The sequence below is a fragment of the Sorex araneus genome, chromosome 4 (assembly GCF_027595985.1).
Source record: "Sorex araneus isolate mSorAra2 chromosome 4, mSorAra2.pri, whole genome shotgun sequence".
NCBI classification, from domain to species: Eukaryota; Metazoa; Chordata; class Mammalia; order Eulipotyphla; family Soricidae; genus Sorex; species Sorex araneus.
Genome location: NC_073305.1, coordinates 123,198,054 through 123,259,001, shown reverse-complemented (window position 1 = coordinate 123,259,001; position 60,948 = coordinate 123,198,054). Strand labels below are relative to the sequence as shown.

General features: G+C 36.7%; 1 protein-coding gene across 1 annotated transcript; it reads right to left on the bottom strand.

Moving 5' to 3' along the window:
* Positions 1 to 3,839: 3,839 nt before the first annotated feature.
* On the bottom strand, positions 3,840 to 56,586 carry FHL5 (four and a half LIM domains 5). Its single transcript, XM_004605679.2, has 6 exons — positions 56,404 to 56,586; positions 15,427 to 15,596; positions 14,527 to 14,701; positions 13,437 to 13,606; positions 10,215 to 10,401; positions 3,840 to 4,220 (listed from the first exon to the last, which is right to left on the bottom strand). Exons 2-6 carry the CDS (start codon positions 15,583 to 15,585, stop codon positions 4,057 to 4,059), a joined length of 855 nt encoding a protein of 284 aa, XP_004605736.1. The 5' UTR covers positions 15,586 to 15,596; positions 56,404 to 56,586; the 3' UTR covers positions 3,840 to 4,056.
* Positions 56,587 to 60,948: the final 4,362 nt, after the last annotated feature.

Here is a 60,948-nt window from a genome sequence, read left to right as displayed (position 1 = left end):
GGCAAGCTACCGAGCTATCTCACCCATGTGGCAGAGCCTGGCAAGCTCCCCTTGGCGTATTTGATATGCCAAAATCATTAACAACAAATGGAGATGTTTACTGGTGCCTGCTCGAGCAAATTGATGAACAGTGCTATATATACCTAGACTTTATAACATATTATTTTATTAATCAAAATATGAAAATTAGTAGTACATCAGAATAGATGAAAATGGATCTTTTCTAAAATTCAAAAATGGTGTTACTAACATGACATGTTTTTAGATTGGTGTGTTTATGGTATTAATTTTTATATTTATTTTAAACCGAAGCCATTTGTAACAATGTTAGACATTTACACTATGGCAAGTCAGTCTTTCACTCCAATATGCCACTTAATATTTTGAAAGGTAGATACCTTGTAAATTTTGAACCTGTTTATTGTAGTACTATATTCTTCACTAAATTATTACTTTTGACTGTTCCAATGTAACATGTTTAGGAATTTGTTTAATTCAAATTGATTTTGATTCAGTAAAAACTGAACCCTATTTGTTATCATAAAGACAGAAATTCCCTTTGAATTTTGTTGCTATTGCTATTTTTGGCGTTTGAGCCACACACCCGGCTCTGCACTCAAGGATCACTACTGAGGAGGCTCAGGGTACCATAACTGGTACCAGTCAGCCGCGTGCAAAACATGCACCCTACCCACCCGCTGTACTATTTTGCCAGACACATTGTTCTGAATTTTTGTCATTTTAAATCACAACATGTCACAAAATATTTGTATTTGTTAACTCACACTCATCCATATTAATATATATAACTGCATTAACTACTGTTTCTTTGTTCTTCATTTCTACTGTCACAAATTAGTGAGAGATGTAATTTTTGGAACCTTGATCTCTTTAGTTTTGGACCACACAGAATCAATCATTAGCATGTTTCTCAAACGCTGCCCTAATGCTGATTTTAAGAAGTAACGTTCTATTCTTTTTCTAGACAACGCAGGCCTTTTATAATAAGAGTTAATATTCTCACTTCATCTGACCTTTTCTCTTTAGCAATCTCACTTCTTCTTGCTCTTTGGCACCATCTCTTTTCTGCTTCCAAACCATCTTGTTGTTAGCACACAGGATTTGCTTCTAACTGCTCTCCTGTCTATGCAGATGTCACTTCTTGAATTACTGGAACCCACTGCTTCCTGAAGCAGTTCATTTCATTTCCCGTAGAAATCAGAAAGCTTTTCTCTTTACTGACCTGAAAGCATCAATACTCCTTCATAATATGTGCGTGTATGTGTGTTTTTATTTTTATCTTATAAAAATATTATAAATAAATATTATATTTTAATTTTATAGGTACCTTCTAAATATGGAATTATTTATATACTTATTAAAGTATAAGAAATCTCTTGCTCAACAATTATCTTATGACTTTTAAAGTTATAAATATTGAACACAAATTGGATTTCAGCCTCTTACAAATAGTGAAGTGCCTTAATCAGCCACCATTTGACTTAAAAACATTAAATTTTGTATTTATATATATTATTAACCCAAACACTACGTGTTGCACATTATTTAGACTTTGGCTTGGTTTCTAACTATGAAATTCATGGCTGTTTCCTTCACTTAGAACATCTGGTTTATTTAGTTCCACATGTATAGTTTCAAATATTGCCAGGGAAAATATTGATAGTTTTATGTACTTTTTACTGATAAGTATGAAAAATGTTAGTTTTAATAAAAAATGACAGTTGCATTTATTGTATCTTTAAAACAGCCTGTAATGCCTAATATTTTTCATTATGTCTACAATGTCTCCAAGTGTCTTTACATTTTCAACTTGTACGAAAATTGTATTTTTGTGAGGTTTGAGAATGGTACAGCAGTTAAGCCACTTTGCATGTGGATTTGACTGTAACAATGGCTTCAATCTGGTACCACATAAAGTTTCCTCAATGTTTCCATAATTTTTTAAATCTCTTGTGAAACTATTTTAAGCATCATAATCAGCACAATAATTATATTAGAGCCTTTAATGTTATGCAATGATTTAAAAGGAAATATTCCTTTTAAAAGGAAAAAAGCAAAAAATGTTCTTCGCGAATTACTATTCACTATCTACTTCTATCCTACAGATAGACACTGTATCCAAGGTTAAAAATAAAGTTGAGCAGAAGTTGCTTTAATTTTGCCCCATAAGATGTAGAAAATATTGTCCAGGAGGAGGAGCTAGCTCAGGTCATGATTAGTTCATGTCTGCTATAAAGATAAAGGGGATAGAATTTTCACCAAGGGTGGTACTTATCTGTGACTTTTGGACTTATTTGTGCATGTTTCTTTAGGGCTATGGGTTCATCTTCTGACTATTCAGGAGACTGAAGATATGGAGCATGATTGGTACAATGTGTGAAGGGGGAGTGGAATGGAATTATCTACACTTTGCTCTATTGTGCTGCTTTTGCAGGTTCTGAATTATTATTCTTTTTAGTTCTTGTTATTACTCGATTTCTTTAAAGCCCACTTTTATGTCTTCCCACTTATTATCTGTGTAATTTTAGAAGGCAAATTCATGAGGCTCAAAGCTAATTATGCATTCTATTATGCCGCTAGATATCTGGATGAAAGTCATATTCCAACACTCAATCCTTTCCCTAAAACTCATTTCCACAAGTGATGATTTAATGATCTATTTACTTTAAAGGTTTGCCTTTGGGAACAGTGATTATCCTGGTTAGCTCATTTTAACGAATAGACTCCTTTCATGTATTCTGTCAGTATCTAGAAAAGTCATTCTGGGCTTTGAAAAATACATTCAACACAAAATGGATTGAACCGTGCTTTGACTATCCCTGTAGTGAAAGAGATCCTTCATACCTATGCAGACAGAGTATGAGACACAATTCTCAATTTCCACATTTCTCACATTCCATTGATTATACAAAGGAACCAGCCAGCTGTGGAAATATTGTGGATGTGGGTAAATTGCAGCTTTGTTTCAAAACTCCAAATTTGGTACATGGAAGCAATTAAAAAATGATTAAGGGACAGAATTCTAAACTATGATGATTGCTAATCAGTTTCTCCTCATCCGTTTCTTTTCTTTACTATTCACAGTCAACCTATAACATTATGTATATGTCTCTATGTGGAGCTTTGGGAAATTATGTTCTGAATTACAATATGACCAAGATACTCTCTTATAAGTATAATTAAACATGAAAAAGAGAAAAGACAAAGAACAAAAAGTCATTAAAACATTACCTGTTATATGTAACTGGTTTCAAATACAAGCTTTAGTTTTTCATATGCTTTTCAATTTGATCTCTTAATTTCTTTTGTACTATGCACTTTTGAAAAACACTGGTCTTAGGGGCTGGAGCGATAGCACAGCGGGTAGGGCATTTGCCTTGCATGCAGCCAACCCAGGTTCGATTCCCAGGATCCCATATGGTCCCCTGAGCACTACCAGGAGTAGTTCCTGAGTCTAGAGCCAGGAGTAATCCTTGTGCATCACCAGGTGTGACCCAAAAAGCAAAACAAAAACAAAAACAAAAACACTGGTCTTAGTAATAACATCCTGGGCTGGAGCGATAGTACAGTGGGTAGGGACGTTTGTCTTGCACATGGCCAACCTGGGCTCGATTCCCAGCATCCCATATGGCCCGCCAAGCACTGCCAGGAATAATTCCTGAGTGAAGAGCCAGGAGTAACTCCTGAGCATTGCTGGCTGTGAACCAAAAAGCAAAAAAAAAAAAAAAAGTAATAACATCCATGACTTTTATATATTAGTTACATAGTTGGTTCTATACTTGACAATAAGTAATTCCTTTATGTTAGCAAAATGCAATGTTTTGCAATATGTGGCTTTGTGATTTAGTGCGTATTTCTGTGAGACTGCTTTTTTGAATTCTGATTAACAGTTCAGTCAGAATGTGTATAAACTCATACTACAGACTCTATGTTAGTATTTACTAAAATTGAGATAGAATTACTATTTTAACTAAGATCTGGATTTAGTGGGAACAAAAGCAAGGTGAATTTCAAGTCAGGAAGGACTGTTTCCTTCTAGATATCAGTGTTCATCCCAGAACCACATTTGCGACAGAAGATTTCCTTCTTCTGGGTCAGGAATCCTTCCCCCACTAAGGAGACAGAGCACTTCCCACAGTTAAAGCATTCACTGTGCCACTGGCGGTCTTGAAAGCAAATAAACTTGGCACCTCTGAGACCTGCAAAGAAATTGAGAAAAATAACCATCTATTTCTCAGATGAATATGTTGAGCTTTATGCCAGTCTCTTTTCTAAGAATTGGAGATATGAACAAATGGAGCAAGAAACAAATGGCTTAGATAACTTAACCATTTGTTTATTAGCCATTAAATTTACCAAACCAGTAGACAACCAGTTTGTTAACAAGTTAATTTAAACATTTAAGTTACTCAACCATTTGCTACACATCTTAATAAATGGCTTTTGCAGCAATGAATATTTGGTTATAATAACCCCCAAATATGATTTCTTCTTTCCCTGCTGGCTGTGGATCTGTGTCCTTTGGAAATAGCATTAATAAGCAATTTCTAGTGTAAGACATAGATTGATTCCCAGTCAAAATTTCCCATAATCCATAAAAGTATTTAGAATATGAATACAGAAAGCACATACTGTTGTACATATATTAGGAATTCCTTAGATAAGGAAATATAATGCAATGGGTAGTGGGCATAGGTTTTTAGAGTCAGAGCTATGTAAGCATAAATATTTTTGTTTGCTCATGATCCTATTCTATTAACTGTACAATTAAGATAAAATTTAAAAAAAATGTGCTTCCTTGGCTGATGTCTGATGTTTGAATGACTTTTAGTTCTTTTTTTTAATTATGTGTTTAATTTCAATTAGGACAAAATGGCATAGTTATATTGTGGTTTGGGACACAACTTTCAAAAGCAGAAATTTTTTGGAATATCTTCAAAAGAAGAAATTTAATTGAAATTGAATATTGATGATATATTACCTTTAGTACATAATGAAGGTAATATATCATCGAGGGACAACTATAGCTAAGAGCTGGAACAGAAGTCTATGACTCTGTTCTTTGGTCACAGAGGCCTTGCTACCCAATGACTAATACCTGAGAAGTGATGTGTTAGTTTGTGAGAAATCCACCACCTCAGTTGGACTTCACTTGAACCATGAGATTTCTAAAATAGGAATTTCTGTCAGCAGTGAAATTCCATCTTCTTAATATGAATCAATTGAGAAATTGTAGAAAAAGACAAAAAGACGTAGTGACTGGGAAGGGCTTGAAATGCTAAAGGGATTAGTATTTATCTATTTTGCAAGTTTTCTCCAAGTCATTTTAATACTTTCTATGATTGCTTATCAGCCAGAGTAAAGCTAAGTAGTTCATGTTTTGATTGTCATGGTTTCCAAATATAACTTTTGAAATGAAGAAAAAAAGGACAATATTTCTGTTTCAGACAAACTACCCTTTAATATAATGAACTTTTGTTTGTATCCTAGAAACAATTGCTATTATTACATACAAATTGCTAGCTCATGGTTAAATTTCTACCACACTCCTATTTTGTGTTTGAATTTACAACTTGCTTATTTATGATGCTATCATCATTATTTTCTAATAACCATAAATCAGTAATGTACCAATTAATTCCCTTAATGTTATTCAAAACTTTAATAAGTTGCAAGAATAATGGTCTTCATCTACATAAATCATCTGTTTATGAAACTACTTATTATATATCCTAGCATTTTGATCCTTGTGGACTTTTAAATTTTATTAGTAAGCATTATACAAGTTGCAAATATAAAAATAATTATTCTAGAACCCTATGAATTAAAAAAAATAAGCATATGACTGCAGAGATTTTTTTAAAACTCTGACCAGACAAATAAACTTCACAAAATTTCCAATTTGAACATATTTATTTCCTTAAAGACATCACAGTCATTTTTAGCCAGAAAACTATTTAGGAATCAGGTCTCTGTACCTGAAAATTAACAGAGTGTGAGGTAACATTTATTGAACAACTGGAAGATGAACCAGTCAGTATACTAAGTCCAGCTCTCACCTTACCTTCATATGGTATTACACACACACACACACACACACACACACACACACACACACACACACGGCATGTGCCATGGGACATGAGTGCCAGGCATTGAACCAGTGTCAACTGGTACAAGGTCAAACCTTACTCGCAGTACTCTCTCTAGCACCTATGCAGTAGATACTATTATCAACCTTCTAGTGCATGCCATACTGAGGACCAGAGATTCAATTGCTTGGTCTTCCAACTTTTAAGGGAAAGGAGCAATAAATTAATTCTCAGTAATCTGACTTCAGAGACTATGCTCTAAACTTCCCCAAATGATACTTTAATGTTTCTCTTTTATACAAAAAATATACTCAGGACTCATCCATATTTATGCACACTTCTAACACTTAAAACTCTTTTTACTCAAAATAATTAGAAGCAGAAGAGGGATAGTGTGATATTTTTCAATTCCCCATTAAGTAATGAGGGAAAATGAAGGCCCTGGAAGGTGAATTATTTACCTAAGCTCATTCAGTCGTAATAGGCAGAAGTTAGACCAAGACCAAGGTCTTTTACTCCTAGTCTGGAGCACTTTCCATCACATCAACCTGCTTCATTCATACAAAAAAGTTGGAAAGTTTAACCTTATTTTTATGAAGAGAAAACAATTATATTTGTATCTGGATAGTTTATTCAAATTAATCAAATTTATTTTATTTATTTTTGATATTGTTTTGGAACCACTCCCAGCTGTTCTCAGGGCTTATTCTTCATCCTATGCTCAGGGATCACTCCTGGCGGGACGGAGGGAACCATATATGGTCCCCCTGGTGTAGGGCAAGTGCCCTACCTGATGTGCTATTGCTTTGGGGCTCTGTGGTGGTATTTTTGAAATTATTTCTGGTGACATAGATTTGATGAATATTATATAGCATTTTGAGTGGTCTGGAGAGATCATTCAAGAGGTATAACACACACCTAGCATGTCTTGATGCCTGGCGGTTCATGGGCCACACACTTTCTGAGGGAACCAAGTGACCCTTGAACCCTGAATTGTCAGGTCAATGTTAAAAGGCAGAGCTTCTAATAAAACACCACTTTAAAGCCATTACAATGCAGTTGATTTATTGAAGTGACTTATGATGCACAAATACTCAACTTTCAGAAGTATGTGGTAGTATTAGAATTACCTATGGTATATTGATTAGCTCATATAGCTCCATTTCAAAGAACCCTACTTGCAGAGACTGTCAGTATGAAACATGATGGAAACTTAATCTCATCAGGGTTTGTGGGAAGTCTTTGCCCATCAGTATTAGTCATTTTGAAGCCAAAAAGCTTCCAAACTTACTGAGTTTTTTAATGTGCGTACTTCCTCATCAAAACTCACCTTCACCCCCACTACCCCAACACGTTCATGATTCATTTTAAGAAAAATGCAGAATAGATGAAGTGAAGACTGCCATAGAGGCAGGCAGGGGTTTGGGGTTGGAGGATGATGGGAGGCAACCTGGGGACACTGGTTTTGGGAAATGTATACACTGGTGGAGGGATGGGTGTTGGAATACTACATGGCTAAAATATAGTCATGAACAACTTTGGAAGGGCCTATCTCACAATGATTCAATAAAAAAGTAAAAAATATTATAGATTTTTGGACCTCTAGATACTGCTGCTTATTTGAGAGTCCCAGTTCCTAAGTAAAATAGGTAGAAATGGTGGCTTATTCTCTTGACTGCTGGAGTCACTAGATGTGAGGGAGGCAGGAAATTTCAGTGGTTGAAAACAAGGTTTTGAAGCGAGTCGTTTGGGATTGACAACATATATGTTTGAAAGTGTTGGGGAGCTAAGCGATGGAGACAAGGTGGGAAGAACAGAGCAGGGCATGTTCTATCTGACGCAGCTCTTCAGTTCCAAATGACAATAACCTTTCTGGAGCTGTGAGGAAAGTCCGTTCAACAAAGGTTCTTCATTCTTTTTTGATGTGGAGATAAAATTTACATTGGTTGTTTTCAAACATAAGCAGCTTAACAAAAATAATCCTAAAGGCTGAATACAGCTGATAGGGCCAGTAGAGCTGGAGAAACTTGGTATCTTAAATATACATACATATATATATATATATATATATATCACTGTCATCCCTTTGCTGATTGATTTGCTCAAGCAGGCACCAGTAACGTTTCCATTGTGAGACTTGTTGTTACTGTTTTTGGCATATCGAATACACCACAGGTAGCTTGCCAGGCTCTGCTGTGTGGGCAGGATACTCTCTGTAGCTTGCCAGGCTCTCCGAGAGGGATGGATATGTGTGTGTGTGTGTGTGTGTATGTGTGTGTGTGTTTCTATATATGTATGTGTAAGTGTTTGTGTGTGTATCTATATATAATAGGTATATTATCTATAGAAATACAGAACCAGACTCTTTTCTTAGGCTCTCTCTCTTTCAGTGAAAGTCTGCTAATTGGCTTTATAGTAAGCATTGCCTTCTTTGAAGGTATATGAAATTTCAACTATTTTGGTGATATATTTAAAGATGGTTAAGGGATAGCATAATTTTTAATTTTATGTTTCACAATTCAAGCAAAAAATATGTAACATAAGAATTCTAGGATTAGAGAGAAGGAAATACAGTTCTTTTGTACATTCACTTATGACATAAACCCGAAAAATAGCTTCTAAGGGGCTGAGGAGAGAACTACAGGTGGGGGTGCTTGTTCTGCCTGGGTGACACTGTTTCCGCCCCGGCAATGGAGGTTCCAGGTTAGCCTAGGTGGTCCCTGGCAGTGCAGAGCTCTAGCATTGAAAAGATTTGTTAATTTGGCTGAGGACCACCCATAACATTTATTGGGAACACTCTATTTGCTCCCCCCCAATTCACCAAAAGAAAAGCTTCCATATCTCTCAGGTGTTCTGCTAGCTTCAGCTCTTTCCCTTTAAAATGCCAATAGTTAGTGTTTTAGAAGTGTCCCTGAGGAAATCACACAGCATTTGTGACCTTAAAAACTGCTTACCATAGATTGATTTACCATTGTTATTTTTTTTTTTTGGTTCTTCAGCAAAATGCTATATTTTTTTTCATGGTGCCCACTCGAGCAAATCGATGAACAACGGGAAGACAGCGCTACAGTGCTACAATTCATAATTAAAACTTATCGCAAGTGAATAGAGAAGAGAATAATACATTTGTCAGAAGCAGCTTCAAAATAAGTTTAATTAATTCCTGACCTATGCTACCCAATTATTATAGCTTCTAAAGTTTATACAATACTTGGATTTAATTAAAACTTTTTTTTTTCTATTTTAAGGGTCATTGGCCTGCATTTGGAATTAAGCAAGATTTTGATTTATGAGAATCCCTATCTCCCAATTCAAATCTATAAAGGTCTGGTTCAAACCAGCGCTTTTCATGGTCTTTTGTAACCTATTAGTTCATCCTTTTCTCTTTCCTTGAACTATTACTTTACTTGAATATAGTTCCTATATGTTTAATATTAATTGTCTTGTAAGGGAATAGCTAAACTTTGTTGTTATCTTTCCCCCTACATGGTATGATAAAAATGTTCCAAGACAACAGAACCTGGCAACTAGTTTATAGAACTAAATTTACCAAGGGGTGGGTGGGTGGGGGGAGGTTAGGTAGAAGGTGGCCAGAGGGGAACCTTATACAGGGTGGAGGGAAGCAGGCATGAATGGAGGGTGTGGTGTTGGAAAATAGTATGCATGAGACCCTGTCATTAATTATATTGTAAATCATGGAGCTTTGACTTGAGGGATCTTTGTAATTAGTGCTTTTATATATGGGCATACATGTGTGTTCATCTCAGAAAGAAATGAGGGAAAGATCATCCATGTATTTTACTTGCATTGTTATAAATGTAACACTGTACCACTGTCGTCCCATTGCTCAAGTGGGCACCAGTAACGTCACCATTGTGAGACTTGTTACTGTTTTTGGCAGATCGAATACACCATGGGGAGCTTGCCAGGCTTTGCCGTGTGGGCTGAGTATTCTTGGTAGCTTGCCAGGCTCTCCAAGAGGGAAGGAGGAATGGAATTCGGGTCGGCCGCGTGCAAGGCAAACACCCTACCCGCTGATAGCTGAAGTATTCATTTAGTCATAAATGTCTCATAAGGATGTTCCATAACACAAAAACTCACCGGTAATGGGTTTTGTGCAGGCTGCACACTTTTTGGCATAAAGATAGTTGTAGCACTCCAGACAGAATGGAAAATCATCTCTGGACATAAACTCTTCTTCGCAGAGCTCTTTTCTACATCCACTGCACAGAAAACATTCCTTATGCCATGGCTGGCCTCGGAATGTTATCCCACCCGAAGTTATCACCTGTGAAAGTAACACAGAAAAGGTAGTAAGGATGAAGGCCATAACAACTCAGGCCTTTGTCTGCTTCTCATTCACAGGTATAAGTGGCACTTGAGTCTCATTTATCATCTTTTGGTAAAATGCTCCTTTCCAGTGATTTGATTTTACTCAATTAGAGATCAAAGGGCTATCAGAATTAAAAATAACTGGTTAGGAAGATCTGAATTGTCCTCTTCATAGGGAATAGAAAGGCAGCAGAATTACAATGGATTGAAGAGGATGAAAAAGGAAGTAGGCTTGTGAGTTCTTTTCTCACCTTTTTTTCCTTCTAGCTTTCTTCAAAAGACCTGCAATTTAGAGATAAGATATTTTCTATTCTGAGTTCTCATTTCCCAGTCTAACTTTTAAGGGCTGTGAAAAAAAGTCTTTTCCTTAAAACTTGACACCAGATTCGAGCAATCAGCAGTAGTTAAGTCTGAATGGGACTGAGAAGCACTGTCAGCTAATAATGACTAACATTGCTTAAGGGGTGTTTTTTACCCCAGTCCAAAGCCCTGTGCTTACAGCAGGGACTATTATCCTTCCCCTTTTGGAGCTGAGGGTGGATCTACTGAAGGTTAGACTGATTAAATCACTTTTCTGGGTCACACAGAGCTAACATTTAACTTGCACAGCCTAACTTCCCAGTCTGTGTGCTTAACTGTGAATACCACACAGAGAGATGAGATTATTTTGCACAGATAAACAATTAATAAGGCCTTGTGGAAGGAATGAATAAATGCTAACAGGGAAAAGGCATTTGGAAAGCAATTCCAATATTGTATCTAACAGAAATGGGATGCTGTGGGTTAGAGCATGAAGTTTTAGCCCTAGGTAATTACTGAACTACCCTTTTAGTTCAATGAGCACAGTGGACTTGATGTGTGGTATATTTTATATTAGAGGTACTTATTCTTCATCTATAATATAAATTTTCCTAAAATGCATCAATCTGGGTTCTACTTTTTAGAACACTGAAATATCTTTATTTGCAATCTTTGACAAATTAAAAAAAAATTTAACCATAAATATTTTGGGAGAAGTGTTAAGTGTGTTTTTAGTCCTGTAAGAAATATCTTAATAATGGTCTGGACACAAAGCTCAATGGGCTGAACCCATGCTTTACATGTAGGAGACAGAAGTTCAGTCCTTGGCACAGGATGTCCTGAACACTACCCAGAAGCAACCCCCAATCCTGTTGGGAGAAGCCACCAAGCATTAGAATTGAATGTGGTTCAAAAATTCAAAAAAAAGAAGAGAAAATTCTTTGTGAAGGTTATTTGATGAAAATGTAGTTTCCTACGAGGAAAGTATGTTATTCTAAATAAGTAAACAGGCAACAGAATGGTGTCTGTGAAGGAATTCAAAACATCCCCCATTGACTTCAATGCCTTATGGCAGACATAGCAGACATATAATTTAATTATAAATTAAGTACTTTGTATTTTAAGTGTAGTAGAAAATTAGTTGTGAATGTGCATGTGTGTTTTATGCACCATGCTTTAGAAAGTGGTTGTAGGCTTCCACTTCCAGACATAGCAGAGTTCATGATTTCCCTGACTTGTTTGGTCACATGACTAGCAGGCACTCTTAAGAGATCAAAAAGTTACTAAAAAGCAAAATAAAACAAACACACGAACAAAAAACCGCTATGCACACAAAGTCACAGCAAAATAAAAGCTTGATATATACTAAAGATACTTTAATGAAGGAGAAGAAACTTTGAAATGTTAAAAATAGTTTGCTTGTGATTATGCTTCTTTGGAAGAAGGAGAGCTAAGATAAAACCCAATACCTAAGCTTTGTTTTTGCAACTGATTAATCTCAGGATTTAGATCAATTTTCTGCTCTGGCAAAGTAGATGCAGTAGTGCCTTTGTACTCAACAGAGGACAGCTGATGAATTGCAGAATATATTCAAAAGTATCTGATCCCTGAAGAGTTTGAATTCAATGCATTTTCATCGTTTAAAGTTACTTGTTTTTTCAGTGTAAAGTAAACTTTAGTTTTACCAAATAAACCCCATAAGAAAAATTCTAAGGATCTGTTTGTGAAGTAGTTTTTGGCTTTGATTTTGTTTTTGATCTGCTCTTTAGTTTGGGTTAAAACAAGCTCAGTTTGAATCATGTGATCAGAAATATTTATATTCAGTTTTCTTTCAAAGATTTGTGCTTTAAAAAAATTAAAAAACAATCTGACATTTTGGTGATCTGTGTTGCCCAATATAAATATTTTATACATTTTTGGTAAGGCTCTTATAACCTGTGAAATGCCTCTGCTTTGGCTCCGGGCAGTACTAATGCTGACTTAGTAGAGAAATTCCTTCTGGGAATCTTTGTAGAATGGAAAGAAACTTTATATAGTATGCACAGTAAATAATTTTAAGGTTGTTCCCATAAGTGTCATTAATATTTTAATATGAATTCTTAAGAAATGTGAGCCCAAAATGGTCAATTTAGTTGCCATTTTTTTTTCTAGCATCCATTTCTGCATGCATTTTTTTTTTCTTTTTGGGTCACAACTGGTGATGCTCAGGGGTTACTCCTGGCTCTACGCTCAGGAATTACTCCTGGCAGTGCTCAGGGGTATATGGGATGCTGGAAATCGAACCTGGGTCGGCTGAGTGCAAGGCAAATGCCCTACCTGCTGTGCTATTACTCCAGCCCCAGAATCAAGAACTATTTTCTAAGAAATATTTTGTATTCGAAGAGAGATGTGTGTCCTCCCCCAAAATAAATGAGATCATGTGTAGCAGCAGCAAATGGTTCTAGAATATCAAATCATTTGAACCTCTGGAATATTAAATTCATGTTCTTATTAAAATTTTATAGATTTTTTTGAAAAAAGACATTCTCACTGTAAAGAGGTAGTGCTTTTGGACAGGTTGGCGTTCACAACTAATACAAATGCATAATGGGAGATAGGCCATGATATTATCAACACATTCCAAATGTACAGTGCAGCTAAAAAGCACTGGTCTGGAAGGTTTCACAAAGTTCATCCACTTCAGATAATTACCTTTTTACAGAAACTGCAGTAGTGAGCAAACTCCTTCTCAAAACATGGTACACAGTAATTGCCAGTCTCTTTGGAAATCAAAGGTTTAGTTCCAATTGGTTGTCTGCAATGCTCACATACAAAACAGGTTTCATGCCAGTAATTTCCTTTAAATTCCATTTTTCGTGAACCTGTATCCCAAAAATAAAAATGTCATAGTATAAATTAAGTTTATCTTTACTTTTTTTTAATCAAAGATGCACCAAAATTCTTAAATATATGTGCTTGTACATATTACATTACGGTAACAAACTAATTGTTCTTCTAAACATAGTGTTTTGTTTCTACATTATTTATTTGTAAAAATAAAAAATTACATAAGTAGAGTTCACTATAATTATGGTAAATATTACTAAAAACTGTTGTGCAATTTACAATTTGGAGATGTAAAATTGCTGTTAAGTGATAACTCTGGAAGGCTGACCTTGATTGAGCTATAACTGGACTAGATGAGCTATTATGATATTAGCAATGTCTGTTGTACCAACTCCTGAGATTGATGTCATATAATAATATCTAAAAAAAATAAGTTAAAGAGAGGGAATTGTGTGCCTTTATTGCTGTCCATTGAGATGGAGATAAGGATCAAAGTATAGAAAATTAATGCTCCGCTAAAGTCGGAACAATTTTTATGCATCTTTGTCTTCTCTGAAACGAGATTAAAACAGCCTTCAAACCAACTTTTGTCAAAGTACAAAATGATGGTTGGCCCCATTATTCACTGATGGACTATTTTCTAATGCCATTCGTATCTCTATGTGGTCAATCCATTTATGGATATAGATTTTATTTTTATTCCATGACTCAGAGTCTGGTTTAAAGTGTTCTTAGGAATAAGATTTATGAAAATAGGCAGCACACTGAAATATATCTATTTAAGAAAGAATGGATAATCTTTGTTTTTATTAAGTACTCTAAATGGGATCAAGAGATAGTTAAGATGTCTTTTCTTAAAATCGGATTTTGTTAGCTGTTCTATCTTTCCCCCGCGCTAGCTTAATTCAAAGCACGACAGCTTTACTTAGATACTGGATCTCCCTTATAATCTTACCAGGCATGATGGTCTTCTTGCAGTGGAAGCACTTGGAGGAGCACTCATTAGAATAACACTCTGAGCACAGCAGGCGCTCATCCTTGGCAGCAAAAGGCTTTTCCACCAAAGAGTGATTGCATTTGGCACAATTGAAGCATCTTTCATGCCAGTGTCGGCCTTTATAGCAAAGATCCTTTGAGACAGTAAATAAAAGTTAATTAAATGTGTTTGCAACAAAACTGGTCATTTTATAAGACAAAACTAAACACTACTGGTAGTCCAGCGCCAGTCAGTTGTGGTGGTAGCCAGAGGGAAAGTTGTTATTGATACTATTACCCATAGAGAGGAGACTCTGGGGGAATTAAGAGCTAGAACCTGGCACTTTCTTGGTGGGTCACTAAAGATGGCTGGATAATAAATGACCCTTCTCCAATTATTTTTAATTTCTTATTTCTTTTTATTAACTACAATAAAGGTTTCCATAGACACAATTTTTATTTTTACTTTGCAATATCCTGATACAGTTTGAGAATGACTTAAGCAAAATTCCACATCACTGAACTGAAGACACACAGACAGACACAAACACACACGCATGCACACACACAAACATACACACACATGTGCACTGAGGGATTATCTATATGTGAGAGGCATAGGGCATAATGAGATTAGCAGACATGAGTCTAATTTGAAGTTATCTTCTAACATCAATATTAGGATTAAAATAAAGTGTATATTTCATTTTTTTAATTGTTCTAAGCATACTGTTGCTTAGAGCATTGTTGTTAATCCAGAAGATCCTTACATTCAATAGCAGAACAAGAAAGAATAATCAATATTAAAGGAAAATAAATGTGCTAGACACACATCTACTGTTCATAAATAGCAATTCTTTGAATACAGGCATTAATTTACCTTAGAGTTTGATTCAATTGACTCTTTGCACTCTTCACAGTAGTTTGAAAAGATGCGATCAAAGCAGGAAACACAGTATGGATTGTTATCCTTTAGTACATACTTCTTCCCTAGAAGTGATGCTGTGCAGTATTGACAATAAAATTGTGGAGTTGTCATTTTGTTTAATCCTGTGGACAGGAGAGTTATTCATGAATATGAAAGCAAAAATTTAAAGATCAATTTTAAAGCCAACTATATATCAAGTCCTTCTGTAAATTTTTATTTGCCTTAACCAAAATTACACCATTTTAGGAAAATGTCCTATAGTCCTGGTGACACTTAGAGTGATTTAGGAAAGGCTACTTTCCTACGTTGGCAGTTTCTGTGTGTTTAACTAACAAAATGCATCAAGCCAGCAGCCAGATTGTGAAAAACATCTTGTATTCATCATTCGCTAATGTGGAATTCAATGTGAATGTGAATATAGCATTTCACCTCAAGGATATAAATATGAACCGTTGATAGGGCTTTCACTACTGTCATCACTTAGTCTCTGCTAAAGAGTTCTGGAGGCAGTGTTCCACAGAAATAACAAGTCTTTTTTACTTTCACTGAAATAGAAATTAGTAACCAAGCATACTGCCATTTCAAGCCACTTATTTCTCAACTTTCTAGGGAGTATCTAACAAGGTTTCTGCATATTAGTCCTAAGATCTTCTTATGCCATATTCTCTTCCTTTGGGACGTGTTTCTTATTTTTTTTACATTAGCCATCACTCTGTTCTCTAGACTCCAAATCTCTGGCTTCAGCCTATCTTCCATTTGTCTTGTGGGCCACTGCAGTGCCCCAGGACAAGCTGACCAAGACGAATTTCTTAGAAAGTAGGATTTAATCTAAGTGATTGGTCCCTGTGATTACTGCTGAGCAATTATCCACACAGAGAATGGTAAATAAAACCATCAACAGTAGAAAAGAGCTATAGGTTTCGATAGGTTTCATCAGCATTTGGGCTAATCAGAAAGACTAATAACATTAGCACTTTTCAGGATGAAAAAATTGATATGAAATAATAAGGCACGGTATTATGCCAAGGGTAAAAATTCTAATCATTTTATAAATTTGAGAAGACCACTAATGAACAAAACATGGATTAAAACGGTTTTGATTTTGGCAAAGAATTTGAGTTTCATTGTTTTCAAAAACAAGGCCACTGGTTTTCTTGGAAAATGAAAATGAGACATATCAATTTTGGCTTTATTAACTATGGGGAGCCATCTACATATTCTAATGATCTACCTAGGAAATTTTTAAAAGTTTAGCAAAATAAAATGTAAATTTTATGATTCTCTACATCATTTAATGTTACTTTTTATTATTTATTAATTTATTTTTTAATTTTCAGATTCCTTTGTTGTATAATGTTACTTTTTAATGTCACTTCTATTACATTTGAACTATACTTTCACGCAATTTGTCTTCTTTTAATGATGAGGTTTTTCTACCATAGTCTCTTACTAATATAAAGTATACAAATTCTGTGTATAGCAGCTTAGCTATATTATTCTTTCTTTCTTTCTTTTTTTTTTTTTTGGTTTTTGGGTCACACCCGGCGATGCACAGGGGTTACTCCTGGCTCACGCACTCAGGAATTACTCCTGGTGGTGCTCAGGGCACCATATGGGATGCTGGGGTTCGAACCTGGGTCGGCCACATGAAATTCAAACGCCCTACCCGATGTGCTATTGCTCCAGCCCCTTAGCTATATTATTCTTAACTAAAATAAAAAGACCTAATATTTGGAAAATCTGGGTATTTTCCAAAGAAAAATGGAAAAAAATCAGACAAGAAAGTTCCCAGTGGACATGCCAAAATTATCTGCAAGGAACATCGAATTCTCTATTTGATTATTTCCACAGAAATGTCTTTTCCTGAGTAATACAAATACACAAATACACACAAAGGGCTATCGAGCACTTATAAACAGAAGGAAGATAGATCAAATGGTATTAAAATTTAAATTTCTTCACATTTACAGTAGTCATGTATTTATCTCGAGTGAATCATCTTATGCCTCTAACTGTATCAGTTACTATGCAAAATACCATTTTTATTATTGATGATTAGTTTTAGAAGTATATAATACAACCATAAATCTCAGACTCGCATGATTTGGGGATTCCTAACCTACTTCCATTTTGTGAGATTTTTCGATTCCTTTGTCCCTCTCAGAGAGTCCAGGAAGCTACCGAGAGTATCTTGCCTGCCTGACAGAGCCTGGCAAGCTACCCACGTATTTGATATACCAAAAACAGTAACAACAAGTCTCACAATGAAGACATTACTGGTTCCCGCTCAAGCAAATCGATGAGAAACGGTATGACAGCGATGACAGTGATACAATGATATAAAATGTAGAAAGAGCAAAAAGGGTCGCAAAATTGCTAATATTTCAAACATTTAAGTACCTTTAATTTAATTGATTTTATAATGCCTCTATTCAATATGCCAAAAACTAACAAGAAGTCTCACAATGGAAACGTTACTGATTCCTGCTCAAGCAAATAGATGAACAATGGGATGAGTGCAAGAGAGTGCAATGCCGCTATTTAATATAATGGTAATATTAAATAACTAAACATATGAGCTAAATATCTAAATATTTTATGTACACATATTGATACCTACATACATGTTAATATATATCTACATATATGTAATACTTATCCACATGTAAGTGCAAGAATTGATGGTCCTTCTATTCCATCTTAACCAAGTAATAGATCTTATTTCATAGAATTTTTGTTAACAAAATGTATCATGTTTTCTTCATATAAGCATTGTCTTTTGAGTTACTCATGGTTCTTAGGGTTCATTTCTGTTGGGGGACTGTGATTCTGGAGATCAAATGAATCAGCGATGTATAAGGCAAATGATTTAACCTGTGCACTATTTCTCTGCTGCTTCTTTTCTTATTTTTAAATGACATAGTTATATTTTCAACTATTTTTTTAAAGCAAGATGAGGAAATTGTATAGGGAAGAACAGTAAATTTAATATGAAACCTCGTAATTTTGCATTTTATAGAAGTATAGAGAATAGAAATTTGATCTGTATCAACATTTATCAAATACATGCTTTGTGATATTTAATCTCCCTGCTCTCAAGATGTATAGATTCTCTTAACTAAACCCTTATTTTGTTAATAATTATTATAATTTGAGATAAGAGAACAACCTAAATTTTTGCTAATGATAGTCTTGGTTGAGAAAAATACACTGAGAAATTCAACCCTCCTTTTCATAGAATCTATTATTTAAGTATGTAGACATAATATACATTCAAGTAGAATTTCGGTTTTATAGCCATATAAATGATGTACATTCCGCTAGACCATAAAAAGTTCTTAGGGGACTAATAGTAAAGAAAGTGAGAAGTTACAGCCTAGGAAATTCTTTTAAGGAACACATTTAAATTAAACTTTAACTTAGAGAAAAGAAAATAGTTTTGATTTAGCAGAGAGTGGAAGGAAAGACACAAAGAGAATAACAATATTTTATTAGAATTTAGGAGAAATAGAATTTTGAAAAGATTTTTACTTGGATACATTTGAGATAAAAGACTTGAAATTATATAGATATGCCTCATGGATATGAGGATTTGGTTCAGATCAATTAAGTGAATATTATAATAAAATACATGAATTTTTATTTCTTAGTGCATATATTACACTATATTAATTATACAATAACATTATGTTGAAAAAATGCATATATATATATATATATGAAACGAATCACGAAATCCCCATTAATCGTCAGTTTCTCAAGTGGGCTAGGTAACCTCTCCATTCGTCCTTTCCCTGAGATCTTAGAAGTCTCTCTCCACTCGGCCCTCCCAATGATGTCACACTGGAGGCTCTTTCAGGGTCAGGGGAATGAGATCCAGTTTGTTACTGGATTTAGCATATGAATACACCATGGGAAACTTGCAAGGCTGTCCCATGTGGGCAGGAAACTCTCAGAAGCTTGCCAGTTTCTCCCAGAGGGAGAAGTAGGCTACAAAATATCTGGGAGTTCGCTTTTAAGTGTCTGGATGTTGGCCATTGATGGGATTACACATACCTGGGTTCCTCTGCTGGTACCTTCATGCGTGAGGCCTGTCCAAATGTGAGGAGAGGGGCCTCGAACATGACTGTAGCTAGGTTCCGGTGGTCTTCGGTGGCCGAGAGCTCTGCTCGGGGTGGGGAGGGAAACTGGAGCCTATCCCCTCCAAGGGTCCTTGGGGAAGACAGCCAGGCGTGCGGTCAAGAGATTCTTCCATGTATATATATATGGAAGTTTTTCAGTGATAAAGTGCATGCCTGTGCCCCAACAATACATATAAATGCAAATATTAAAAATAATTGTATTTGAACAAGGGAGGTTATAACTTAGAAGTACAGAACATAACTTGTATATTGAGTTATTGGGTTCAGTCCCTAGTAATGCACAAAAAAAAAAAGAAAAGAAAAAATATTGCTAAAAATGCTAATAATTTGAAACTTGTCACAATGGTTTTGTTAGTGGAAGGTTTTGACCTATGTTGGCTTTATTAGTGAAAATTTTTGACCTATGTTAATGGTTGCTGACTCAGATGGTTCTTGCTTAAGATAAGAGTTGCTCTGGCAATTTGTTGAAATAGGACAATAATGTGGGCAAGACTGGGAGAGCCTGGAGAGCTCCCTGAGGTGTATTCATATGCCAAATGCAGTAACAATGTTGGGTCTCATTCTCCTGACTCTGAAAGAGCCTCTAATGTAACACAGTTGGGAAGGATAAGTAAAGAGAGGCTGCTAAAATCTCAGGGCTAGGACAAATGGAGACATTACTCGGCCCGCTCTAACAAATCGAGGATCAGCAGGATGATAGTGATAGTGATAGGACAATAATAAAATTTTCCATGCAGCATGCATATTATTTGATAGCATTTTACCCACAGTACAACTTTTGTTTTTGTTTCTGGGTTCTTCTAGGTTGTATTCCTGACTCTACTAATGGGTGGTGCTCAGAGAATTATCTGTCCTGCTGGAGAATAAACCTGGGTCAGCCGCATGCAAGGCAAGGGTCTTAACCATCTCTCCAGTTCCCCTACCCTGAGTAGAAATTCTCTGAAAGTTGTAGTCAGTTCCCTTCAATGCTTTTCTCTGCTTTTCCAGTTATCACTGCAGTTATCTCAGACATTGGTTGTCATTTTAATAATGTTCACATCATCATCTGTGCTAGGTCTGAATTTTATCTTAAGAAATTTTTTTGCTCACATGTAGAAAATAACTCATTTGTTAAAGTTTTATCATTGAATTATAATTTATCCATATCATCTGCCCTCACATCTTAATCGAGTTCTTTTGCTTTTGTTGCAATATCTGTACTTACTTCCTCCAGTGAAGTCTTAAACACCTTTAAGTCATCCAAAGATTTGGAATAAGCTTCTTTCATTTGTGGGGGTGGGGGCCACACCTGGCGATGCACAGGGGTTACTCCTGGCTCATGTACTCAGAAATTACTCCTGGCAGTACTCGGGGGACCATATGGGTTGCTGGGAACCGAACCCGGGTTGGCCGTATGCAAGGCAAATATCCTACCCGCTGTGCTATTGCTCCAGCCCCTGAAATAAGCTTCTTCCAAGCTCCTGTTAATGTTAATATTTTGACCTACTCTCATGAATTATGAATGTTCTAAATGGCACCTAAAATTTTGAATTCTCTTTAGAAGAATTTTTGTTATCAGAAGAATAATTTCTCTCTGGAAGCTATAGACTTGTGAAATATTTTCTAAATTGTGAGACAAATGTTTAAATAACTCCTTGACATGAGTTGAAGCATAGATCTTATGTGAGCAGACATGGAAACAATAAACCAGGTGCATTGAGAACACATAGTAATTTTTTTTTCTCTAAATAGTTTTCAACTGTAGGCTTAAAGGATTCAGGAAACTATGATGTAGCCCTGGATTTGTTGTTGCATTTACAGAGCAGAGGCAGAGTACTTTCTCTGAATTCAGTTTGGGTATAAGAGAGTGACTAATTTGACTAATTTGATTTTCTATCCTAGCTAGTCAATTTTTTTGCATACCAAAAATAAAGGTTTTGCTTTTTTAACAGTTGTGTCTTTGATGTAGGCAGGCAGGTAGATAGGATAGGGGCCCCCATAGCAGTGAGATTCCTAGGGAGTACTAAATCTACCTAGCCCTAAGGCCCTCAGGATCCACCTTGCAGAAACAAGAACTCGGCCTGATAAAACCTTCAACTGGCACCAACAGATCCAGAGCAGGCTGGACCCTCCTCTGAGAGACACACCAGCAGGTAAAAGGTTAGGAAAGGAAATTAAAAGACCATAGACCACTTGCAACTCTACCCCCTTGGCACCTACCCTAGCAACAGATTTTACCTAGGTAGAAACCCAAGTGGGGGCAGTTTGGAGAAACCCCATAAAGCCACCTTGAGGAAAGGAAGGGAGCACATATGCTGCCCCAGCCCATATGCTGTTTGTGCCTACGTAGCCTCGCACATGTGGCACCTGAACACAGGTCTCCACATCTCTCCTTTTGAACTGTGTACACAGCTCTCTCTGCCTTTGGAGAAGCCCATATTAGCCCCTAAGTGTGTTACTCTCTCTCCTTCAGCTCTCCTTCCTTCCCCTTCCTACACCCTTGGAATAAAATCTGTTTTTACTTCACTGCTCATCCACTCCAGAAATTCCTTTCTATGAAAAAAGACAAGGATCCCTAAATCATGTCAAGGATCGACTTTCCTTTACCGCAAAGAGCAATTCTTCACTCCACCTCGAGTCTGCAGATTCTGGAGAGATCGGGTGGTGGGGATCAAGTCTGTGCAAGAAAACCAAGCTGACCTCGTGGGTTGGCAGGACTGGAGACCCATGCTGTCTAGGGGCTCATCTCATCTTAGGCTTTATCAGTTCTAGGCTTCCCAGCCGGTACCAGTGTGGCCCAGGTAGATCCAGAGAAAGTGATCTTCTCTCTCCTCACATAAGCCACCCATGGGGATTCACCAACTTCATCTTCACTGGTATAACATGTTTTATTTCCATCAAAATCCTTTCATTTTTATTTGTAACTTAGTTACATGTATAGTTTTCAAGTCATTTTTGTAAGAAGAAAAACATAGATTTATATAGTAAAAATTTACTAATAAAAATAGGATTTAAGACTCTGGAGCCAAGCTAGTTTGTAATTATAAGTCACAAAAAATCAAAATGTAAACAATAGACCCAATTGCGAGCATTTAATTTTTCTTATATAAACTTGGAAATGCCAGTTAAAATCAACAATTTAAAATTCCATCTGGTTTCTTTCAAAGAGAGTCTATGTACAAAATTTCAAATATTGTCAAACTAGTTTTCAGTCATACTGCAATTAAATGACAGTATAAAGACAAAATTTTGATTACTACATATTGGGTTTTAGAGTTACACTGACAAATATTAAAAAAGTTATGATGGTAGACAGCTCATAACTATAATTTCACAAGTGACTTAGATTTCTTTTCTCAATTCACTCTTTTGGATTTTAGATTTTTATCTAAAAGAATGAGTTCATTGGTAATACTTTTCAGAGCTGAGAAAGATGTTTCAAAAGAGTTACTTTCAAATTCAGGGATAATTTTTTTCAAGTTATATTTACAGGAGTTATTAATTAGAAGAGTAATGCTACTATCAGTATATCCACTTCTATCTTTACTATGTTGAACAGAATTAATATGTTAAGAAGGGGTTTAATTGAGAAGATGTTGAATAGAAGAGGGGCAAAGACGTGTCGCCATGCCTGGTGTCCTTAGTATGCTTTTATTTGCAAGACATTGCACACCCTAATTCACGCATTCTGTAAACATGTGCTTATGCTTGCAAAATAATCTGCTAGAAAAACAGATTAGATAAAAATCCCATCCTCAGAGAGTTTATAATCTAGTGTGAAAAGCAAGGACATTTTCTTCTAGAATTAAGTGAAAATGGTTGGGAGATAAATAATACAGTGGGCAGGACACTTGCCTTAGAGGCTGCTGACCTGGGTTAGAACCTGCCAACCCATAAATTCCCTGAATTCCACCAGCATGGTCCCTTAGCACAGAGACGGGAGTAAGCCCTGAGAACCATTAGGTATGGCCTAACCCTGTCCCCCCCCCCAAAAAAAACACCACTTTTTGGAAAACTAATCAAAAGGAAAAATAAGGAAACTAACAATAAGGAAAAATAAAAAGTTACAAGTTCTTAATTTAGAATAGTGGCTTTAGACAAAGGATGCGCAGCAGAACTTAAACTATTTCCAATTTGCTGGGCTAGCAGGAAATTATAATGGATAGGGTGCTTGCCCTTTTTGATCTGATCCCTAGCACCACATTTGGTCCACAACACCAGGCACCACTGAGTGTATCCCCAAACCCAAGGGGGAAAAAAAATCTAACAAGTGAACTTTCAACCTAAATCAGTTGAGTCAAAATTTCTGAGTATTAAATGAGAATTTTTTTTTTCCAGTTTCTTTTCAAATGTATAGATTACATTGACCTTTTTTTATTTTTTTATTTTTTTTTTATAATTTATTTATTTTTAATTAGAGAATCACCGTGAGGGTACAGTTACAGATTTATACACTTCTGTGCTCACACTTCCCTCATACAAAGTTTGGGAACCCATCCCTTCACCAGTGCCCATTCTCCACCACCCGTAAACCCAGTGTCCCTCCCACCCTCCCCAATCCCATCTCCCCCCCACCCCACCCTGCCACTGTGGCAAGGCATTCCCTTCTGCTTTCTCTCTCTAATTAGCTGTTGTGGTTTGCAACAAAGGTGTTGAGTGGCCGCTGTGCTCAGTCTCTAGCCCTCATTCAGCCCGCAACTCCCTTCCCCCACATGGCCTTCGACTGCAATGTAGTTGGTGATCGCTTCTCTGAGTTGACCTTTCCCCGGAACGTGAGGCCAGCCTCGAAGCCATGGAGTCAACCTCCTGGTACTTATTTCTACAGTTCTTGGGTGTTAGTCTCCCACTCTGTTATTCTATATACCATAGATGAGTGCAATCTTTCTATGTCTGTCTCTCTCTTTCTGACTCATTTCACTCAGCATGAAACTTTTCATGCCCATCCACTTAACTACAAAATTCTTGACCTCCTTTTTTCTAACAGCTGCATAGTATTCCATTGTATAGATGTACCAAAGTTTCCTCAACCAGTCATCCATTCTGGGGCATTCGGGTTTTTTCCAGATTCTGGCTATTGTAAACAGTGCTGCGATGAACATACATGTGCAGATGTTGTTTCGATTGTACTTTTTTGATTCTCTGGGATATATTCCCAGCAGTGGTATTGCTGGGTCAAATGGGAATTCAATATCTAATTTTTTGAGAGTCGTCCAAATTGTTTTCCAGAAGGGCTGAACCAGTCGGCATTCCCACCAGCAGTGAAGAAGGGTCCCTTTCTCCCCACATCCTCTCCAACAGCGGTTGCTTTTGTTCTTTTGGATGTGTGCTAGTCTCTGTGGTGTGAGGTGGTATCTCATGGTTGTTTTGATCTGCATCTCTCTGATGATTAGTGATGTAGAGCACTTTTTCATGTGCCTTTTGGCCATTCGTATTTCTTCCTTGGTAAAGTTTCTGTTCATTTCTTTGCCCCATTTTTTGATGGGGTTGGATGTTTTCTTCTTGTAGAGCTCAACCAGTGCTTTATATACCATTGATATCAACCCCTTATCTGATGGGTATTGTGTAAATATCCTTTCCCATTCTGTGGATAGTCTTTGTATTCTGGTCACTGTATCTCTTGCGGTGCAGAAGCTTTTTAGTTTAATGTAGTCCCTAAATGAGAATATTTTTAATGTGTCCCATGTAGTTACAATGTCTAATGAAGACAGCTTGCAGGCAAAGAAAGAACAATTCCTTTCAGCTAATAAAATTTCAGGGACAACTCAGAGAAGGTAGCAACTGAAAAGATGGTGCATGGTTTTGAGAGGGGCTGTAGACTGTATGGGGTTTGCTCTTTCAACCATGGTCCTGTCCTTCTTGAGTCAGTGAAGGCAGACAACCAAACTCATTTTCTCCGCTCTCTGACTAGTATTTGGCACTACTAGTGCTTGGCACCAGTGTTTGACTGTGTTCTCTAACTAGTGTTTGGCATTGCTAACCCTAAACAGGTTTGCAACTTGTCAGGCAATAGTAAAGTAAAAGACAAATTTGTGCTACTGTTGATGCTAGTGGATTGTGTCATTAAAATATTAGTAGTTCCAACTTATTCTATATTCTGGAACTCAAAATTTCCAGGTTTCTGTGACTTTTTTGCCCGTGAGAGACATTTGTAGTAGTGGGACTGGGTGCATGAATAGCAGGCTTAGATGTCTGCATTCTACAGTAGAATGGATGTTGTGGTGTGAGAAAAGAAATCTCTACCACCTTTGGGGTATTTTTATTTGGAATATGCTCAGGGTTTTCTCTTTCTCTGAGCTCAAGGAGGGCCATATCATATGTAATGCCAAGAATCAAACCTGGGCCAGCTGTATTCAGGGGAAGTTCCTTACCCACTGTACAATCTATTTGGGCTTATTGGATTAAGTTTAAAAATACTAGCAATCATATTTTATATTCCTATATGTCTCCTGAGTGATGGTAATGTCTTAATCATATCATGTAGATGATCTCTTTCACCTCCCAGTGACCTTTCGGAGGGCTCTATTATTATTACTCCCTTGATTGATATCCACATGATGAAGAAATCATAGCTCACAAAGACTAAGATCACTTGGCTAATAAAAGCTGCTATATATAGGATTATTACTTGTGAAAATCCTTTCCTAGAGGTGTGGGGAAGGGCATTTGGGATAGAGCAGATGAAGTTCGGAAAGTCATTCCCATGTAGATATGTGACACAGGCATGTAAGACAGCAAATTGTTTAAAGTAGCTTTCAGAGTTCTCCAAGAGAGAGAACTGGGCTATAAGATGTCTTACTGGACAATGGGGCATCTGGGAGGAAGAGGCCCAACCTGCCAGAGGAAAGTGTTGCAGAGTCCCTTGCCCCTGCACATGGCTGTCTTCACCTCGGTACCTCTGAGGGGGTGGGTTTCTCTCCCTGCTCCGAGCAGAGCCCTGGCAGCTGAAGACCTCAGGACCCAGTCACAGCCATGATTAAATAAGGAAGAGGGGAATATCTTCCCTCCACAAGAAAATGTACTTTTTTGAAAATAAGAAAAACACGTCACTTATATCCTACTATGATAAATGCATTAAAAGCAAAACTTACAATATGCCAAAACTTACTTTTTAAATCTATTTACAAGTTACACCTAAGTAACATAATCTGGCTAATTTCTGTTTGAATAACTAGTCTGACATTCTACTTGAGCAATCCATTATGTTTCTATTGTTTTGGAAACACTCAAGCAGCCTTTCATCCCTGAACTAAACATTACTGACCCGTGGGAACCACCACTCCTACTTCTACCCCTGGGGAGAACCCTAAACAAACTACAATGACACTTTTTCTAACAAAATTTCATATAGAACTCCTATTTGAAATTAGAATTAAGCAGGGAAATTATTCTACATTTCTTCCTTGCAAGTTATACTAGAAAATCTAGACCTCTAGAATCCAGGGGATACAAAGAAGACCTTAAGATATACTATAAAGAATTCTGGATTATAAAAAGACATCAACTGAAATAATTTTTGTAAAGCAAGTATTCTTCAGTCCAGTTACTGCCAAGATTTTTCCTGCCCACACAGCAGAGCCTGGCAAGCTATCCATGGCGTATTCATATGCCAAATACAGTAATGATGGCTCTCATTCTCCTGACTCTGAAAGAGCCTCTAGTGTGGCACCGTTGGGAAGGATGAGTAAAGAGAGGGTGCTAAAATCTCAGGGGTAGGACGAATGGAGACATTACTGGGACTGCTTGAGCAAATTGAGGGTCAACGGGATGATAGTGATAGTGATAGTGATAGCTTTCAGAGTACAAAAATGCAATTATTAGATGACACATTTGGAACATTAGACTCAGCCTGATTATTTGTGGATTAAATTTCAGGCTAGAATTGAATATACTTTTAAATAAAATTTTAACCAAGGTGAAATAACTACACTGGAAACTATGACATTGATAAAAAGCATTCAAGAAATACAAGAAAGTAAAAGACATTAAATCCTTATAGACTGAAGGAATTACACTTTTAACATGTATATAGTACATATAAAGCAATTTAAAGATTTAATGCAATAGCTCAAAATTTTTATTTTAGCATTTATTTGTAAATGGGACAAATTTAAAACTTGTATGGAATGACAAAAATCTCAGAACAGACAAAGCAACCTTAATAAAAAAAAACCATAGTTTGAAGTCACATACATAATCTTTGATTTCAAACTATCCAACAAAATTATGATAATTAAAATAGTATTTTATGATTTAGCATAAAAAGGGACACATAGGTCAATATAACAATATATTACACTATAACACAAAAAATAAAATAAATAAATAAACCTATTGGAGCTATAGCACAGCAGGTAGGGTGTTTGCCTTGCATGCGGCTGACCCGGGTTTAATTCCTCCATACCTCTCAGAGAGCCCGGCAAGCCACTGAGAGTATCCCGCCTGCACAGCAGAGCCTGGCAAGCTACCAATGTTATATTCGATATGCCAAAAAACAGTAACAACAATGGGCCTCACTTTGTGTTCCTTGAGCGAGTAGATGCCATTGGGCTATACTAGCACGAAACAGGGAAGAATGGAGTTGTTATTGGCTCCCACTCGAGCAAATCGATGAGCAACGTGTGATACAAGTGATACAAGTTACTTATAGTCAATTTATGGTGAGAGACCCAAAAATATACAATTTAAAAAGGACACACTTTTCAACAAATGTTTTTAAGAAAACTGGATAACAAAATGTATAAGATCAATTCTGAACAATTTTCTTATACCATGCACAAAAATAACTCAAAATGGGAGATTTGAGCATAATCTAAAGCCATAAAACTTGTAGAGGGAAAAATAAGAGTGATGTCCTTGATATTGGATTGGATAATTTTTTGGATTTGAGAACAAAATTAAAAATAACCAAGTAGGTCTAAATTAAACTTGAAAGATCCTGCATATAAAAAAGATTCTGCATAAAAATAAAAACATGTACTATAATACCAATATAATACCAAAAACAGTAACAACAAGTCTCATAATGGAAACATTATTGGTACCTGCTTGAGCAAATCGATGAACAACAGGAAGACAGTGCTACAGTGCTACTACAATACTAACAAAAACAGTTACACCACCATCAATCTATAAAGTGTTAATATCTAAACTACATAAAGAACTTATGCAACTCAGGAGCAAAATATTAAACCAAACCAGATACCAATTACTGATAGAAAAAAAATGGGCAATAGATGTAAGGTCAAAATCATACTAAGATATTTTTACCTCCCAATCTATTTGGCTATTTTTTAAAAATGTGAGAAATAACAAACTTTGGCAGTATGTGAGAAGACCAAGTTTTGCTACTGTGGTGGGAAAATAAAATGGTTCAACACTATGGAAAACAATATGGAGGTTCTATAAAAATAAATTGCAAATAAAATTATTACTTGAGTCAGCAGTTCTATGTCTATTTATGTGAAAAATAAAAAGACCAGCTCAAAAAGCTATGCCCTCTATCTTCATTGCAGCATTATCTTCATTTGAGAAGATATTGAAAACTTGTGTCTATCAATAGATGAATGGACAAATTAAATGTGATGTATAATGTTATATAATTCAGCCATAAAAAAATAATTCAATCTTGTTGCTTGTGACAACTTGTGACAGGCTGTAGAAGGCACCATGCTAATTAAATGAGTCGAATAAAGAACGACAAATGACAAATACCATATGCTCCTCACTTAACTGTAGAATACTCAGAAAAATAAAAAAGAAACAAAACAAATAATAAAAAAAATTCCTACTGAGATCCTGGAAAATAAAAAAGGAGAAGAAAATAAAACAGATTGTTGGTTATTAGAAATAACTGAAGACTGAGAAGGTGGAATGAAAGAAGAAGCTATTCCGCGGTGCCATGAAAGTGCAGTGTACAGACTGAGAATGATAGTTAATGTTGCATTGTCTGAAACTGCTGAGAGGAAATTCTAAGATTTATCATGACAAGAAAAAAAGGTTATAACTATGTTCATTGATGGATGTATGGAATATAGACATATTGTGATCATTTCACTATATATGTAAATATACAAAATCATTATGTTGTACATCTAGAACTAGTATAATATTATATGTCAGTCACACCTAAAAATAGAAAAAGAAATATGCAGCACTGTTTCTTTTTGGCAAAATTAGTCCCTACTTGCTAGAGGCAGACCTTTAATTATATGATAAACTTGAATTTTTCACTCTGAAAGTTACTGATAGTATGTATTTAAGAAAGCTATGCTAGAAATATCCTCATAGCACTCTAATTATAATCAAGCATTTTCAGGAATATAGTTGCCATGTAAGTAGTATTAAGGTTTTTCATATGAAATACCAAGACTTAAAGTACTAAGAAATTTTTCTTTCTCTCTGTCTCTCTGTCTGTCTCTGTTTCTATTTCGCCCTCTCTGTCTCTCTCTCATATAAACAGAGACTTGATAATTTGATACATAGAGCTCATTTTAGTTTAGCACAAAAACATTAAAATAAATAGCACTTTAATAATTGTTTGCTACAGGGGAAAAAACATTTTACATCATAGTCAAAACAATTTAATGAACAATATAAACAGCAAAACTTAAAATATAGGAAGTAAATGTATATGATGTGATCTCAGGTTAGGGAAAGTTTATTAAAAGATGTAAAGCATACCATAAATAAAAAAGGTAGACAATTTAAAAATAACATTGAAAGACATTATTAATAGTTAAAAGTAATTAAAAGTTAAAGCATAAGATCATGATTAATAAATGATATTTGCCCTATGTGCAACTGACAAAAATTGAATCTGAAATATATAGAAATACTCATAAAGCTATCAGAATGAAAAGTAATCTGATAGGAAAAGGACAAAAATGGAAGAAAACTAAATATACTTAGTATAATTTGAACTAATATACTGCTCAGCAAACCATATGAAATACATTTATGTTTAGAAGGTTTGAAAGAAATGAAGCTAGCAGTACTAAATGTCAGTGATGATAAGGAGCAGCAGTGACTCACAAACTGAAAACAGGAATGAGAGATGGAGGGATAAAAACACTGATAAATAACTTTTCATTACATTATAATGTTGAGTATGTGCCTTTCATATAATTCAGCAATTTTCATCCAAAGTGTATTACTCGGAAAATCTTGAAGGAATCAGGAGCAAGAGCTTTTATATAACAGTATAATTTATAGTATGCAGTACAGAAAACTTTGCATACCTATCAAGGGGGAAATTGGCAAGTAAACAGATATATCTGATATAATATAGTGCCATAAAGTAACATAATCACATGAATTATAGGTACCCTCTTCACTATAGAATTAATTTCACAGCATTAAATAAAACAAGTTGCAGGAGAGTAAATATATCAGTATGTCACATTTATATAGTCTCCAAATAGACAACATTTATGATATAAAACTAAGTTTTATTAACAAGTTAATTATGTTATTCAATATAATATATTTTTATATTTATTTAAGTTATGAAGATGCTACTAAGAAAGTAGCTTAATATCAGAGTACATATCTTGTGTATATGAGAATTTACTTGGATTTATTCTTCAGAAGCACACATACATACGGAAATAAAACAAGATTGACAAACTTGAAATTCAGAACGGTGCAATTCCTACATTAGGGAGTTAGGTGGGTAATTAAGCAGTTGCAAGGAGGATTTGCAGTAATTAGACAATAATTTAAAAAAAATCTTTAATTTCTAAGCCAAAATTAGAAATGCTTTTCTATTAAATATCTTACTTTTGCTTTGGGTTTTTTTGAGGTGGGGACTTAAACCAAGTAATGCTCAGTGGACACTCTTGGCTCTGCACTCAGGAGTTACTTCTGGAGGTGCTGGGGGACCACATGGGATGCCAGAGATTGAATCTGGGTCTGCCCCGTGCAAAGCAAAAGCCCTACCTGCTGTACTATTGCTCTGGCCCCTACTTTTTAAAGACTTAAAATAATTCCTTTAAGTTTAGATGATAACTTGAAGTGGTATGTATAACATCCTTTTACGGTGTTTATCATCAGAGAAATATTCTGGATGGGTATCAAAAGGCGTTTTCATATGCATATGCTGCCTAGAAATTGTCCAAATATGAGATCCGGATTCATTTTGAGCAGAATCAAGGGTTTACTGCTGAGAGAAGACTGTTTTAGATGCAGGCAACAGGAAATAAGACCATAATTTCATGTCTCGATATTTAGCAATCATGGAAGCATGCACTGTAAGGCAAATGACTCTAATATACATAGCCTTCATGTACAAGCATTATGCCAATCAAACAAATCTGGTTTTTCTGATTACTTCCCTACATAGATCACACATTTCAAAAGTAAGAGGAATTTCTCTTCTTATAGTTGAACTGGAATGTACTAGGATATAATTTGGGCCCAGTTTTCTAGAATAACACTGTATTGCTGTGTTTGGAGACTTTAGTTCATGAGCGAGTTGAGTCTCCATATGTTCTTTGTTCTAAACATTAATTTTAAGTTTATGCCTTAATTTGACTGCAACTTTTATTTGCTTATTCTTGGTGGGGAAGACAGACAGGCGTGCGGGCAAGAGACTCTCTGCATCGCTCTTTTCTGGGAGCTACAGCCATGCTCGAGGCCCCCTCCACACGTTCGGACGGGCCTCATGCATGAAGGTACCGGCAGAGGAACCCAGGTGTGTGTAATCCCATCAACGGCCAACATCCAGAGACAAAAGCGAGCTCCCAGAAGCCGCTTTGTGGCCACGCAATATCTTGTAGCCTACTTCTCCCTCTGGGAGAAACTGTCAAGCTACTGAGAGTTTCCTGCCCACATAGGACAGCCTTGAAAGCTTCCCATGGTGTATTCATATGCTAAATCCAGTAACAGGCTGGATCCTATTACCCTGACCCTGAAAGAGTCTCCAGTGCGACATCATTGGGAGGGCCGAGTGGAGAGAGACTTCTAAGATCTCAGGGAAAGGACAAATGGAGAGGTTACTGAGCCCTCTCGAGAAATTGATGATTAATGGGATTTCGTGATCGTGATTGTGATTCTTGGTGGGGGGCAAGCACACCCAGTGGTGCTCAGGGCTTACTCCTGCCTTATGCTTAGGGACCACTTCTGGCAATTCTGGGTAACTATATGTGGTACGGGAGATGGATCTTGAGCTGGCTGCTTACAAAGCAGACAGGCACCTTACATACTATCCTATTTCTCTAGCTCCTAATTGCAGCTTTTAGTTTACCATCAAGAAAGGGAATACCACATGACATCATCATATTGATTACATGTTTTAGCACAAAAGCTAGTAGTATTTAAAACTATGAAATACTATTTAAAATTACTTATGTCTAATATATGATCTGTAAGCTTTGCAAAAAAACCCCAAAAAAACAGAAAGAGGCACCTAACACCATAGTCACTACTTTTGTACTTCTGTAAAGTGCACTGCTTTTTAAAGTTTGCTGGAATTTTTGGCTTAATTTTCATCTGGTTATTCAAAGTAGATCCACTCAGCCTTTATAAATGCATCTGTGCTCATCTGGGAGTGCTGCAGGACTATATAAATAGCCCATTTGGGTCTTTTATTGATTCTTTAGAATTGTTTCTGCTTTTCTTTAGGGAAGAACTTGGACGAATTTAAGTTTAAATGGTGCACGGAATATTAAAATCCTCTTGGGAAATGTTAGTTTGAAACTTAACTGATTGATATACTAGACTTGGATGGAGAGAGACACTGGATGCAGAATTTTAATTTTAACTATACTTAATGACCTAACCCTGTGGTCATATTCCCATTAAGGATTTTAATTTCCTTAATGGGAATATGACCGCAAGGCAGACAAGGAGCTGATGGCCAGCCAAGGACATTTGGAAGCCTCACTGAGCAAATATTGCTCTTTAAAGAGTTAATGAAGCCATGCTTAGTGCATAGTTGTCTCCAGGCCCTGCTTCTTGTCACCTATGTATTGTGTTGCAACTTCTCTGCAGTTTTCTCATATCTCTGATGCCATAGTTATTGCTCTCTCATAAACATACGTGTCTACTTTTTCTTTTGTCACACTTTACTCATGTTTTGTCCTATAGATGTCTCTCAATTGTTACCTACTCAAAAATACATGTCGCCTCCGCTGTGACTCAAATGCAATTAAAGTGGGATCCCAGAAAATTATTTATAACTTATAAACAGATGAAGAGGAAAATTTCTGTCTTCTAAAAATGGGGAGTCCCGGATAATTCATACAAAAATGCACATAATTAAGAATAAATCCTCAAATATTAAATAATTAAGAACCTCTGTACTATATGTACCGAGGTTGGACTCTGCGCCAGGCTGCTTTCACTCGGGGCACCCTGGAGAGGGGTGGGTGAGAACCCTCCCCACTCCGAAGGACTCAGCCCTGGCAGCTGACCTCCACTACCCAACTGCTGCCACGCTCCAGGATGCTTTCCGGACCGCATGCTTCCTACCCATTTTCCATAATTACCACACCATATTTGATGGAGTTTGTACAGTAGACAACTATATCGGAGAGCCCAGCAAGCTACCGAGAGTATCCTGCCTGCATGGGTAGAGCCTGGCAAACTACCCGTAGCATATTCGATATGCCAAAAAAAAGTAACGATACATCTCATTCTGAAAGAACCTCCAATCATTGGGAAAGATGAGTAAGGAGAGGTTGCTAAAATCTCAGGCCTGGGAGGAAGAGAGACGTTACTTTTGCCTGCTCGAGTAAATCGAGGAACAATGGAATGACAGTGATACAGTGATACAGTACTATATGTTCACTTGAATAGTAAGTTAATTCGTATCTGTTCTAACTGCAGCAAATATAAAATAATAGAGAATAAAGGTGAAAGAACAAAAGTGTTCCTTCAGTGCCTGCCCGTGAGAAAGAGCTCTTTTGCTTTTGCTGCTGAAGAAGACAGCTAGAAACTTCCAGAATACCAGCCGGGGAATATTATCAAAAGTAGGTGGTTAATCTGTTGACATTACTAAAGGGTTTTGCTCTAAAGTAGGGGCACTTATGAGTTCCATTAATAGCTTCCAAACTGTTTGATCACATTCTTCAATACTTTAAAAAGCTGCAGCCTTTCTGAAATTACCAAGTAATTTTGAGACAAACCATATCTTTACAAGTATTGCATATCTTTTTCCTCTAAAATTTTTTATGCACAATAGTGCATTTGACTAAAATTTTTGAATGGAATTGACAAAATTTTGGAGAGTTGAATGAAATCTATGAGAAAACCAATCTTCAAAGTTGGCCTAAACTACATCAGATGAGATCTAATCTATACAGAACAGTTTTAATTCATGTTTTTATAAATAATAAGGATTTAGAATATCAGAAAAGAAGGTGTAGTTTTCAATTCTTTTTTCTTTCTTTTTTTTTCGAGTGGTTCTGAGGGTGTTCAACTGAACTATGTATGTTTTATCTTATTATTACCTATGACCCAAAACAAAACATATTGAGAAATGTTGGAGTAGAAATCAGCAACTGTATCTTCTTGCACACTTCATTTCAATACAATCATTTAACTTCTTCACTGTTACGGACAACTTCGGATTTTACTTTCTTTTAAGATGAGATAATAGTATCAGCTACTTATGAGTCTACTCAAGCATAAGTGAGATATATGAATAAAAAAATCATGCTTAAGTTCACAGCCTGCATATTTGATGTGATGAAAAGTCTACAGTTATAACCATGGTTCCCATTTGGAAGAGGGAATTTATTTTCTTCTCCCATCAAAACTACTTTTAAAAAACTCAACAAACAATTTTAAAAATAACTTAAGTCATAACTTTAAGCCATCAATCAAAAATAACCTAAAACAAGCATCATAGAAATGTGATGGAATGTTTGATATCAGTCTCTAGAGACATATTTGCAAGCCCAGTTTGTTGGAAGCTGAATGTCTTGTGTGGAAAGGTCAAACATAATTCTCCTGAGAACCGATGAACTACTCTCCCATGAAAAATAAAACAGCTGACTAGAGCTTTTCCATTTGGCTAATTTGTTCCATGAAACTAACAAGATTTAAAAAGTGCTTTGTATGATTTTCATGTGGGGATTACATTCAGAATTGTGCAATTATGGAAGCTATTACTGAAATAGAGGTTATATCCAGTTCACAGTATTGTGTATTAATCAGATTTATCAAACATTATATTATTTAAAAAATAAAAAAGCAAAACTCTAGAAAGTTTGTTAAAAATGTCCTGATTATTTTTCCTCACTGCAGCATAAGAAAAATTTGAAGGCAAAGAGAGTACAATGTATTGCAATAAAACAGGATTATCTCCATTTCTGCCTGTCCAGATACTAACTTCCTGCTTCTAAGTACATCATACCAACTTTTCCCACAATTTTGATCCTGAAAACAGAATGATATCCCCAGATCTAATTTCAGTTTTTCTTTTTATTCCCTGCAAGGTTAAAGTTTTCCTGTGAAAAGTGGGCTGAGAACAAATTGGTTCCTAGGTTGACTCAAGGTTTTCTTAAAGTCTTAACTGATTCAGTTCCAAGGTTTGATATATACAGACTGAAGTAAAATATGTTTGATTAATTTAGCATAAGGTAGTGACAGGGTGTTTCTTTTGGTATGTAAATTCCATTTCCTAGAAAGACAAGTTATAAGGACTCGGTAAGTCTAATTATGTATCAGCATGTTTTTTTCTCTGATTCTTAGAATATCCCTTAAGCATTCCATGGAGTTCATCACAGGTAGTAACTATGTTAGATATTTTTGTTGTTTTTTCTTTTTGGCTATTTGAAGATCACTTTTATCATGCTGATTAATCGCTATCAGTTTCTGAACACCAGAAGTTTTCTCAGTAATGGGAAAGAAATTTCATTAATCTAGCTATTTAACACAGTTCCTGACTGCTTTCTCTTGAGTCTAATGACAAATCCAGGCTTATTTAGAAAGAAGAGTGATGTGTCACTATTCAAACGATGTCTACTAAAGAATTTAATCTATAATCTGAGTCACATCTGAAACACCTACTAATCAACTAAGTATTTATGGCAAGGTATTTAAATCCAAATGGTCACATGAAAAATATGCTTTAGTCTAGAGGAATAGATAAGGCTATATTTCATATTTTTATTTCTCATTTTTCAGTTCTATGCTGTGTGTTTTGAAGAGATTGTGATCACCTTAAAGCCGGAGGGTTATATTATTCTCCTGGACATTTTAAAATGTATTCTAATTTTCTTCCAAAATAAGTGATATAAAAACTCAATTCTTTTTCAGTTCACCATGTAAAGGTGGAAGACATTTCAATTAAACTTTTCCTTGAGGGTAGATAGGTGGAAATTAAACATGGATCCAAAAATGTAGAGGAGATAAGACAAGTGTTCAATCATAGAAATGTCAATTCATTATAATCATGTTAAATCTTGGAAAATTAAAAATACTTGCTACTCATAGGATAGCACTGTATAGCACTGTTGTCCCATCGTTCATCAATTTGCTTCAGTGGGCACCAGCAACGTCTCCATTGTGAGACTTGTTACTGTTTTTGGCATATCAAATACGCCACGGGTAGCTTGCCAGGCTCTGCCATGCGGGTGGGATACTCTTGGTAGCTTGCCAGGCTCTCCGAGAGGGACAGAGGAATTGAACCCGGGTTGGCCACATGCAAGGCAAACTCCCTACCCGCTGTACTATTGCTCCAGCCCTAACTTTTTAATATATAGCATCGTGATCCCGTGATTATATTTCATACACACTTATCACTAAGGTAAGTGCAACTTATTTTTATTTGTCCTCCCACATGTTGCTTAGGAAGCCAGAGGACCACAACGGAGGATTCTTAGTCAACTGCGCAAGGGTCTCAATGCAATGGCATGAGAACTGATGCTGCTTAGGCCCTGCAAGGCCATGGGTTATTCAGTGTATCCCAGCAGAGCTGGGGCTTTCAGGGTTGCACCCAGGATTTCTTGGGAACAATATGGAATTAAAAATGAAAGCTAGGCATGCACTTAACCACGACTCCTGATTCTAATAGTATAGGAAACATCCATCCCCATATATAGTTATCATTTTTTTCCCTTGGGATGAATACTTTAATGGTTTATTCACTTAACAATTTTCAAATATGCAACACATCATTTTAAAACTATGGGCAATATGGCATTTGTTATATATCATCATTTATTTATTTATTTATTTATTTGGGGGTTTTGGGTTACAGAGGACTGTGTTCAAGGCTTACTCTTGGTTCTGTGTTCAGGGGTCACTCGAGGCAGTGCTCAGGTATTGAAACGGTCAACCACGTGCAAGGCAAATGACTTAACCTCTGTACAACAATTCTGTCTCCCATATTACTTATTTATGTTATAACTGGAAGTTAGGTTCTTGCTCTCTTTAATCTACTTTGCCTACCCTGTTTCCCAGCAATATATTCTTTGTAACTATGAGCTTGGTTTTATTTTTATTTTATATTTTTATTCTACACATAAGAGAACAATGATATTTTTCCCCAACTGGTTTATTTGTTTGTATAATGCCCTTGACATTCATCTGTTTTGCCACAATAGAGCAAGATTTCATTATTTTATTGCTGAATAATACTGTTATATATGTGTACAGGTAGATACACACACACACATACTCACACACACACACACACACACACAGAGTTTGACCTCTGTATCTACAGTCTCTGCATCTTCAGCTTCAATCAGCCATGGATCACTGCAATTAGGCCTATGATAGTTGTGTCTGTACTGAACAGATGCAGACTTTTTACTCTTATTATTATTACATAAATGATGTAGTAAAATAATTATTTGCATAAGTTACTTTGCAATATGTATTAAAGATAATAAAGTTAATTTATAGTACAGGGGGCAATATTCCTTGCATGATATTGTAAAGGTGGTACTTTTGAACAAATGTTTCATCAGATAAGGAACTTGAGTACCCAAAATTGTGGTATCTATTATTTGCATACTGAAATAAATCCTACTAGATATAAGAAATCACTGTAACATAACACTTTTTCCACAAAAGTTCTTAAATAGAAGAAACGAACCAGTTATATTTTGACAATAAGTGGATAGCACTGAAAATTTTCCGATAAAGGGAAATGTGTGCATTAGAAAGACGGTGACCAATATAAAACAATAGATGCCATTTTTTCAAACTAGTATAGCGCAGTGGGTAGGGCTTGCATGCGGCTAACCTGGGTTTGATTTCTCCACCCCTCTCGGAGAGCCTGGCAAGCTACCGAGTGTATCTTGTCTGCATGGCAGAGCCTGGCAAGCTACCCTTTGGTGTATTCGATATGACAAAAACTGTAACAACAAGTCCATGATGGAGATGTTACTAATGCTCGCTTGAACAAATCTATGAGCAATGGGATGACAGGACAGTGACAGCCTATATAGTAGATTTAAAAAACCCATGCCTTACTAACTGTCAAGTTTACTTAGACACTTTGTCAGAACACTCAGCTATTCCAATAAGAATGGTAAATAAACTTTCATAGTCAATTATATTAAGTGATAGCAGGCCATCTCTCTAGCTCTTCAGATCTAAGGTGAACCTCTCCAGACCCCCACCCTCAATGGGAATTTTGTGAAACCCAGTAGTCTGACTAAGTTTTGGACACATGGTATATGTACTTCCTGTCATATACATGAAATTTACACTCAGTCCCAGATTATTGTTTTTGTTATCATTTTTGGTGGGCCAAATGATAGTAATACTTTTTAAAACCTCTTGATCAGCAGCATCCCACTAGTCCTTTGGGCAACATCTGAATATGTATGCAGTAAAAAAGAACTGACAAAGTGGCATTCATATTCTTCTTTTTAAGATATACTGATTATATAAATATATATAGTGTTTAGAACACAAAACTTAATATGTATTAAATATTTATAATAAGCTGTATACATACAAACACTGCTGACTAAGGAAACATACCAGAAATTAATAATAGGGAGAAAATGACAACATTTTAAGAATACATATAACTTGGTAAACTGGTAGTGCTAAAACATTTTATTACAAATTCATATAAAAAGCAAATGTGGGGCTGGAGTGATAGCACAGCAGATAGGGCGTTTGCCTTGCACGCGGACGACCCGGGTTCGATTCCCAGCGTCCCATGTGGTCCCCTGAGCACCGCCAAGGGTAATTCCTGAGTTCAGAGCCAGGAGTAACTCCTGTGCATCGCTAGGTGTGACCCCCCCAAAAAAAGCAAAAAAAAATTAAATTAAAAAAAATAAAATAAAATAAAAAGCAAATGTTTCTTATTAACTTATATTTGCCTTAAAAATACCCTGAGTCACTCTAGAATAAATTGCAAGAAATAGTATAGGCTACAATGAATTCTACTGAAATATGCTTAACACTACAGTAGCTTTTCAGATCTTTTCAATTTTTTACCAAATAAATGTATGAGCTATTTTAAAAATTAAGTAAAATCAAAGTACTCGTCAAAAGACTAAACTTATTTTCTTTGATTTTTTTTCATAATTAAAAAACCTTCAATTGAAAGAGATGGATTTCTTACCTTTACAGATATAGAAATAAATTATGAAGACGGTATTCAGACAGTATTTATTTAAATTTGTTTGGGAAAAAATAGAATTTATATATATGTGCATATATATGTATACACACACATATTTTTTGGGGGGTCACACCTGGCGATGCTTAGGGATTACTCCTGGCTCAGGAATTACTCCTGGCGGTGCTCGGGCTCCATATGGGATGCTGGGAATCGAACCTGGGTTGGCCACATGAAAGGCAAATGCCCTACCCCTGTGCTATTGCTCCAGCCCCCTATAATTTATATTTTAAATAAAATTCTGTATATAATAGAAAAACTCACATTGTTATTGCAAACAAACAATAACAAGGTTCTTTTTATACTTGCTGACCTATTTAGGAAATTATTTCTTACTCCAAATAGACATTTTCTTTAAGATCTGTTAAAGATGGGTATCAATTAGGTCAGCCATTAAAAATATTGTACAATCATAATTTAAATGTAATTTTTATAATTTGTTTACTAGATCTTCTGTGAGTTAATTCATCAAGAGGATATGATGAACTTTCACACTACCATACATTTGTGGCACAACTAGTTCTTTACATTACAGTTTTGAAAAACATAAATATTAAACTTAGAGTAAGGAGGATGGCGGGGGTTGGAGATAATACAGCCGTTAGGGCATTTGCCTTATATGTCTCTAAATTGGGTTTGCTCCGTCGCAGCATCTGTGCTCCCCTGATTCTCCCAGGAGTGATCCTGAGCACAGAGCCAAGTAGAAGTCCAGGGAACTGCCAGATGTTGCCCCCAAACAAAAAATGAACATGAAAAGATGATGTGGAAAAGGGAAATAAAGAGAAAGGAAGGAAGGATAAAGGAAAAGTACAGAAGGATGTGGAAAGACATTCGGTAATAGAAACTGGCCTTTTTTTTTACCAGCTCACAAAGTGGTTTGTGAAAAAGCGTAAACCACAATTCAGATTTCTATGCACTTAATAGAATTCATTTGTTGTTGTTTTCGGCCATACAAAAGTCTGTATGTCATGACTGTTTTAGTAACAACTGTGGTTTTTCAAAATAAAAGAAATAGAAAAGCCCTCTCATTTTTTTTGAACTTGTCCATTATCCATTTTTATTTTATTTTTTATTTTTAAAATTTATTTATTTTTAATTAGTGAATCACCGTGAGGGTACAATTACAGATTTATACATTTTTGTGCTCATGTTTCCCCCATACAAAGTTCAAAAACCCATCCCTTCACCAGTGCCCATTCTCCACCACCAGTAAACCCAGCATCCCTCCCACCCTCCCCAGTCCCATCTCCCCTCACCCCACACTGCCTCTATGGCAGGGTATTCCCTTTTGTTCTCTCTCTCTGATTCAGTGTTGTGGTCTGCAATAAAGTGTTGCGTGGCCATTGTGTTCAGTCTCTAGTCTACATTCAAGCCCTCTCATTTGTATCTGGCATTTCATTTAGGTTTTAATTGCTGACCAAACTTATGTGAATAAACAGAGAAGTTTATTTCATACCTGAAGCCAAGCTACCATGAAATGTACTAAGGTGAACCAGTATATTCTTAAAAGCAAGTACATATCTTCTCTAACATTCAAGGGAATGTAACTTTTATTGTTATTGCCTATTATAGTTCTGAGATTTTTATGGTGCTTGAGAAGAAAAATCCAAAACCATATGTGGTTTTCCATTTTCCAAACCTAATCTAAAAATGGGGTAGTGATGTGTGCATGTGTGTGTTTGTGGATATGCCTATGTTAATTTGTGTTTAACCTGGTTTGTCTATGGGCATTTAGGACCAGGGTTGGAGATGGGTGGAAGTAGTTAACTAGTCTTTATTTATGCCTGAAGCAAATAAAGCTTTCTATCAGAATGTGAGGTTGAAAGATACAAGACAGTGTCCTGTACTTTGCTGATAAAAATAATCAATAATTACAAACTACTTTTGGTAATTTAAAATTTGCTAGTGTTTGAGAATCTTGACATTTAAGTGTTTGTATGGTAATACATAAATAATACTACACTTAATTTTTATGTTCTCAGTCTCAGAGACTTTGGCAAAATCAATTCTCAGCATCCATCAAAGGATTTCAAAGAAATCACTGCTATCCATCAGCTGTTGCAGGTCTATAGTTTTGGAAAGCCGTATTGATCTCAATTGTTGTTGCTAGTCCTGTCTACAAAGTACAGGAAGGCATTTCCTATCCTTGTCATGGAAACAGAATGTTCCTAGGATTAGTTGATAAATGTTGGTAATATTTAGTTATTTTATTTTCACCCTAAGCATGGATGTGTGAGCTCTTAGGGCATGCTGATGAATCACACAGACAGGGCAAGAGGCATTGCCAGCCTTGAGGGATGTGCCCCGGGCACTTAACACAGAGCCTGGTACATGATGTTGAATGAATGAAAGGAAAAGAGTTAAATATTGGACCACTCTTTCTGTTTTTGACATGGTTGTTTGTTTTTGTTATTTTTGAAACAGCCTGGCTACAGTAATGTGAACTTTCATGGTCTTGATGTACAAAATTACTGCACATGTTCATCCAAAAAATGCCCAAGAACACTCTACAATTTATTCTTCCTATGTCACTCCTAGCTGCTCTTCCCCAAACCCCCTTCCAAGAACCCCCTTCTCCTATTGCTTGATAATCTCAGTTCTACAGTCAAAGCCCTAGGATCTAGTCTTTACTTTATATTGTCTCTTCTCTTGCTTTATTCTGTATATACCACAAATGAAAATATTAAATGTTTAGAGCCAAAGCCCACTCCATTTTCCCTGTTTTATAAATAAACAGGATATTTCAGAGTCTTTGAGTAACTTACCTGAATCATACATTTTGGTTACTTTTATAAATCAGAATTATTCACTGTATCACTGTCATCCTGTTGTGCATCAATTTTCTTGAGTGGGCACCAGTAACGTCTCTATTGTGAGACTTGTTACTGTTTTTGGCATATTGAATACGCCACGGGTAGCTTGCCAGGCTCTGCCGTGCAGGTGGTATACTCTCGGTAGCTTGCCGGGCTCTCCAAGAGGGATGGAGGAATTGAACCCGGGTCGACCATGTGCAAGGCAAATGCCCTACCCGCTGTGCTATCACTCCTGTCCATGAGATAGAACATTATAAAATCGTTCAGGATTGCGTCTCAGTCATACAATGTTCTAACATCCAACCCTTCTATAGTGAAATTTTCCAGAACCAATGTTCCCAGTTTTTCCCCTACTCTAGCCTGCTTCTGTGGCAAACACTTCTCTTCTCTCTCTCTATTTCTCTCTCATTCTAGACATTATGTTTGCGATACAGACATGTATATTTCTTTACCTGCTTTCAACACTCAGTTCTAATTCAGAGTTATCATATCCAACCTAATATTGTCAGAATGGATCCTCCTCTATCTTAACTACCCTCCATCTCCTACACCATTGACCAACCATTGACCACTCATCCTGTCCCATTTTCCCTTGCTGTGAATATTAGTTTCATACTGTTTTTTAAAAAATATACCACAAATAAATGCAGTCATTATATATCTGTCTCTTTCCTTCTGACTCATTTCACTTGCATGTTATTCTTCAAGTCTACCCATTAAAAGGCAAACATAAAGAATTCTTAAGTGCCTATATGTTCTTTGCAGCATTGTTTACAATAGCCAGAATCTGGAAAAATCCTGAGTGCCCGAGAAGAGATGACTGGTTAAATAAACTTTGGTACATTACACAATGGAATACTATGCAGCTGTTAGTAAAGGTGAAGTCATGAAATCTGTATATAGGTGGATCAACATGGAAAGTATCATGTTAAGTGAAATGAGTCAGAAAGAGAGGGATAGTCATAGAAAGATTGCACTCATTTGTGGAATATAAAGTAACAGAATGGGGGACTAACACCCAAAAATAGTAGAGATAAGTACCAGGAGGATTACTCCACAGCTTAGAAGATGGTGTCACATGCTGGGGGAAAAGGCAGCTCAGATAAAAGATAGCTCAGATAAAAAAGGCAGCTCGGGGCTGGAGCGATAGCACAGCCGGTAGGAAGTTTGCCTTGCACACCTATGATTCGGGTTCAATTCCCAGCATCCCATTTGGTCCCCTGAGCACCTCCAGGAGTAATTCCTGAGTGCATCGCCGGGTGTGACCCAAAAATAAAAATAAAAATAGGCAGCTCACCAAGTAAAGGGTGCTAGGAGGACCCGCTCAAGATGGGAGATGCGGGTTGAAAGTAGACTATAGACAGAACATGATGGCCACTTAATACCTCTACGGCAAACCACAATACTCAAAAGTTGTGAGAAAGCAAAAGGGAATGCCCTGCCATGTGGCGGGGTGGGGCAGGGGGAGGATAGGGTTGGATGGTAGGAGAGATGCTGGGACCATTGGTAGTGGAAAATGGGCACTGGTGGAGGGACGGGCCTCCACCAGTGCATGACCATTGTATAACTGAAATGCAAGCACAAAAGTTTGTAAGTCTGTAACTGTACCTCACGGTGATTCACTAACAAAAAATAAAAATAGAAACGAAAGATTCAAGCAGCAGAACAGTTTTTTTAATGCAAAGTATAATTTACAACACAACAGTGATGTAATTAAGACTCAGGACCCCATAATAAGGTGCCCACAGCGGGATCTTTCTTAATTCTAGGCTCTGGCACCCAACTTCACACACCAACCTGTGGGTAGATTAAAACATAAAGGGGAAGATTTAGAATTTAAATATACACAGAAACTGACCCGATACCCTGACAAATGAAGCTTGTCCAGCAAGGGACAAAGAACAGCTTGCAGACAGAGTGTAGGAATAAAGATGCCTCGCCAAGAAAGAAATCCCACAGAGAGAAAACAAGCTGGAAGAAATTTCTAAGGTATGGAAATCCCCCCTGGGGACCACTGGAAGATGAGCCCAACATGTGCCATCCCAGTCTTAAGTTCTAATATTGACAACCCTAAAATGGGAGAAAAGAAACTGGTAGATATGAAGGATCAGAGTCCTATCCAGCTGCCGTCCTGCTGACTGCTCACCGCCTTGCTTTCAATGGTGCTGATGGAGGCTGTAGCAGAACTCACACTCCACCAGACCTTCAGGCAAGTCTCTTAGGAGCACTTCAACCACCCCTACCAAATTACTAAGTGTGGGGCTGAGAGAGGGTTTATCAATAGTGCTTTCTCCTGGTAAACAAACAGACCAAGTTCCTGCCAGGTTGCATCTGACCCTAGCAAGCATGTTGCACCACTATAGAAGGAAGAAAACCTGAAGTCTCCCTCACAGCACAGTCAGCAAAGGGACACCCTAATGAAATTTTGTCACAGTTGGTACTATTGATCTGGCCCTGTACTGTTCAGACCTTCTCAAACTTGCCAACAGATTCCTCCAAATACTCCCTTTATCTAAACCCCATTCATGACCCAGTTTTGCTTAAACATAGACCTTTGACCCTTGTCCAGACCCCCAAACAGTGCTAGACACAATGGGAAGATGGAAATGCTCACCACATTAATATATCAGAAATTCCTAATACAACAGAGTAATGCAAACTAGTGAAGAAGACTTCAAAGCAATAGAAGTGATTCTCACTGAAATGAACAAGTCAATCAATAGATAAAAACGTCAGCAAAGAAGAAGTATAAGGGAGTTTGAGAATGATTTGGAAATCATCACTGTCACTGTCATCCCATTGCCCATCGATTTGCTCGAGCGGGCACCCGTAACATCTCCATTATAAGACTTGTTGTTACTGTTTTTGGCATATCGAATATGCCATGGGTAGCTTGCCAGGCTCTGTCGTGGGGCAAGATACTCTTGATTGTTTGCTGGGCTCTCTGAGAGGAGTGGAGGAATCGAACCCTGGTCTGCCATGTGCAAGACAAACGCCCTACCCATGGCTCTATCGCTCCAGCCCATTTGGAAATCATACAGCTAACACTTATAGTGAAAGGGGGGCCAGAGAAATATTACAAAAAATAAGGGGCTTGCCTTTAATTTAACCCCACCACAGATCAGGGGGTTAAATTCCACGAACCCCCGATGGCCCCTGAGTCCTGCTAGAATTAATTCCTGAACACAGAGCCACGAATAAGTCTGAGCACTGCTGGGCAGAGCCCCAAATGAACAAACAAATGGTGAAACTCAATTGGAATAATACAAAAGTGAAATTAGTGAACACAAAGGTAAAGTAGTGGAAACCAAACAAGTTCAGGGGGAAAAATAATAAAGCGAGTGAAGGTTAGAGATTTATGGGCCAACTCCAAGAGGAACAAATTTCACATCATCCAAGCTCAGAAAGGTGAGAAAGTGGAAGAACTCTGATTTAAAGAAATGTGAAAAACTTACCTCAAGTTAGAAAGTAGTCAGATACACCGATCCAGCTCGAAGTGTTTCAACCAAAATAAATGTAAAAACAGCAAGACACATTACAATTATATGAGGAAATAAGGATAAAGAGAGAGTGAGAAAATAAAGTAAGAGAATCCTAAGAACAGCAAAAGCAAAGCAGAGAGGCACGTAGCAGAGGCACTTATATGACCAGGGCAGAATTTGACAGAGCTTTACAGGACAGATGAAGTGATAAATAGAAAAGTCAGACCACCAGCTAGGTTATCAGACTGAAGGAGGTATAAACAGCTTCCAAACGAGCTCAAGTAAAGGAATTCATTACCACTAACCCTGTTTTCCAAAGAAAGGCTTTAGGAACTTCTGTAAAAGGAAAAGTAATTTCCCTCATAAGTAGAACATTCTGAAAATCATAACATGCTAGATAGGAGAACAATAATAGGGACAATTTATTTTGAACTTTACTAATTCTGCTAAATTTAGACAATTTTATGCTTTTTTTTTTACTTTCCAAACAAGATGACATGCCTTTTTATGAGAATTTTATGCTTTAAATGTTAAATTTTTAATGTGATAATACATATACCCTACTTACATGATACATACATATGCATGCATATATTCATACATACATACACACACATAAACACATGTATTTATAATTTTTCCCCTTTGTATGGAAGAAGGAGCTAGGATGAAGGTGGTGGCCCCCCAGTGGTGCTCAGGAATCATTCCCGTTGCATTGTTCAGGGATTGCTTCTACACTTGGTGGTCAGGGTTCTAGTGGTGCTAGTGATTGAGCCTGGCCTCTTTCATACAAAGCATACATGTTAGTTCTTGTGTAATCTCCGGGTGGCTAGGGAAAGCCCCGGTGGCTCTCCCTGTTGCTGCCTGAGTTCAGTGGACTCAGGCTGCTGCCCCACCCTGGGCAGCCCATGCCATGGGCGGACAAAGGAGGATGCGAGGGCCAAGCTGTTTGATAATCAGTTGCCATTTATTCCATTCTCCCCATGTGCCTGTTCCAGTCTCCCTGAGCCCCTCATTCTAGTCTCACACTACCCCTCATTCCCATCTCCTCCTGTCTCTTCTGCTCATCTCTCTGTGCTCCCTCTTGCAGCCACGTGTCTCTCATCCCTCGTCTCTTCATGCGTCTTTTCTTGCATTCTTCACCTACAGTCTTCTCTCTCTGTTCCCGTTCCCCTTGCCATTCTCTCTGTGCTCCATTTTACTGCCCTGGTCTCTCTCTCTCTCTCTCTCTCTCTCTCTCTCTCTCTCTCTCTCTCTCTCTCTCTCTCCTCTCTCTCTCTCTCTCTCTCTCTCTCTATCTCTCTCTCTCTCTTCCCCCCCCTCATCTCTCCTCTCCAACAACCAACATTGGGGGTAGACCCCCCCACACCTCATCAGGTAGCAAAATCAACATATCAAAAGCTCTTTGTGATCACCTATCAGGCTCAAGGGCGGAAATATCAACTATGGGTTTGTCTCCTCTCCTTAGTCCAATAAATTAATTAACATCTTAATTAACATCTTAATTCTACTTTTAAATATTAGTTATTTTGTATGGACACAGTAAGAGATACATTGAGCTTGTAGGGTGGCTTTCCTGGAGACATTTCACCACAGACTCAGACTACAGTGCTCAGGCCGGGTTAATCATTCCTAACCCTAGCAGGTTCCTAATTCAGTTATTACTTTTTGAATCATGACAGAATTTGTCCATGACCATGATCTTATAGTTAAGTATTATGGTACTTTGGCCAAGCTCATTTCGATGCCAGGGTAGCTCACCTCTTGCCCTGAGTCCATCCAGTTCCTGCTTTTGGGGTGCTAGGAAGTAAGGGCAACTGAGGCTTAAGTCAAGAGAACAGATGCCCAGAAGCGAATATCATTAGGAGTCAATTGACTCCCAAGTTACAAAAGCATAGCATTATCTGTCTTCCTGTATCCATAGAAAAAGGACATTGTTTTTAATTAACTATACAAAGGACTTAAGGAGAAAATAAAAGCAATATTTATAAGAGCACAAAGAGTTTACAAATAAACACAGAAGAATGGGAGCACTGTGATTAGAGTAACTTAATAAACCTAAGTTCCCTGTGGCAAGGCTGAAAGGACAAACCAATGTTATCTTACAAGTTCTTATATCCCCATTCCTATTTTTCTTTTAAAATTTATCTTCTCTCTTGAGATTTTATACATATTCATTTATTATTAGCATATTTTAACTTCTGAATGTAGTTATAATAGATGATTGATATTTCTTTGCTCAATTTGACATTTGGCTCAATCAGTGCTGTTCTAAATTGATTTTCTTTTGAGAATGGGTCATAGTTTCCTAATTCTCTTTTTATTAAAAAAATTGGGGATAGCATACTAGGTTGGTTATATATTTTGTTCTGAGTCCCAGATTCTGTTTCATTCCTCTGAAAAAATATTGCTTTGTGTTTCTCTACATTTTCATTCAATTGAGCTTTTAAGATGTTTAATTGAATATTTTAAGATGCAAGAGTCTGCCTCTTGGGTAGAGCTTAAGTTTTGCTCAGTTCATTACCCCCCTTTCCATGCATGTATAAATTAGGGGGTAGTAACATATATTTTAGGCATAATTTACATGGCCTTCCTACCCCCTCAATACCTCGCATTTCAATCACTGAAATACTACCTTAAATTTCAAAATACTCATCTTCACTCAGCTCAGTTCTCTTCTCTGAATTAAGAATCAGTAAGTTTAATTGACTGCGAATACAGGATTTCCCAGAGTGGACATGGACCTAACAACATTAATAGGGGGACTGTCTTCAAGGGCAAGGTGTTAACATTTTATAATAGAATTTTCCAAGAATCCCTTTCAAAATTCCAAGTCACTTATATGGTTTCACTGCACATCATTTTGGCCCTAACTGAAGAGCAGTATTTGACTTACAATTTCCCCCAAATTTACCACTTTAAACTAAATCTATCATTTTCAACCCTACAGCCCCTACCTGCCCCCCCCCACCCGTACAGTAAATGGCACCATGATCTAAACATTTACTGAAGCCAGACATTGAGGTTAGTTAAGTTCCCTCCTCTATTTATTCATTACTTTGGGGTTCTGTCCACATCCAGTGGTACTCAGGGCTTACTGCTAACTCTGTAAGCTCAGGAATTACTCCAGGTGACAGTCTGTAGTGCTGGAATTAGTCTCAGGCCAGCCAAGTTCAAGGGAAGCTACTTCACTTCTGTACTGTCTCTCAAGTTCCTCATCTCCATTCATATGTCCAAAGAATATTCAAGTTCTACCAAGACTCCTTCTTAAATGTGCTCCTTCTTTCCATGCTAACTTCTTCAAGCCATTCTGTTAACTTATTTTACTCAGTTAATGACTCTTTAAACCATTCTCTCTGCTTCCAAAATGAATCTCAACTCAGAGTTCAAATTCTTTCTCAAGATGTTCAAATTTTGAATACCATAAATCTCTGCATTGTAAAATTTCATAGGACATTTGTGAAAAGTAACTGTTTATAATAATTTTTGACCAAACATATCTTAGTACAGAACTAGAAATACACTCATTTTGTGTAAAAATTTTCTGAATGTGCAGATCAACACTTCTTTAGCAGATTCATAATTATAATTTACATATGGAGAAAAGAAAGAATCTGACATCAAGCTGCCATACTACCCATTTAATTTTTGAAGATGATTTCTGGCTAGGTAATTACATTTACTATATTTGGTTTTTCTTTTAACACTTTGAGCTATACTATCACAGAAAATTATAATCTGAGTTTTAAAAAATTTAAAGAACTGCCCTTTAGTTTTGTTCAAAGTGATAAATTATATATTTATTTCATACATTTCTCGAGAAATTACTGAACAGTGAAAGTTCTTAGAAGTCCATAATTCCAAGTTTGGAGAAATAGTGGAGCAGGGAGGGCACTTGCCATCATGCAGTTCACCTCAGTTCGATCTCCAGCATCTCTTACAGTAACCTGAACTCCATCAGGAGTGGTGATCCCTGAGTGCAGAGTCAGGAGTAATCCCTGAACACTGCCAGCCCCCCACCCCTGCCAAAGTAATGATAATAAAATAAAATCTATAATTTGAACCAAGAAAATTAACTTTTGAACACTTGAATACTTTCCTTAAATTTTGTTTTCTATTTTACTAAATTAGTTGAGATGTCATGTTTATTATTCAACTCATATTCTTCTTTTTCACTGAAGGTGATATCATATTTTGCCATTTCATGGCATTCTTTTCCAAACACAGTATGTATGATTTCTATTATTATTTAAGTCATTTAGTAAATAATTTTATTTATTCATGCAATGTGTAGAATGCCATTTTCAAATTCTACTTTGAAATTTCTAGTTAAAATTCTTTTAACAAACTTAATCTGAAAACCTAATCTGAAAAATACAAAATATATTTTGAGGGGCTGGAGCAATAGCACAGCGGGTATGGCGCTTGCCTTGCATGCGGCCGACCCAGGCTGACCCAGGTTCAATTCCCAGCATCCCATATGGTCCCCTGAGCACCGCCAGGAGTAATTCCTGAGTGCAGAGCCAGGAGTAACCCCTTGTGCATCGCCAGGTGTGACCCAAAAAGCAAATATATATATATAGAGAGAGAGAGAGTCTTCAGATCAAGTGCCAGTGAATATTTCCTGTAAAGGGCCAAAAAGTAAATAATTTAGATTTCAAAACTACTCAACTTTATCCTGGTGGCTCAGAAGTAGTTATAAACTATATGGAAGTGAAAGTGTCTATAATCCAAGAACTTTATTTATGTACACCAATATGTGAGTTGCATGTAACTTTCTATATAAAAAATTGTTTTTTTTGATCATTAAAAGAAATAAAAAGTTACCCAGTTTCCATGGCATATAAAGGGAAAGGTAGCTAGCTTTGGTTCTTGAGCTATAGTTGAAAAGATATATGTGCACACATAATATGCATTATACATAATATAAGATACTTTATATTTATATTTATTGTATTATTTTGTTTAGGGGCCACAACTTGCAGTGGTTAGTACTTACTCCTGGCTCTGTGCTTAGGAGACTGTGCTTAAGACTCCTAGCAGTCTTTGGAACCATATAAGCACTCCAGGGATCAAATCCAGGTTGGCTGTGAGCAAAGCAAGTGCCTCCCTGCAGTACTATTACTCTAACCCATATTATATTATTTATTGCTCATCGATTTGCTCAAGCGGGCACCAGTAACGTCTCCATTGTGAGACTTGTTGTTACTGTTTTTGGCATATCGAATATGCCATGGGTAGCTTGCCATGCTCTGCCGTCTGCCGTGCGGGCGAGATACTCTCGATAGCTTGCCAGGCTCTCGAAGATTTTATAAATTCCTTTCTTCTTTCCAAATTCACACACACACACAATATGACAAAAAAAAAAACAAGAATAAGTCAAAATTATTGTAACACATGGATATGAGAGTTGAACCTAATCATGTTCATCTCCTTTCAAAGTTCTAAGATAAGGGAGAAATATGGGAGGAATTATATAAGAATCAATTTATCACTTTTAATGTTTTTACAGCTGGATCATAAAGCAAAGATTGGAGCGATAGCACAGTGGGTAGGGTGTTTGCCTTGCATGGCTGACTGGGTTCAATTCCTCCGTCCCTCTCAGAGAGCCCAGCAAGTTACCAAGAGTATCTTGCTCGCATGGCAGAGACTGGCAAGCTACCCGTGGTGCATTTGATATGCCAAAAACAGTAACAAGTCTCACAATGGAGACGTTACTGGTGTTCACTCGAGCAAACTGATGAATAACGGGACGACAGTGCAGTGCTACAGTGCTATATACATAAGTGCATTTTCATTTTTCCAGTTTTATTATTTTATTTCATATTTACATAGTATGAAATGATCACCACAATAAATCTAATTTTTATTAACTTATTTATTTAAAATATTATGAAATTTTTGGGGTCTAGCTTCATAACTCTCTGTGTAACTATTCTAGTTACACACACATAATATGCTCATCAACCCTCCAAAAGATTTTCCTGTTCACTACTCTCAGCCTTCACACATATACTTTACCTCTGGTAATCATTATAGCTTTCATTTAGTCTAGTTTTGTTTTTCAAGAGGTTGTTTGCTTTAGTTATTTATTTACACTTAACACCTGAACTGAAACCACCCAATGGTTGCCTTTTATTCCCTTATTCCATTTGGCAAATTTCATGTCACACGAGGTACTATTTCATCTTTTTAAACTGTAGAATAATAGTCCATTGAGTTCAAAAACTACCACTTCTGGGGGCTGGAGCAATAGTACAGCGGGTAGGGCGTTTGCCTTGCACGCGGCCCGACCCGGGTTCGATTCCCAGCATCCCATATGGTCTCCCGAGCACCGCCAGGAGTGAGTCCTGAGTGATTAAGCCAGGAGTAACCCCTGTGCATCGCCGGGTGTGACCCAAAAACCAAAAAAAAAAAAAAACAAAAAACTACCACTTCTTTATTCAGTGTTGTTCATTTACGGCTGATTTCATGTTTTGGCTATTGTGTATATGCTGCTCTAAATATAGACGCATGAGTATCATTTAAAATTAGTTTTCATGTTTTTCAGATAAATATTTAGATATATATTATAGCATTAGAGTTTACATTTAACTTTTCGGGGACAGCAAAGCTTCTTCCCAAAACTGCCCCACCCAGAATTAATTGAGCTTATTCCCAGCACATCTGGTCTCCTGCAGAGATCATTCATGAGTGGCCAGTTACACTGGGCTCTCTGGGCAAAGAAACACAGTTAAGCCTGGCAATTCGCATTGGAGGGAGTAACATAAAGGGTGGATTGTATCTAAGAGTTCCCTTTTGCCTAGTCATACTTCAAGTAGAATAAAATCAGTGAAGGGGGAGGTAGATTGTTTATCTCAAATATCTATTTTTTTTAAAAAGTTGAAATAGCATGCTGAGAAATGGAAAATAAAAGGTCGTGTCATATAATCTTTGATTATCAGCACTGGTAATTTCTAGAGGCATCCCAGGCCCCACAGATTCTGCAGTGAAGAAAATCAGCACCTTAAGGTCCATTTTGAGATCCGCACAAGGGCAGAATTCCATCTAAGGTACTTTCCCCTTTCCTTAGCCAGTATTCATTTAAACAGTCATCTTAAATTTACTTCTTAATAAGCCAAGCGGCCCCTGCTTTATTTATTTGTATGAGAACTCCCTAAACAGGCACACTCAAAAAAAAAAATCACTGCAGAATCTGTAGGGTCTGGGATGCCTCTAGAAATTATCAGTGCTGATAATACTCAAAATGGACTTTAAGGTACTGGTTTTCTTCATGAACTCTCTCCTCTTTGTATAGTTCATGTTTTCTTTTTTATTTCAATTTGAAAATATTTTCTCACTCTTTAAAAAGGTTTTTCTCGTGATATCATAGTTTATGAGATGATCAGAATCATTATTTTGCCGTGGCTTCTTTCAGTTCTTTATCACTTCACCATTAAAAGTCACGGGTTCTTAACTTCTTCATGCATTTTAAAATCATATATATATATATATATATATATATATATAATGATTGGTATTCCAAGATTTTTTTTAATTAGGTAGAGAAGAGTATCCCGCTCACACAGAAAAGCCTGGCAAGCTCCCCCTGGCGTATTCAATATGCTAAATACAGTAACAATAACAGGTCTCATTCCCCTGACCCTAAGAGAGCCTCCAATCGTTGGGAAACTCCAATTGTAAGGAGAGGCTGCTAAAATCTCAGGGCTGGGACGAATGGAGATGTTACTGGTGCCTGCTCGAGCAAATTGATGAACAACGGGATGACAGTGACAATATTTCTAGTCATTTTGTATGGACACAGTAAGAGATACATTAAGCTTAAAAGGTGCCCTACCTAGGGACATCTCGCTATATATCCCAGACTACAGTCCTCAGGCCAGGTTAATCCTTTCTAACTCAGCAGGGCACTTATCCAGTTACTTTCTTTTAGGTCCTGACAGAGTTTGTTGATGACCATGCTCTTAACTAATTATAAATTTTATGGCACTTGACCTGTCCCTTTTTGATGCCGGAGTATCTTACTTGCCCTGGCACCATCCAAGTCTCTTGTCATGACCCTCCTTTGGGGTCCTAGGAACTAAGGGCAACTGAGGCTAAAAGTAAGTAAATATGACAGATGCCCAGAAGTAAATATTATTTAGAGTCAATTAACTCTCAATTTATAAGAGCATAGTATTAATTGTTTTCCTTATCTATACAAAATAACATTGCTATAAACATATAAACATATGTTCTGCAAAGAACATATAGGAAAGAGAAAAGCATTTACAAAAAATAAATCCAGAGTTCCCTGAGGAATCTGACTGAAGAGTCACAGGGTCTGATTAGGTGAAATGAGCGATTAACAGAAGTGGAGAACAAAGGAGACGCTAAAGATAAATGAAAATGCTTAAGAAGCACTGTGATGGGCATTACTCAATAAACTTAAGCTTTTGCAGCATAGGAGAAAGGATGAACCAATGTTATGCAATACTCGTCCTCATCCTCAGCCTGTTCCATGGTAACAGAAAGGAATCAAGAAAAAGTATGTGATCAGAGAGGAGAAAAGATAGAAGAATATGGAAATGTTGTTTGTTTAACTGACATCTAACTCAGTACTTCCTATGTGAACCAAAGTATTTGATATTCAGTTCTACAGAAATACTTCGTAGTTGAAAAAACACAAAACTTCTCCAGTGTGTTCTAGACAAAACTTTATCCTCAATATTGTAACATAGAGTATTATGTTTTCTTAAGGAGCCCATAGTTAATCCAGCTTAACTCAAAACATTATTGGCAAGTATGATAAAAATGAGATAAACACGTAAGGTGATGTTACCTTTAATAAAAACATAAATCTGCAATTCGTATTTAGGTACGACAATCCTAGAATTGACAACTCAAGCTAACATGCGGGAATAAATAGAATAAGTGTTGAAAACAGACATCAGAGTTTGCCTTCTCATCAAGCAATTTGGATTATGATTTTAGGCATATATCATAACAAATATGTTAAGCAAAAGCTTATATCATCCATATGCTTGCAATATTTGTGTGAAATTTTAATGCATATATTTAACTATGAAATGTTAGAATATACATACACGAGAAAACTGTGGAGGTGAAATGACAGCTAAAATGACAAGAAATTTCTGATATTTTATTTATAAGAATTACACATTTTATTAATGATTCATTTCATTCTCGCATTTATAAGCCCCAAAGTGACAGTTAGAGAGCTGCAATTTGGGTTTAAAATGGACGAAGGATATCAAACAGCATCTCACTAATATGGAGAGGAATCATGAGCACATGGGATGTATGCTTTTGCTTAAATGGCACTATCTCAGTTTCAAGGAGCAATGGGTATGATCCATGTCATATATTATATATCTGTGTGAGCCAAATACACATTTTAACTCAACCTTAGAAAAACCAAAGATTATGAACTATTTTTATGCTTGCTTCTGGAAAGTAGACAGATTTTTCTTGAAAGCAGAACTCAACTCTCTTAAAAATACGTTAAATGACTTCAAATTGTGCTCTGGAAATATAAGTTCTGCAGCATAGGACACAGTGACAAATTTATTCATATTTAAATAAATTAAGCCAAATAAAACCGTAGAATCATTTTCTTATAACAGTGAAGTTATGTGTTTGTGTTAGAATTCTAAAGATCTGTAAAGAGTTACAGGCTCCCTGATGCTTTATACAAACAGCACAGAAAGGAGAATTTTATTACATAAAATTTGACAACCATTGCCTGATTTCAGCTATATTTCAAGTTATATGCTGACACGTCAAGCAAAAGTTTTCTCTTAAACAGTTACTAAATCTTTTTTGATAATCTCTCATATTTAAAAGTCTAAAGAAACCCGAATGCCATATTTCACACAGACACATATACACACTGAAATATTAAATAAAATTATACTCACTTTTGTTTTAAAGTTGCTTCTTCTGTTAAACAGCATGAAAGGGAAATATATGATGGTATTTTCCTCTAACAAATAGACTGTTCCAAAAGAAATATTCCTAACAGCTATATGAAGGTTCCTTCCAATTAAAGGTTTTTCAACTCTGTGAAGGAAATAAGAGGCTTCTTCCTGTTTTTTGACGGACTCAGAGCTGACTCCTAATGGACTGAAAAATCTCTTCTTGTCAATTTTTACTTCAAGTTATGAGCAACAAATTCTCTGCAGGATATCCTTAAAGGGAAATCCTTCCAAGATCAGCATTTGAAATATCTGAGTATGGTCCAAAATGTTAAAATACAAAATGCTCATACACTCACAAGAAATTTCTACTGACTAGACTCATTTTAGGGTGTATTTATCTTAAAAAAATCTAACTATAGTGTATTTTCTGTTTATTGATTGATCTACTATTTTGTTTACTGATAACTATCAGAAACTCCCTTTCCCTTTCCACCTTACTAGGCTAGAAATAACTAAACTACAGAGATTTTCTTTTTAACTAGGTGGAAAGATGAAGCCCCAGTTCTCACCTGTTGAGTTATTGGTAAGCTGAGAGATGGATCCTGGGTTGTGGCCCCTATCATTGCCTTCCTGGGAAGTTTGTGGGCTTGTGAAGCCTTGGATTTCACTAGGATGACTCAAGGTAGTTCACCTGCTTGCTGCCTCTGCATTTTCCACTTTGGTCTACTTCCCTATGAGCTGGCAATGATTGTTATGTCATGCCCATCATAGCTGGATGACTTCATTGAGACACACACTCATTTGATATATGAAAATCAGATATATATATGTATATATATGTACATATATATATATATATATATATATATATATATATATATACACATGCACTTGTTCAAAACAAGGAAAGTAACCAGAGATTTCAAGAGTTGGATTTGAAGACACATTGGGATGTTGAATAAATCCAACAGAAACTCTAAGCGTGTCAAATTGATTCATAAACTGAATGACAATGATCCTAAAATCTCAGAGACTGTTCCTTTTGTGAGAAGAAAGATTATACCTTAACATCACTTACCCTCCAAACTTAAACTAATTCTAAGTGCTAAAGAAATAACATTATTTTCTGAGGTCAAATTCAGTTATGATGTACAATAAAATTAAAAAAAAAGTGAACCAGTAAAATGCAAAGCTAATCAACTGTTATTCACTTGACTTTGGTGATTATGATAAAAAATGAAAACATGTTGATTAGACTAACAAATTGATTCAGCCAAAGGGCACAACTGCATTTAATTAGTGATAGATATTAATCTCGACACCACTGCTAGACAGGTATTCTCATTTTCCATGTAAGGAAGTACAGTCTTAGAGATGTCACCTAGATCCTTGTCTCCCTTTGGGTCCATCTATTTACACTGATGCTGGCGGAGAGGGTAATGTAAACTGTTAGATTCAAATTCTGAACTTCAGTATGCCTATCTGTACCTTCTTCATGGGCTTCAAAGCAAATGTCGGGGCTGGAGCAATAGCATGTAGGTACCAGCAACAGCGGGTAGGGCGTTTGCCTTGCATGCGGCCGACCGAGTTCGATTCCCAGCATCCCATATGGTCCCCTGAGCACCACCAGGGGTGATTCCTGAGTGCAGAGCCAGGAGTAACCCCTGTGCATCGCCAGGTGTGACCCAAAAAGAAAAAAAAAGAAAAGCAAATGTCAAAGCAAATAACCATAGACATGACAACACCCAAATTCTGTTATCACCTGATAAGGATCTAGAACTGTATCCTATTTTCTATTGGTCATCTTTGACTAGTGGTTCCCCAGTAGTCAAACTCAACAGTTAGAAAATCTTAGTCTGTCCTCTCTCAGTGCATGAAACTATCAGTCAATCATCCATCATCTGAAACTCTTCACCTTCCCCATCCCCAAGTTTTATCAAATATATTTCAAATCTGGTGTGATTTATGTACTCCCATATTCCAATTCTCACATGAATGATCAATCATAAAACTCTTATCTCTAAGCAAAATATCAATTTAGAAAATTAGAACTGAAGATAATTTAAAATAATTATAATGCAAGAACCTAAATATTCAACTAGATTTTTCAGATACATACAAGGAACTTTATCTAAGTGTATACAAATGCAGTTATATGTTTAGAAACTTGTTATATTTTTCCTTAATAAATTCTTTATTAGATTTCCCCCTAATCAACTATTAATAATTTTCTCTACATTTTAAAATGAGATGTTAATAATGACTGCAATATTATGAATTATGGTAGCATAGTATTCCCTTTTTCTGATTTGCTTTTTTGTTGTTATTTTGGGGCCTTGCTGGGCTGTGTTCAGGCCTTACTCCTGGCTGTGTAATGAGGGATCATTTCTGGCAGTGCTCAGGGGAGACTGTCAGGGGTGCTGAGAATTGAACCTTGGGTCAGTTGTGAAATGCCAGCACTGTACCAGCTGTTCTCTCTCTCCAGGCTCTGAGCTGGTCTTTTGGAACATCAGGAATTATTCTGAACATTTATAGTGTGTGAATCACAAGACATTAAATTCATATCATAAAAAGGGAACAAAAAAACCCAGAATAAAGTCCTTCACATATATTGAATATTTATAAAAGTGTACATTTATGTTAACCATGTTTTATGCCTTCACACAACTATCCAACATTAACACCTATATATTTGAATTAGGCTAGCAAATGTATTTTAGGGAATTAGACAATTCCAGGAGAAAAATTGTTTGATGGTGTTTTTTGCCCCTTTATGTTAAATAATAGAAAGCAGAGAAAATCTCTGGGACTTTTCTCTTAGCTTAGTCAGATTAAGGATTTCTTGTTGGTGGAATAACATCTGAATTAATAATTATTTTAGGGACAAGAAGAGTTCCTCCTTATTGAGCAAGATAGGTTGTTCATCCTTTTTCTGCCAGAAGCTGGCAAAAAGATGCAAGCATTTTGAAGCCCAAATTTTACAATTTTACAGATATGTATGTTTAAAAATTTTTTTGGTGTAACCAAATTATCTTCCAGCTTATTAGCTCTTTTTATAAAAGAATAATTTTTTTTTAAATTTATTTATTTTTAATTAGAGAATCACCGTGAGGGTACAGTTACAGATTTATACACTTTTGTGCTTATACTTCCCTCATACAAAGTTTGGAACCCATCCCTTCACCAGTGCCCATTCTCCACCACCCGTAAACCCAGTGTCCCTCCCACCCTCCCCAATCCCATCTCCCCCCCACCCCACCCTGCCACATTCCCTTCTGTTTTCTCTCTCTAATTAGCTGTTGTGGTTTGCAATAAAGGTGTTGAGTGGCCGCTGTGCTCAGTCTCTAGCCCTCATTCAGCCCGCAACTCCCTTCCCCCACATGGCCTTCGACTACAATGTAGTTGGTGATTGCTTCTCTGAGTTGACCTTTCCCCGGAACGTGAGGCCAGCCTCGAAGCCATGGAGTCAACCTCCTGGTACTTATTTCTACAGTTCTTGAGTGTTAGTCTCCCACTCTGTTATTCTATATACCATAGATGAGTGCAATCTTTCTATGTCTGTCTCTCTCTTTCTGACTCATTTCACTCAGCATGAAACTTTTCATGCCCATCCACTTGACTACAAAATTCTTGACCTCCTTTTTTCTAACAGCTGCATAGTATTCCATTGTATAGATGTACCAAAGTTTCCTCAACCAGTCATCCGTTCTGGGGCATTCGGGTTTTTTCCAGATTCTGGCTATTGTAAACAGTGCTGCGATGAACATACATGTGCAGATGTTGTTTCGATTGTACTTTTTTGCCTCTCTGGGATATATTCCCAGCAGTGGTATTGCTGGGTCAAATGGGAATTCAATATCTAATTTTTTGAGAGTCGTCCAAATTGTTTTCCAGAAGGGCTGAACCAGTCGGCATTCCCACCAGCAGTGAAGAAGGGTCCCTTTCTCCCCACATCCTCTCCAACAGCGGTTGCTTTTGTTTGGTTTTGGGACCACATGTGGTGATGCTCAGGGGTCACTCCTGGTATATGGTATAATGGAGATCAAACCTACATTGAACATATGAAAGGCAAGCGTCTTACCTGCTGTACTATCACTCCAGCCCCCTTTACTAGGCCACTCTGAAACAAAATAATCACCTTATTTCCCTGGTTAACTTAATCTTTTACTTGTTTTCAGGGTAATGATTGAACTTTTGAGTATACAGGCGTTTCATTAACCTCTCTGATGCCTTCACTATTATTTCTTCTATTACACTATTTTCTGAGATCACTTTTTTTATTTCTCATACTTTAAGATTTTCCAGACATGTGATTTTCTATTGATTCCCATCTTAGCAATTCTGCATCTTTTTTGCTTTGCTCAAAAATGCTCAAACTCTTCTCTCATTTTCAACTCCTGTTTTCAACTTCTCTTTCAGGACTCAGTTCAGATCATCTTTACTGAACTGATTGAATCCCTACGCTACTTTAATAGCCACTTTATAAGTGCTCCTAGGTTTCTGTAGAATACATCCAGAGGAATTTATATTTGTGTCTTTTATCTC

Excerpts from the sequence above, each read along its gene's own strand:
- FHL5 (XM_004605679.2), bottom strand. The coding sequence starts at position 15,585 with ATGACAACTCCACAATTTTATTGTCAATACTGCACAGCATCACTTCTA. Across the intron at positions 13,607-14,526 it reads CAAGAAGACCATCATGCCTG|GTTCACGAAAAATGGAATTT; the intron begins GTAAGATTATAA and ends TTTGGGATACAG. Across the intron at positions 4,221-10,214 it reads CTGCACAAAACCCATTACCG|GTCTCAGAGGTGCCAAGTTT; the intron begins GTGAGTTTTTGT and ends ATTTCTTTGCAG.